Genomic DNA, 72,089 nt, shown 5'->3' with positions numbered 1-72,089 from the left:
CACCCCCATTTTGTTTATTTACGAACATTTCAAAACACTGCGAGTGTTCTTAGAACACATTCAATGTGCCATCGAACAATACAGACAGCGTCCTTAGGACACCCCCATTTTGTTTATTTACGAACATTTCAGGACACCGCAAGTGTTCTTAGAACACATTGAACTTACCATCAAACAATACGGACAGCGTCCTGAGGACACCCCCATTTTGTTTATTTACGAACATTTCAGGACACCGCGATTGTTCTTAGAACACATTCAACTTGCCAAAGAACAATACGGACAGCGTCCTCAGAACACCCCCATTTTGTTAATTTACGAACATTTAACGGACACCGCAAGTGTTTTTAGAACACATTCAAATTACCATCGAACAATACGCACAGCGTCCTCAGGACACCCCCATTTTGTTTATTTACGAACATTTCAGGACACCACGAGTGTTCTTAGAACACATTCAACTTGCCATCGAACAATACAGACAGCGTCCTCAAAACACCCCCATTTCGTTTATTTACGAACATTTCAGGACACCACGAGTGTTCTTATAACACATTCAACTTGCCATCGAACAATACGGACAGCGTCCGCAGGACACCCCCATTTTGTTTATTTACGAACATTTCAGGACACCGCAAGTGTTCTTAGAACACATTTAACTGCCAGAGAACAATACGGACAGAATCCTCAGGACACCCCCATTTTCTTTATTTACGAACATTTCAGGACACCGCGAGTGTTCTTAGAACAAATTCAACTTGCCAGCGAACAATGCGGACAGCGTCCTCGGGACACCCCCATTTTGTTTATTTACGAACATTTCAGGACACCGCGAGTGTTCTTAGAACACATTCAACTTCTCATCGAACAATACGGACAGCGTCCTCAGGACACCCCCATTTTGTTTATTTACAAACATTTCAGGACACCACGAGTGTTCTTAGAACACATTCAACTTACCAGAGAACAATACGGACAGCGTCCTTGGACACCCCCATTTTTTTATTTACGAACATTTCAAAACACTGCGAGTGTTCTTAGAACACATTCAATGTGCCATCGAACAATACGGACAGTGTCCTCAGGACACCCCCATTTTGTTTATTTACAAACATTTCAGGGCACCGCGAGTGTTGGAACACATTCAACTTGCCATCGAACAATACGGACAGCATACTCAGGACAGCCCCATTTTGTTTATTTACGAACATTTCAGGACACTGCAAGTGTTCTTAGAACACATTCAACTTCCCATCGAACAATACGGACAGCGTCCTCAGGACACCCCCATTTTGTTTATTTACTGACATTTCAGGACATCACGAGTGTTCTTAGAACACATTCAACTTGCCAGAGAACAATACGGACAGCGTCCTTGGACACCCCCATTTTGTTTATTTACGAACATTTCAAAACACTGCGAGTGTTCTTAGAACACATTCAACGTGCCATCGAACAATACGGACAGCGTCCTTAGGACACCCCCATTTTGTTTATTTACGAACATTTCAGGACACCGCAAGTGTTCTTAGAACACATTGAACTTACCATCAAACAATACCGACAGCGTCCTGAGGACACCCCCATTTTGTTTATTTACAAACATTTCAGGACACCGCGAGTGTTCTTAGAACACATTCAACTTGCCAAAGAACAATACGGACAGCGTCCTCAGAACATCCCCATTTTGTTAATTTACCAACATTTAACGGACACCGCAAGTGTTTTTAGAACACATTCAAATTACCATCAAACAATACGGACAGCGTCCTCAGGACACCCCCATTTTCTTTATTTACGAACATTTCTGGACACCACGAGTGTTCTTAGAACACATTCAACTTGCCATCGAACAATACAGACAGCGTCCTCAAAACACCCCCATTTTGTTTATTTACAAACATTTCAGGACACCACGAGTGTTCTTAGAACACATTCAACTTGCCATCGAACAATACGGACAGCGTCCGCAGGACACCCCCATTTTGTTTATTTACGGACATTTCAGGACACCGCAATTGTTCTTAGAACACATTTAACTGCCAGAGAACAATACAGACAGCGTCCTCAGGACACCCCCATTTTCTTTATTTACGAACATTTCAGGACACTGCGAGTGTTCTTAGAATACTTCAACTTGCCAGCGAACAATACGGACAGCGTCCTCAGGACACCCCCATTTTGTTTATTTAGGAACATTTCAGGACACCGCAAGTGTTCTTAGAACACATTCAACGGACAGCGTCCTCAAAACACCCCATTTTGTTTATTTACGAACATTTCAGGACACCACAAGTGTTCTTAGAACCGATTCAACTTGCCAGAGAACAATACGGACAGCGTCCTCAGGACACCCCCATTTTGTTTATTTACGAACATTTCAGGACACCACGAGTGTTCTTAGAACACATTCAACTTGCCATCGAACAATACAGACAGCGTCCTCAAAACACCCCCATTTTGTTTATTTACGAACATTTCAGGACACCACGAGTGTTCTTAGAACACATTCAACTGCCATCGAACAATACGGACAGCGTCCTCAGGACACCCCCATTTTGTTTATTTACGAACTTTTCAGGACACCGCGAGTGTTCTTAGAACAAATTCAACTTGCCAGCGAACAATGCCGACAGCGTCCTCAGGACACCTCCATTTTGTTTATTTACGAACATTTCAGGACACTGCGAGTGTTCTTAGAGCACATTCAACTTGCCACCGAACAATACGGACAGCGTCCTCGGGACACCCCCATTTTGTTTATTTACGAACATTTCAGGACACCGCGAGTGTTCTTAGAACACATTCAACTTCTCATCGAACAATACGGACAGCGTCCTCAGGACACCCCCATTTTGTTTATTTACAAACATTTTAGGACACCACGAGTGTTCTTAGAACACATTCAACTTGCCAGAGAACAATACGGACAGCGTCCTTGGACACCCCCATTTTTTTATTTACGAACATTTCAAAACACCGCGAGTGTTCTTAGAACACATTCAATGTGCCATCGAACAATACGGACAGCGTCCTCAGGACACCCCCATTTTGTTTATTTACAAACATTTCAGGACACCACGAGTGTTCTTAGAACACATTCAACTTGCCATCGAACAATACAGACAGCGTCCTCAAAACACCCCCATTTTGTTTATTTACGAACATTTCAGGACACCACGATTGTTCTTAGAACACATTCAACTGCCATCGAACAATACGGACAGCGTCCTCAGGACACCCCCATTTTGTTTATTTACGAACATTTCAGGACACCGCGAGTGTTCTTAGAACAAATTCAACTTGCCAGCGAACAATGCCGACAGCGTCCTCAGGACACCTCCATTTTGTTTATTTACGAACATTTCAGGACACCACGAGTGTTCTTAGAACACATTCAACTTGCCAGCGAACAATGCCGACAGCGTCCTCAGGACACCTCCATTTTGTTTATTTACGAACATTTCAGGACACCACGATTGTTCTTAGAACACATTCAACTTCTCATCGAACAATACGGACAGCGTCCTCAGGACACCCCCATTTTGTTTATTTACAAACATTTCAGGACACCACGAGTGTTCTTAGAACACATTCAACTTGCCAGAGAACAATACGGACAGCGTCCTTGGACACCCCCATTTTTTTATTTACGAACATTTCAAAACACTGCGAGTGTTCTTAGAACACATTCAATGTGCCATCGAACAATACGGACAGCGTCCTCAGGACACCCCCATTTTGTTTATTTACAAACATTTCAGGGCACCGCGAGTGTTAGAACACATTCAACTTGCCATCGAACAATACGGACAGCGTCCTCAGGACACCCCCATTTTGTTTATTTACGAACATTTCAAGACACCGCAAGTGTGCTTAGAACACATTCAACTTCCCATCGAACAATACGGACAGCGTCCTCAGGACACCCCCATTTTGTTTATTTACGGACATTTCAGGACATCACGAGTGTTCTTAGAACACATTCAACTTGCCAGAGAACAATACGGACAGCGTCCTTGGACACCCCCATTTTGTTTATTTACGAACATTTCAAAACACTGCGAGTGTTCTTAGAACACATTCAACGTGCCATCGAACAATACGTACAGCGTCCTTAGGACACCCCCATTTTGTTTATTTACGAACATTTCAGGACACCGCAAGTGTTCTTAGAACACATTGAACTTACCATCAAACAATACGGACAGCGTCCTGAGGACACCCCCATTTTGTTTATTTACGAACATTTCAGGACACCGCGATTGTTCTTAGAACACATTCAACTTGCCAAAGAACAATACGGACAGCGTCCTCAGAACACCCCCATTTTGTTAATTTACGAACATTTAACGGACACCGCAAGTGTTTTTAGAACACATTCAAATTACCATCGAACAATACGGACAGCGTCCTCAGGACACCCCCATTTTGTTTATTTACGAACATTTCAGGACACCACGAGTGTTCTTAGAACACATTCAACTTGCCATCGAACAATACAGACAGCGTCCTCAAAACACCCCCATTTCGTTTATTTATGAACATTTCAGGACACCACGAGTGTTCTTATAACACATTCAACTTGCCATCGAACAATACGGACAGCGTCCGCAGGACACCCCCATTTTGTTTATTTACGAACATTTCAGGACACCGCAAGTTTTCTTAGAACACATTTAACTGCCAGAGAACAATACGGACAGAATCCTCAGGACACCCCCATTTTCTTTATTTACGAACATTTCAGGACACCGCGAGTGTTCTTAGAACAAATTCAACTTGCCAGCGAACAATGCGGACAGCGTCCTCGGGACACCCCCATTTTGTTTATTTACGAACATTTCAGGACACCGCGAGTGTTCTTAGAACACATTCAACTTCTCATCGAACAATACGGACAGCGTCCTCAGGACACCCCCATTTTGTTTATTTACAAACATTTCATGACACCACGAGTGTTCTTAGAACACATTCAACTTACCAGAGAACAATACGGACAGCGTCCTTGGACACCCCCATTTTTTTATTTACGAACATTTCAAAACACCGCGAGTGTTCTTAGAACACATTCAATGTGCCATCGAACAATACGGACAGCGTCCTCAGGACAACCCCATTTTGTTTATTTACAAACATTTCAGGGCACCGCGAGTGTTAGAACACATTCAACTTGCCATCGAACAATACGGACAGCATACTCAGGACAGCCCCATTTTGTTTATTTACGAACATTTCAAAACACTGCGAGTGTTCTTAGAACACATTCAACGTGCCATCGAACAATACGGACAGCGTCCTTAGGACACCCCCATTTTGTTTATTTACGAACATTTCAGGACACCGCAAGTGTTTTTAGAACACATTGAACTTACCATCAAACAATAAATACAGCGTCCTGAGGACACCCCCATTTTGTTTATTTACAAACATTTCAGGACACCGCGAGTGTTCTTAGAACACATTCAACTTGCCAAAGAACAATACGGACAGCGTCCTCAGAACATCCCCATTTTGTTAATTTACCAACATTTAACGGACACCGCAAGTGTTTTTAGAACACATTCAAATTACCATCGAACAATACGGACAGCGTCCTCAGGACACCCCCATTTTGTTTATTTACGAACATTTCAGGACACCACGAGTGTTCTTAGAACACATTCAACTTGCCATCGAACAATACAGACAGCGTCCTCAAAACACCCCCATTTTGTTTATTTACGAACATTTCAGGACACCACGAGTGTTCTTAGAACACATTCAACTTGCCATCGAACAATACGGACAGCTTCCGCAGGACACCCCCATTTTGTTTATTTACGAACATTTCAGGACACCGCAAGTGTTCTTAGAACACATTTAACTGCCAGAGAACAATACAGACAGCGTCCTCAGGACACCCCCATTTTCTTTATTGACGAACATTTCAGGACACTGCGAGTGTTCTTAGAACACATTCAACTTGCCAGCGAACAATACGGACAGCGTCCTCAGGACACCCCCATTTTGTTTATTTACGAACATTTCAGGACACCGCAAGTGTTCTTAGAGCACATTCAACTTGCCACCGAACAATACGGACAGCGTCCTCGGGACACCCCCATATGTTTATTTACGAACATTTCAGGACACCGTGAGTGTTCTTAGAACACATTCAACTTGCCAAAGAACAATACGGACAGCGTCCTCAGAACACCCCCATTGTGATAATTTACGAACATTTCAGGACACCGTGAGTGTTCTTAGAACACATTCAATGGACAGCGTCCTCAAAACACCCCATTTTGTTTATTTACGAACATTTCAGGACACCACAAGTGTTCTTAGAACCGATTCAACTTGCCAGAGAACAATACGGACAGCGTCCTCAGGACACCCCCATTTTGTTTATTTACGAACATTTCAGGACACCACGAGTGTTCTTAGAACACATTCAACTTGCCATCGAACAATACAGACAGCGTCCTCAAAACACCCCCATTTTGTTTATTTACGAACATTTCAGGACACCACGAGTGTTCTTAGAACACATTCAACTGCCATCGAACAATACGGACAGTGTCCTCAGGACACCCCCATTTTGTTTATTTACGAACATTTCAGGACACCGCGAGTGTTCTTAGAACAAATTCAACTTGCCAGCGAACAATGCCGACAGCGTCCTCAGGACACCTCCATTTTGTTTATTTACGAACATTTCAGGACACTGCGAGTGTTCTTAGAGCACATTCGACTTGCCACCGAACAATACGGACAGCGTCCTCGGGACACCCCCATTTTGTTTATTTACGAACATTTCAGGACACCGCGAGTGTTCTTAGAACAAATTCAACTTGCCAGCGAACAATGCCGACAGCGTCCTCAGGACACCTCCATTTTGTTTATTTACGAACATTTCAGGACACTGCGAGTGTTCTTAGAGCACATTCAACTTGCCACCGAACAATACGGACAGCGTCCTCGGGACACCCCCATTTTGTTTATTTACGAACATTTCAGGACACTGCGAGTGTTCTTAGAACACATTCAATGTGCCATCGAACAATACGGACAGCGTCCTCAGGACACCCCCATTTTGTTTATTTACAAACATTTCAGGGCACCGCGAGTGTTAGAACACATTCAACTTGCCATCGAACAATACGGACAGCGTCCTCAGGACACCCCCATTTTGTTTATTTACGAACATTTCAGGACACCGCAAGTGTGCTTAGAACACATTCAACTTCCCATCGAACAATACGGACAGCGTCCTCAGGACACCCCCATTTTGTTTATTTACGGACATTTCAGGACATCACGAGTGTTCTTAGAACACATTCAACTTGCCAGAGAACAATACGGACAGCGTCCTTGGACACCCCCATTTTGTTTATTTACGAACATTTCAAAACACTGCGAGTGTTCTTAGAACACATTCAACGTGCCATCGAACAATACGGACAGCGTCCTTAGGACACCCCCATTTTGTTTATTTACGAACATTTCAGGACACCACGAGTGTTCTTAGAACACATTCAACTTGCCATCGAACAATACAGACAGCGTCCTCAAAACACCCCCATTTTGTTTATTTACGAACATTTCAGGACACCACGAGTGTTCTTAGAACACATTCAACTTGCCATCGAACAATACGGACAGCGTCCGCAGGACACTCCCATTTTTTTTATTTACGAACATTTCAGGACACCGCAAGTGTTCTTAGAACACATTTAACTGCCAGAGAACAATACGGACAGAATCCTCAGGACACCCCCATTTTCTTTATTTACGAACATTTCAGGACACCGCGAGTGTTCTTAGAACAAATTCAACTTGCCAGCGAACAATGCGGACAGCGTCCTCGGGACACCCCCATTTTGTTTATTTACGAACATTTCAGGACACCGCGAGTGTTCTTAGAACACATTCAACTTCTCATCGAACAATACGGACAGCGTCCTCGGGACACCCCCATTTTGTTTATTTACGAACATTTCAGGACACCACGAGTGTTCTTAGAACACATTCAACTTCTCATCGAACAATACGGACAACGTCCTCAGGACACCCCCATTTTGTTTATTTACAAACATTTCAGGACACCACGAGTGTTCTTAGAACACATTCAACTTGCCAGAGAACAATACGGACAGCTTCCTTGGACACCCCCATTTTTTTATTTACGAACATTTCAAAACACTGCGAGTGTTCTTAGAACACATTCAATGTGCCATCGAACAATACGGACAGCGTCCTCAGGACACCCCCATTTTGTTTATTTACAAACATTTCAGGGCACCGCCAGTGTTAGAAGACATTCAACTTGCCATCGAACAATACGGACAGCGTCCTCAGGACACCCCCATTTTGTTTATTTACGAACATTTCAGGACACCGCAAGTGTGCTTAGAACACATTCAACTTCCCATCGAACAATACGGACAGCGTCCTCAGGACACCCCCATTTTGTTTATTTACGGACATTTCAGGACATCACGAGTGTTCTTAGAACACATTCAACTTGCCAGAGAACAATACGGACAGCGTCCTTGGACAAACCCATTTTGTTTATTTACGAACATTTCAAAACACTGCGAGTGTTCTTAGAACACATTCAACGTGCCATCGAACAATACGGACAGCGTCCTTAGGACACCCCCATTTTGTTTATTTACGAACATGTCAGGACACCGCAAGTGTTCTTAGAACACATTGAACTTACCATCAAACAATACGGACAGTGTCCTGAGGACACCCCCCTTTTGTTTATTTACGAACATTTCAGGACACCGCGATTATTCTTAGAACACATTCAACTTGCCAAAGAACAATACGGACAGCGTCCTCAGAACACCCCCATTTTGTTAATTTACGAACATTTAACGGACACCGCAAGTGTTTTTAGAACACATTCAAATTACCATCGAACAATACGGACAGCGTCCTCAGGACACCCCCATTTTGTTTATTTACGAACATTTCAGGACACCACGAGTGTTCTTAGAACACATTCAACTTGCCATCGAACAATACAGACAGCGTCCTCAAAACACCCCCATTTTGTTTATTTACGAACATTTCAGGACACCACGAGTGTTCTTAGAACACATTCAACTTGCCATCGAACAATACGGACAGCGTCCGCAGGACACCCCCATTTTGTTTATTTACGAACATTTCAGGACACCGCAAGTGTTCTTAGAACACATTTAACTGCCAGAGAACAATACAGACAGAATCCTCAGGACACCCCCATTTTCTTTATTTACGAACATTTCAGGACACCGCGAGTGTTCTTAGAACAAATTCAACTTGCCAGCGAACAATGCGGACAGCGTCCTCGGGACACCCCCATTTTGTTTATTTACGAACATTTCAGGACACCGCGAGTGTTCTTAGAACACATTCAACTTCTCATCGAACAATACGGACAGCGTCCTCAGGACACCCCCATTTTGTTTATTTACAAACATTTCAGGACACCACGAGTGTTCTTAGAACACATTCAACTTACCAGAGAACAATACGGACAGCGTCCTTGGACACCCCCATTTTTTTATTTACGAACATTTCAAAACACTGCGAGTGTTCTTAGAACACATTCAATGTGCCATCGAACAATACGGACAGCTTCCTCAGGACACCCCCATTTTGTTTATTTACAAACATTTCAGGGCACCGCGAGTGTTAGAACACATTCAACTTGCCATCGAACAATACGGACAGCGTCCTCAGGACACCCCCATTTTGTTTATTTACGAACATTTCAGGATACCGCAAGTGTTCTTAGAACACATTCAACTTCCCATCGAACAATACGGACAGCGTCCTCAGGACACCCCCATTTTGTTTATTTACGGACATTTCAGGACATCACGAGTGTTCTTAGAACACATTCAACTTGCCAGAGAACAATACGGACAGCGTCCTTGGACACCCCCATTTTGTTTATTTACGAACATTTCAAAACACTGCGAGTGTTCTTAGAACACATTCAATGTGCCATCGAACAATACGGACAGCGTCCTTAGGACACCCCCATTTTGTTTATTTACGAACATTTCAGGACACCGCAAGTGTTCTTAGAACACATTGAACTTACCATCAAACAATACCGACAGCGTCCTGAGGACACCCCCATTTTGTTTATTTACAAACATTTCAGGACACCGCGAGTGTTCTTAGAACACATTCAACTTGTCAAAGAACAATACGGACAGCGTCCTCAGAACACCCCCATTTTGTTAATTTACGAACATTTAACGGACACCGCAAGTGTTTTTAGAACACATTCAAATTACCATCGAACAATACGGACAGCGTCCTCAGGACACCCCCATTTTGTTTATTTACGAACATTTCAGGACACCACGAGTGTTCTTGGAACACATTCAACTTGCCATCGAACAATACAGACAGCGTCCTCAAAACACCCCCATTTTGTTTATTTACGAACATTTCAGGACACCACGGGTGTTCTTAGAACACATTCAACTTGCCATCGAACAATACGGACAGCGTCCGCAGGACACCCCCATTTTGTTTATTTACGAACATTTCAGGACACCGCAAGTGTTCTTAGAACACATTTAACTGCCAGAGAACAATACAGACAGCGTCCTCAGGACACCCCCATTTTCTTTATTTACGAACATTTCAGGACACTGCGAGTGTTCTTAGAACACATTCAACTTGCCAGCGAACAATACGGACAGCGTCCTCATGACACCCCCATTTTGTTTATTTACGAACATTTCAGGACACCGCAAGTGTTCTTAGAGCACATTCAACTTGCCACCGAACAATACGGACAGCGTCCTCGGGACACCCCCAATATGTTTATTTACGAACATTTCAGGACACCGCAAGTGTTCTTAGAACACATTCAACTTGCCAAAGAACAATACGGACAGCGTCCTCAGAACACCCCCATTGTGATAATTTACGAACATTTCAGGACACCGTGAGTGTTCTTAGAACACATTCAACGGACAGCGTCCTCAAAACACCCCATTTTGTTTATTTACGAACATTTCAGGACACCGCGAGTGTTCTTAGAACAAATTCAACTTGCCAGCGAACAATGCCGACAGCGTCCTCAGGACACCTCCATTTTGTTTATTTACGAACATTTCAGGACACTGCGAGTGTTCTTAGAGCACATTCAACTTGCCACCGAACAATACGGACAGCGTCCTCGGGACACCCCCATTTTGTTTATTTACGAACATTTCAGGACACCGCGAGTGTTCTTAGAACACATTCAACTTCTCATCGAACAATACGGACAGCGTCCTCAGGACACCCCCATTTTGTTTATTTACAAACATTTCAGGACACCACGAGTGTTCTTAGAACACATTCAACTTGCCAGAGAACAATACGGACAGCGTCCTTGGACACCCCCATTTTTTTATTTACGAACATTTCAAAACACTGCGAGTGTTCTTAGAACACATTCAATGTGCCATCGAACAATACGGACAGCGTCCTCAGGACACCCCCATTTTGTTTATTTACAAACATTTCAGGGCACCGCGAGTGTTAGAACACATTCAACTTGCCATCGAACAATACGGACAGCGTCCTCAGGACACCCCCATTTTGTTTATTTACGAACATTTCAAGACACCGCAAGTGTGCTTAGAACACATTCAACTTCCCATCGAACAATACGGACAGCGTCCTCAGGACACCCCCATTTTGTTTATTTACGGACATTTCAGGACATCACGAGTGTTCTTAGAACACATTCAACTTGCCAGAGAACAATACGGACAGCGTCCTTGGACACCCCCATTTTGTTTATTTACGAACATTTCAAAACACTGCGAGTGTTCTTAGAACACATTCAACGTGCCATCGAACAATACGTACAGCGTCCTTAGGACACCCCCATTTTGTTTATTTACGAACATTTCAGGACACCGCAAGTGTTCTTAGAACACATTGAACTTACCATCAAACAATACGGACAGCGTCCTGAGGACACCCCCATTTTGTTTATTTACGAACATTTCAGGACACCGCGATTGTTCTTAGAACACATTCAACTTGCCAAAGAACAATACGGACAGCGTCCTCAGAACACCCCCATTTTGTTAATTTACGAACATTTAACGGACACCGCAAGTGTTTTTAGAACACATTCAAATTACCATCGAACAATACGGACAGCGTCCTCAGGACACCCCCATTTTGTTTATTTACGAACATTTCAGGACACCACGAGTGTTCTTAGAACACATTCAACTTGCCATCGAACAATACAGACAGCGTCCTCAAAACACCCCCATTTCGTTTATTTACGAACATTTCAGGACACCACGAGTGTTCTTATAACACATTCAACTTGCCATCGAACAATACGGACAGCGTCCGCAGGACACCCCCATTTTGTTTATTTACGAACATTTCAGGACACCGCAAGTTTTCTTAGAACACATTTAACTGCCAGAGAACAATACGGACAGAATCCTCAGGACACCCCCATTTTCTTTATTTACGAACATTTCAGGACACCGCGAGTGTTCTTAGAACAAATTCAACTTGCCAGCGAACAATGCGGACAGCGTCCTCGGGACACCCCCATTTTGTTTATTTACGAACATTTCAGGACACCGCGAGTGTTCTTAGAACACATTCAACTTCTCATCGAACAATACGGACAGCGTCCTCAGGACACCCCCATTTTGTTTATTTACAAACATTTCATGACACCACGAGTGTTCTTAGAACACATTCAACTTACCAGAGAACAATACGGACAGCGTCCTTGGACACCCCCATTTTTTTATTTACGAACATTTCAAAACACCGCGAGTGTTCTTAGAACACATTCAATGTGCCATCGAACAATACGGACAGCGTCCTCAGGACAACCCCATTTTGTTTATTTACAAACATTTCAGGGCACCGCGAGTGTTAGAACACATTCAACTTGCCATCGAACAATACGGACAGCATACTCAGGACAGCCCCATTTTGTTTATTTACGAACATTTCAAAACACTGCGAGTGTTCTTAGAACACATTCAACGTGCCATCGAACAATACGGACAGCGTCCTTAGGACACCCCCATTTTGTTTATTTACGAACATTTCAGGACACCGCAAGTGTTTTTAGAACACATTGAACTTACCATCAAACAATAAATACAGCGTCCTGAGGACACCCCCATTTTGTTTATTTACAAACATTTCAGGACACCGCGAGTGTTCTTAGAACACATTCAACTTGCCAAAGAACAATACGGACAGCGTCCTCAGAACATCCCCATTTTGTTAATTTACCAACATTTAACGGACACCGCAAGTGTTTTTAGAACACATTCAAATTACCATCGAACAATACGGACAGCGTCCTCAGGACACCCCCATTTTGTTTATTTACGAACATTTCAGGACACCACGAGTGTTCTTAGAACACATTCAACTTGCCATCGAACAATACAGACAGCGTCCTCAAAACACCCCCATTTTGTTTATTTACGAACATTTCAGGACACCACGAGTGTTCTTAGAACACATTCAACTTGCCATCGAACAATACGGACAGCTTCCGCAGGACACCCCCATTTTGTTTATTTACGAACATTTCAGGACACCGCAAGTGTTCTTAGAACACATTTAACTGCCAGAGAACAATACAGACAGCGTCCTCAGGACACCCCCATTTTCTTTATTGACGAACATTTCAGGACACTGCGAGTGTTCTTAGAACACATTCAACTTGCCAGCGAACAATACGGACAGCGTCCTCAGGACACCCCCATTTTGTTTATTTACGAACATTTCAGGACACCGCAAGTGTTCTTAGAGCACATTCAACTTGCCACCGAACAATACGGACAGCGTCCTCGGGACACCCCCATATGTTTATTTACGAACATTTCAGGACACCGTGAGTGTTCTTAGAACACATTCAACTTGCCAAAGAACAATACGGACAGCGTCCTCAGAACACCCCCATTGTGATAATTTACGAACATTTCAGGACACCGTGAGTGTTCTTAGAACACATTCAATGGACAGCGTCCTCAAAACACCCCATTTTGTTTATTTACGAACATTTCAGGACACCACAAGTGTTCTTAGAACCGATTCAACTTGCCAGAGAACAATACGGACAGCGTCCTCAGGACACCCCCATTTTGTTTATTTACGAACATTTCAGGACACCACGAGTGTTCTTAGAACACATTCAACTTGCCATCGAACAATACAGACAGCGTCCTCAAAACACCCCCATTTTGTTTATTTACGAACATTTCAGGACACCACGAGTGTTCTTAGAACACATTCAACTGCCATCGAACAATACGGACAGTGTCCTCAGGACACCCCCATTTTGTTTATTTACGAACATTTCAGGACACCGCGAGTGTTCTTAGAACAAATTCAACTTGCCAGCGAACAATGCCGACAGCGTCCTCAGGACACCTCCATTTTGTTTATTTACGAACATTTCAGGACACTGCGAGTGTTCTTAGAGCACATTCGACTTGCCACCGAACAATACGGACAGCGTCCTAGGGACACCCCCATTTTGTTTATTTACGAACATTTCAGGACACCGCGAGTGTTCTTAGAACAAATTCAACTTGCCAGCGAACAATGCCGACAGCGTCCTCAGGACACCTCCATTTTGTTTATTTACGAACATTTCAGGACACTGCGAGTGTTCTTAGAGCACATTCAACTTGCCACCGAACAATACGGACAGCGTCCTCGGGACACCCCCATTTTGTTTATTTACGAACATTTCAGGACACTGCGAGTGTTCTTAGAACACATTCAATGTGCCATTGAACAATACGGACAGCGTCCTCAGGACACCCCCATTTTGTTTATTTACAAACATTTCAGGGCACCGCGAGTGTTAGAACACATTCAACTTGCCATCGAACAATACGGACAGCGTCCTCAGGACACCCCCATTTTGTTTATTTACGAACATTTCAGGACACCGCAAGTGTGCTTAGAACACATTCAACTTCCCATCGAACAATACGGACAGCGTCCTCAGGACACCCCCATTTTGTTTATTTACGGACATTTCAGGACATCACGAGTGTTCTTAGAACACATTCAACTTGCCAGAGAACAATACGGACAGCGTCCTTGGACACCCCCATTTTGTTTATTTACGAACATTTCAAAACACTGCGAGTGTTCTTAGAACACATTCAACGTGCCATCGAACAATACGGACAGCGTCCTTAGGACACCCCCATTTTGTTTATTTACGAACATTTCAGGACACCACGAGTGTTCTTAGAACACATTCAACTTGCCATCGAACAATACAGACAGCGTCCTCAAAACACCCCCATTTTGTTTATTTACGAACATTTCAGGACACCACGAGTGTTCTTAGAACACATTCAACTTGCCATCGAACAATACGGACAGCGTCCGCAGGACACTCCCATTTTTTTTATTTACGAACATTTCAGGACACCGCAAGTGTTCTTAGAACACATTTAACTGCCAGAGAACAATACGGACAGAATCCTCAGGACACCCCCATTTTCTTTATTTACGAACATTTCAGGACACCGCGAGTGTTCTTAGAACAAATTCAACTTGCCAGCGAACAATGCGGACAGCGTCCTCGGGACACCCCCATTTTGTTTATTTACGAACATTTCAGGACACCGCGAGTGTTCTTAGAACACATTCAACTTCTCATCGAACAATACGGACAGCGTCCTCGGGACACCCCCATTTTGTTTATTTACGAACATTTCAGGACACCACGAGTGTTCTTAGAACACATTCAACTTCTCATCGAACAATACGGACAACGTCCTCAGGACACCCCCATTTTGTTTATTTACAAACATTTCAGGACACCACGAGTGTTCTTAGAACACATTCAACTTGCCAGAGAACAATACGGACAGCTTCCTTGGACACCCCCATTTTTTTATTTACGAACATTTCAAAACACCGCGAGTGTTCTTAGAACACATTCAATGTGCCATCGAACAATACGGACAGTGTCCTGAGGACACCCCCCTTTTGTTTATTTACGAACATTTCAGGACACCGCGATTATTCTTAGAACACATTCAACTTGCCAAAGAACAATACGGACAGCGTCCTCAGAACACCCCCATTTTGTTAATTTACGAACATTTAACGGACACCGCAAGTGTTTTTAGAACACATTCAAATTACCATCGAACAATACGGACAGCGTCCTCAGGACACCCCCATTTTGTTTATTTACGAACATTTCAGGACACCACGAGTGTTCTTAGAACACATTCAACTTGCCATCGAACAATACAGACAGCGTCCTCAAAACACCCCCATTTTGTTTATTTACGAACATTTCAGGACACCACGAGTGTTCTTAGAACACATTCAACTTGCCATCGAACAATACGGACAGCGTCCGCAGGACACCCCCATTTTGTTTATTTACGAACATTTCAGGACACCGCAAGTGTTCTTAGAACACATTTAACTGCCAGAGAACAATACAGACAGAATCCTCAGGACACCCCCATTTTCTTTATTTACGAACATTTCAGGACACCGCGAGTGTTCTTAGAACAAATTCAACTTGCCAGCGAACAATGCGGACAGCGTCCTCGGGACACCCCCATTTTGTTTATTTACGAACATTTCAGGACACCGCGAGTGTTCTTAGAACACATTCAACTTCTCATCGAACAATACGGACAGCGTCCTCAGGACACCCCCATTTTGTTTATTTACAAACATTTCAGGACACCACGAGTGTTCTTAGAACACATTCAACTTACCAGAGAACAATACGGACAGCGTCCTTGGACACCCCCATTTTTTTATTTACGAACATTTCAAAACACTGCGAGTGTTCTTAGAACACATTCAATGTGCCATCGAACAATACGGACAGCTTCCTCAGGACACCGCCATTTTGTTTATTTACAAACATTTCAGGGCACCGCGAGTGTTAGAACACATTCAACTTGCCATCGAACAATACGGACAGCGTCCTCAGGACACCCCCATTTTGTTTATTTACGAACATTTCAGGATACCGCAAGTGTTCTTAGAACACATTCAACTTCCCATCGAACAATACGGACAGCGTCCTCAGGACACCCCCATTTTGTTTATTTACGGACATTTCAGGACATCACGAGTGTTCTTAGAACACATTCAACTTGCCAGAGAACAATACGGACAGCGTCCTTGGACACCCCCATTTTGTTTATTTACGAACATTTCAAAACACTGCGAGTGTTCTTAGAACACATTCAATGTGCCATCGAACAATACGGACAGCGTCCTTAGGACACCCCCATTTTGTTTATTTACGAACATTTCAGGACACCGCAAGTGTTCTTAGAACACATTGAACTTACCATCAAACAATACCGACAGCGTCCTGAGGACACCCCCATTTTGTTTATTTACAAACATTTCAGGACACCGCGAGTGTTCTTAGAACACATTCAACTTGTCAAAGAACAATACGGACAGCGTCCTCAGAACACCCCCATTTTGTTAATTTACGAACATTTAACGGACACCGCAAGTGTTTTTAGAACACATTCAAATTACCATCGAACAATACGGACAGCGTCCTCAGGACACCCCCATTTTGTTTATTTACGAACATTTCAGGACACCACGAGTGTTCTTGGAACACATTCAACTTGCCATCGAACAATACAGACAGCGTCCTCAAAACACCCCCATTTTGTTTATTTACGAACATTTCAGGACACCACGGGTGTTCTTAGAACACATTCAACTTGCCATCGAACAATACGGACAGCGTCCGCAGGACACCCCCATTTTGTTTATTTACGAACATTTCAGGACACCGCAAGTGTTCTTAGAACACATTTAACTGCCAGAGAACAATACAGACAGCGTCCTCAGGACACCCCCATTTTCTTTATTTACGAACATTTCAGGACACTGCGAGTGTTCTTAGAACACATTCAACTTGCCAGCGAACAATACGGACAGCGTCCTCATGACACCCCCATTTTGTTTATTTACGAACATTTCAGGACACCGCAAGTGTTCTTAGAGCACATTCAACTTGCCACCGAACAATACGGACAGCGTCCTCGGGACACCCCCAATATGTTTATTTACGAACATTTCAGGACACCGCAAGTGTTCTTAGAACACATTCAACTTGCCAAAGAACAATACGGACAGCGTCCTCAGAACACCCCCATTGTGATAATTTACGAACATTTCAGGACACCGTGAGTGTTCTTAGAACACATTCAACGGACAGCGTCCTCAAAACACCCCATTTTGTTTATTTACGAACATTTCAGGACACCGCGAGTGTTCTTAGAACAAATTCAACTTGCCAGCGAACAATGCCGACAGCGTCCTCAGGACACCTCCATTTTGTTTATTTACGAACATTTCAGGACACTGCGAGTGTTCTTAGAGCACATTCAACTTGCCACCGAACAATACGGACAGCGTCCTCGGGACACCCCCATTTTGTTTATTTACGAACATTTCAGGACACCGCGAGTGTTCTTAGAACACATTCAACTTCTCATCGAACAATACGGACAGCGTCCTCAGGACACCCCCATTTTGTTTATTTACAAACATTTCAGGACACCACGAGTGTTCTTAGAACACATTCAACTTGCCAGAGAACAATACGGACAGCGTCCTTGGACACCCCCATTTTTTTATTTACGAACATTTCAAAACACTGCGAGTGTTCTTAGAACACATTCAATGTGCCATCGAACAATACGGACAGCGTCCTCAGGACACCCCCATTTTGTTTATTTACAAACATTTCAGGGCACCGCGAGTGTTAGAACACATTCAACTTGCCATCGAACAATACGGACAGCGTCCTCAGGACACCCCCATTTTGTTTATTTACGAACATTTCAAGACACCGCAAGTGTGCTTAGAACACATTCAACTTCCCATCGAACAATACGGACAGCGTCCTCAGGACACCCCCATTTTGTTTATTTACGGACATTTCAGGACATCACGAGTGTTCTTAGAACACATTCAACTTGCCAGAGAACAATACGGACAGCGTCCTTGGACACCCCCATTTTGTTTATTTACGAACATTTCAAAACACTGCGAGTGTTCTTAGAACACATTCAACGTGCCATCGAACAATACGTACAGCGTCCTTAGGACACCCCCATTTTGTTTATTTACGAACATTTCAGGACACCGCAAGTGTTCTTAGAACACATTGAACTTACCATCAAACAATACGGACAGCGTCCTGAGGACACCCCCATTTTGTTTATTTACGAACATTTCAGGACACCGCGATTGTTCTTAGAACACATTCAACTTGCCAAAGAACAATACGGACAGCGTCCTCAGAACACCCCCATTTTGTTAATTTACGAACATTTAACGGACACCGCAAGTGTTTTTAGAACACATTCAAATTACCATCGAACAATACGGACAGCGTCCTCAGGACACCCCCATTTTGTTTATTTACGAACATTTCAGGACACCACGAGTGTTCTTGGAACACATTCAACTTGCCATCGAACAATACAGACAGCGTCCTCAAAACACCCCCATTTTGTTTATTTACGAACATTTCAGGACACCACGGGTGTTCTTAGAACACATTCAACTTGCCATCGAACAATACGGACAGCGTCCGCAGGACACCCCCATTTTGTTTATTTACGAACATTTCAGGACACCGCAAGTGTTCTTAGAACACATTTAACTGCCAGAGAACAATACAGACAGCGTCCTCAGGACACCCCCATTTTCTTTATTTACGAACATTTCAGGACACTGCGAGTGTTCTTAGAACACATTCAACTTGCCAGCGAACAATACGGACAGCGTCCTCATGACACCCCCATTTTGTTTATTTACGAACATTTCAGGACACCGCAAGTGTTCTTAGAGCACATTCAACTTGCCACCGAACAATACGGACAGCGTCCTCGGGACACCCCCAATATGTTTATTTACGAACATTTCAGGACACCGCAAGTGTTCTTAGAACACATTCAACTTGCCAAAGAACAATACGGACAGCGTCCTCAGAACACCCCCATTGTGATAATTTACGAACATTTCAGGACACCGTGAGTGTTCTTAGAACACATTCAACGGACAGCGTCCTCAAAACACCCCATTTTGTTTATTTACGAACATTTCAGGACACCGCGAGTGTTCTTAGAACAAATTCAACTTGCCAGCGAACAATGCCGACAGCGTCCTCAGGACACCTCCATTTTGTTTATTTACGAACATTTCAGGACACTGCGAGTGATCTTAGAGCACATTCAACTTGCCACCGAACAATACGGACAGCGTCCTCGGGACACCCCCATTTTGTTTATTTACGAACATTTCAGGACACCGCGAGTGTTCTTAGAACACATTCAACTTCTCATCGAACAATACGGACAGCGTCCTCAGGACACCCCCATTTTGTTTATTTACAAACATTTCAGGACACCACGAGTGTTCTTAGAACACATTCAACTTGCCAGAGAACAATACGGACAGCGTCCTTGGACACCCCCATTTTTTTATTTACGAACATTTCAAAACACTGCGAGTGTTCTTAGAACACATTCAATGTGCCATCGAACAATACGGACAGCGTCCTCAGGACACCCCCATTTTGTTTATTTACAAACATTTCAGGGCACCGCGAGTGTTAGAACACATTCAACTTGCCATCGAACAATACGGACAGCGTCCTCAGGACACCCCCATTTTGTTTATTTACGAACATTTCAAGACACCGCAAGTGTGCTTAGAACACATTCAACTTCCCATCGAACAATACGGACAGCGTCCTCAGGACACCCCCATTTTGTTTATTTACGGACATTTCAGGACATCACGAGTGTTCTTAGAACACATTCAACTTGCCAGAGAACAATACGGACAGCGTCCTTGGACACCCCCATTTTGTTTATTTACGAACATTTCAAAACACTGCGAGTGTTCTTAGAACACATTCAACGTGCCATCGAACAATACGGACAGCGTCCTGAGGACACCCCCATTTTGTTTATTTACGAACATTTCAGGACACCGCGATTGTTCTTAGAACACATTCAACTTGCCAAAGAACAATACGGACAGCGTCCTCAGAACACCCCCATTTTGTTAATTTACGAACATTTAACGGACACCGCAAGTGTTTTTAGAACACATTCAAATTACCATCGAACAATACGGACAGCGTCCTCAGGACACCCCCATTTTGTTTATTTACGAACATTTCAGGACACCACGAGTGTTCTTAGAACACATTCAACTTGCCATCGAACAATACAGACAGCGTCCTCAAAACACCCCCATTTCGTTTATTTACGAACATTTCAGGACACCACGAGTGTTCTTATAACACATTCAACTTGCCATCGAACAATACGGACAGCGTCCGCAGGACACCCCCATTTTGTTTATTTACGAACATTTCAGGACACCGCAAGTTTTCTTAGAACACATTTAACTGCCAGAGAACAATACGGACAGAATCCTCAGGACACCCCCATTTTCTTTATTTACGAACATTTCAGGACACCGCGAGTGTTCTTAGAACAAATTCAACTTGCCAGCGAACAATGCGGACAGCGTCCTCGGGACACCCCCATTTTGTTTATTTACGAACATTTCAGGACACCGCGAGTGTTCTTAGAACACATTCAACTTCTCATCGAACAATACGGACAGCGTCCTCAGGACACCCCCATTTTGTTTATTTACAAACATTTCATGACACCACGAGTGTTCTTAGAACACATTCAACTTACCAGAGAACAATACGGACAGCGTCCTTGGACACCCCCATTTTTTTATTTACGAACATTTCAAAACACCGCGAGTGTTCTTAGAACACATTCAATGTGCCATCGAACAATACGGACAGCGTCCTCAGGACAACCCCATTTTGTTTATTTACAAACATTTCAGGGCACCGCGAGTGTTAGAACACATTCAACTTGCCATCGAACAATACGGACAGCATACTCAGGACAGCCCCATTTTGTTTATTTACGAACATTTCAAAACACTGCGAGTGTTCTTAGAACACATTCAACGTGCCATCGAACAATACGGACAGCGTCCTTAGGACACCCCCATTTTGTTTATTTACGAACATTTCAGGACACCGCAAGTGTTTTTAGAACACATTGAACTTACCATCAAACAATAAATACAGCGTCCTGAGGACACCCCCATTTTGTTTATTTACAAACATTTCAGGACACCGCGAGTGTTCTTAGAACACATTCAACTTGCCAAAGAACAATACGGACAGCGTCCTCAGAACATCCCCATTTTGTTAATTTACCAACATTTAACGGACACCGCAAGTGTTTTTAGAACACATTCAAATTACCATCGAACAATACGGACAGCGTCCTCAGGACACCCCCATTTTGTTTATTTACGAACATTTCAGGACACCACGAGTGTTCTTAGAACACATTCAACTTGCCATCGAACAATACAGACAGCGTCCTCAAAACACCCCCATTTTGTTTATTTACGAACATTTCAGGACACCACGAGTGTTCTTAGAACACATTCAACTTGCCATCGAACAATACGGACAGCTTCCGCAGGACACCCCCATTTTGTTTATTTACGAACATTTCAGGACACCGCAAGTGTTCTTAGAACACATTTAACTGCCAGAGAACAATACAGACAGCGTCCTCAGGACACCCCCATTTTCTTTATTGACGAACATTTCAGGACACTGCGAGTGTTCTTAGAACACATTCAACTTGCCAGCGAACAATACGGACAGCGTCCTCAGGACACCCCCATTTTGTTTATTTACGAACATTTCAGGACACCGCAAGTGTTCTTAGAGCACATTCAACTTGCCACCGAACAATACGGACAGCGTCCTCGGGACACCCCCATATGTTTATTTACGAACATTTCAGGACACCGTGAGTGTTCTTAGAACACATTCAACTTGCCAAAGAACAATACGGACAGCGTCCTCAGAACACCCCCATTGTGATAATTTACGAACATTTCAGGACACCGTGAGTGTTCTTAGAACACATTCAATGGACAGCGTCCTCAAAACACCCCATTTTGTTTATTTACGAACATTTCAGGACACCACAAGTGTTCTTAGAACCGATTCAACTTGCCAGAGAACAATACGGACAGCGTCCTCAGGACACCCCCATTTTGTTTATTTACGAACATTTCAGGACACCACGAGTGTTCTTAGAACACATTCAACTTGCCATCGAACAATACAGACAGCGTCCTCAAAACCCCCCCATTTTGTTTATTTACGAACATTTCAGGACACCACGAGTGTTCTTAGAACACATTCAACTGCCATCGAACAATACGGACAGTGTCCTCAGGACACCCCCATTTTGTTTATTTACGAACATTTCAGGACACCGCGAGTGTTCTTAGAACAAATTCAACTTGCCAGCGAACAATGCCGACAGCGTCCTCAGGACACCTCCATTTTGTTTATTTACGAACATTTCAGGACACTGCGAGTGTTCTTAGAGCACATTCGACTTGCCACCGAACAATACGGACAGCGTCCTCGGGACACCCCCATTTTGTTTATTTACGAACATTTCAGGACACCGCGAGTGTTCTTAGAACAAATTCAACTTGCCAGCGAACAATGCCGACAGCGTCCTCAGGACACCTCCATTTTGTTTATTTACGAACATTTCAGGACACTGCAAGTGTTCTTAGAGCACATTCAACTTGCCACCGAACAATACGGACAGCGTCCTCGGGACACCCCCATTTTGTTTATTTACGAACATTTCAGGACACTGCGAGTGTTCTTAGAACACATTCAATGTGCCATCGAACAATACGGACAGCGTCCTCAGGACACCCCCATTTTGTTTATTTACAAACATTTCAGGGCACCGCGAGTGTTAGAACACATTCAACTTGCCATCGAACAATACGGACAGCGTCCTCAGGACACCCCCATTTTGTTTATTTACGAACATTTCAGGACACCGCAAGTGTGCTTAGAACACATTCAACTTCCCATCGAACAATACGGACAGCGTCCTCAGGACACCCCCATTTTGTTTATTTACCGACATTTCAGGACATCACGAGTGTTCTTAGAACACATTCAACTTGCCAGAGAACAATACGGACAGCGTCCTTGGACACCCCCATTTTGTTTATTTACGAACATTTCAAAACACTGCGAGTGTTCTTAGAACACATTCAACGTGCCATCGAACAATACGGACAGCGTCCTTAGGACACCCCCATTTTGTTTATTTACGAACATTTCAGGACACCACGAGTGTTCTTAGAACACATTCAACTTGCCATCGAACAATACAGACAGCGTCCTCAAAACACCCCCATTTTGTTTATTTACGAACATTTCAGGACACCACGAGTGTTCTTAGAACACATTCAACTTGCCATCGAACAATACGGACAGCGTCCGCAGGACACTCCCATTTTTTTTATTTACGAACATTTCAGGACACCGCAAGTGTTCTTAGAACACATTTAACTGCCAGAGAACAATACGGACAGAATCCTCAGGACACCCCCATTTTCTTTATTTACGAACATTTCAGGACACCGCGAGTGTTCTTAGAACAAATTCAACTTGCCAGCGAACAATGCGGACAGCGTCCTCGGGACACCCCCATTTTGTTTATTTACGAACATTTCAGGACACCGCGAGTGTTCTTAGAACACATTCAACTTCTCATCGAACAATACGGACAGCGTCCTCGGGACACCCCCATTTTGTTTATTTACGAACATTTCAGGACACCACGAGTGTTCTTAGAACACATTCAACTTCTCATCGAACAATACGGACAACGTCCTCAGGACACCCCCATTTTGTTTATTTACAAACATTTCAGGACACCACGAGTGTTCTTAGAACACATTCAACTTGCCAGAGAACAATACGGACAGCTTCCTTGGACACCCCCATTTTTTTATTTACGAACATTTCAAAACACCGCGAGTGTTCTTAGAACACATTCAATGTGCCATCGAACAATACGGACAGCGTCCTCAGGACACCCCCATTTTGTTTATTTACAAACATTTCAGGGCACCGCCAGTGTTAGAAGACATTCAACTTGCCATCGAACAATACGGACAGCGTCCTCAGGACACCCCCATTTTGTTTATTTACGAACATTTCAGGACACCGCAAGTGTGCTTAGAACACATTCAACTTCCCATCGAACAATACGGACAGCGTCCTCAGGACACCCCCATTTTGTTTATTTACGGACATTTCAGGACATCACGAGTGTTCTTAGAACACATTCAACTTGCCAGAGAACAATACGGACAGCGTCCTTGGACAAACCCATTTTGTTTATTTACGAACATTTCAAAACACTGCGAGTGTTCTTAGAACACATTCAACGTGCCATCGAACAATACGGACAGCGTCCTTAGGACACCCCCATTTTGTTTATTTACGAACATGTCAGGACACCGCAAGTGTTCTTAGAACACATTGAACTTACCATCAAACAATACGGACAGTGTCCTGAGGACACCCCCCTTTTGTTTATTTACGAACATTTCAGGACACCGCGATTATTCTTAGAACACATTCAACTTGCCAAAGAACAATACGGACAGCATCCTCAGAACACCCCCATTTTGTTAATTTACGAACATTTAACGGACACCGCAAGTGTTTTTAGAACACATTCAAATTACCATCGAACAATACGGACAGCGTCCTCAGGACACCCCCATTTTGTTTATTTACGAACATTTCAGGACACCACGAGTGTTCTTAGAACACATTCAACTTGCCATCGAACAATACAGACAGCGTCCTCAAAACACCCCCATTTTGTTTATTTACGAACATTTCAGGACACCACGAGTGTTCTTAGAACACATTCAACTTGCCATCGAACAATACGGACAGCGTCCGCAGGACACCCCCATTTTGTTTATTTACGAACATTTCAGGACACCGCAAGTGTTCTTAGAACACATTTAACTGCCAGAGAACAATACAGACAGAATCCTCAGGACACCCCCATTTTCTTTATTTACGAACATTTCAGGACACCGCGAGTGTTCTTAGAACAAATTCAACTTGCCAGCGAACAATGCGGACAGCGTCCTCGGGACACCCCCATTTTGTTTATTTACGAACATTTCAGGACACCGCGAGTGTTCTTAGAACACATTCAACTTCTCATCGAACAATACGGACAGCGTCCTCAGGACACCCCCATTTTGTTTATTTACAAACATTTCAGGACACCACGAGTGTTCTTAGAACACATTCAACTTACCAGAGAACAATACGGACAGCGTCCTTGGACACCCCCATTTTTTTATTTACGAACATTTCAAAACACTGCGAGTGTTCTTAGAACACATTCAATGTGCCATCGAACAATACGGACAGCTTCCTCAGGACACCCCCATTTTGTTTATTTACAAACATTTCAGGGCACCGCGAGTGTTAGAACACATTCAACTTGCCATCGAACAATACGGACAGCGTCCTCAGGACACCCCCATTTTGTTTATTTACGAACATTTCAGGATACCGCAAGTGTTCTTAGAACACATTCAACTTCCCATCGAACAATACGGACAGCGTCCTCAGGACACCCCCATTTTGTTTATTTACGGACATTTCAGGACATCACGAGTGTTCTTAGAACACATTCAACTTGCCAGAGAACAATACGGACAGCGTCCTTGGACACCCCCATTTTGTTTATTTACGAACATTTCAAAACACTGCGAGTGTTCTTAGAACACATTCAATGTGCCATCGAACAATACGGACAGCGTCCTTAGGACACCCCCATTTTGTTTATTTACGAACATTTCAGGACACCGCAAGTGTTCTTAGAACACATTGAACTTACCATCAAACAATACCGACAGCGTCCTGAGGACACCCCCATTTTGTTTATTTACAAACATTTCAGGACACCGCGAGTGTTCTTAGAACACATTCAACTTGTCAAAGAACAATACGGACAGCGTCCTCAGAACACCCCCATTTTGTTAATTTACGAACATTTAACGGACACCGCAAGTGTTTTTAGAACACATTCAAATTACCATCGAACAATACGGACAGCGTCCTCAGGACACCCCCATTTTGTTTATTTACGAACATTTCAGGACACCACGAGTGTTCTTGGAACACATTCAACTTGCCATCGAACAATACAGACAGCGTCCTCAAAACACCCCCATTTTGTTTATTTACGAACATTTCAGGACACCACGGGTGTTCTTAGAACACATTCAACTTGCCATCGAACAATACGGACAGCGTCCGCAGGACACCCCCATTTTGTTTATTTACGAACATTTCAGGACACCGCAAGTGTTCTTAGAACACATTTAACTGCCAGAGAACAATACAGACAGCGTCCTCAGGACACCCCCATTTTCTTTATTTACGAACATTTCAGGACACTGCGAGTGTTCTTAGAACACATTCAACTTGCCAGCGAACAATACGGACAGCGTCCTCATGACACCCCCATTTTGTTTATTTACGAACATTTCAGGACACCGCAAGTGTTCTTAGAGCACATTCAACTTGCCACCGAACAATACGGACAGCGTCCTCGGGACACCCCCAATATGTTTATTTACGAACATTTCAGGACACCGCAAGTGTTCTTAGAACACATTCAACTTGCCAAAGAACAATACGGACAGCGTCCTCAGAACACCCCCATTGTGATAATTTACGAACATTTCAGGACACCGTGAGTGTTCTTAGAACACATTCAACGGACAGCGTCCTCAAAACACCCCATTTTGTTTATTTACGAACATTTCAGGACACCGCGAGTGTTCTTAGAACAAATTCAACTTGCCAGCGAACAATGCCGACAGCGTCCTCAGGACACCTCCATTTTGTTTATTTACGAACATTTCAGGACACTGCGAGTGTTCTTAGAGCACATTCAACTTGCCACCGAACAATACGGACAGCGTCCTCGGGACACCCCCATTTTGTTTATTTACGAACATTTCAGGACACCGCGAGTGTTCTTAGAACACATTCAACTTCTCATCGAACAATACGGACAGCGTCCTCAGGACACCCCCATTTTGTTTATTTACAAACATTTCAGGACACCACGAGTGTTCTTAGAACACATTCAACTTGCCAAAGAACAATACGGACAGCGTCCTTGGACACCCCCATTTTTTTATTTACGAACATTTCAAAACACCGCGAGTGTTCTTAGAACACATTCAATGTGCCATCGAACAATACGGACAGCGTCCTCAGGACACCCCCATTTTGTTTATTTACAAACATTTCAGGGCACCGCGAGTGTTAGAACACATTCAACTTGCCATCGAACAATACGGACAGCGTCCTCAGGACACCCCCATTTTGTTTATTTACGAACATTTCAGGACACCGCAAGTGTGCTTAGAACACATTCAACTTCCCATCGAACAATACGGACAGCGTCCTCAGGACACCCCCATTTTGTTTATTTACGGACATTTCAGGACATCACGAGTGTTCTTAGAACACATTCAACTTGCCAGAGAACAATACGGACAGCGTCCTTGGACACCCCCATTTTGTTTATTTACGAACATTTCAAAACACTGCGAGTGTTCTTAGAACACATTCAACGTGCCATCGAACAATACGGACAGCGTCCTTAGGACACCCCCATTTTGTTTATTTACGAACACTTCAGGACACCGCAAGTGTTCTTAGAACACATTGAACTTACCATCAAACAATACGGACAGCGTCCTGAGGACACCCCCATTTTGTTTATTTACGAACATTTCAGGACACCGCGATTGTTCTTAGAACACATTCAACCTGCCAAAGAACAATACGGACAGCGTCCTCAGAACACCCCCATTTTGTTAATTTACGAACATTTAACAGACACCGCAAGTGTTTTTAGAACACATTCAAATTACCATCGAACAATACGGACAGCGTCCTCAGGACACCCCCATTTTGTTTATTTACGAACATTTCAGGACACCGCAAGTGTTCTTAGAACACATTGAACTTACCATCAAACAATACGGACAGCGTCCTGAGGACACCCCCATTTTGTTTATTTACGAACATTTCAGGACACCGCGATTGTTCTTAGAACACATTCAACTTGCCAAAGAACAATACGGACAGCGTCCTCAGAACACCCCCATTTTGTTAATTTACGAACATTTAACGGACACCGCAAGTGTTTTTAGAACACATTCAAATTACCATCGAACAATACGGACAGCGTCCTCAGGACACCCCCATTTTGTTTATTTACGAACATTTCAGGACACCACGAATGTTCTTAGAACACATTCAACTTGCCATCGAACAATACAGACAGCGTCCTCAAAACACCCCCATTTTGTTTATTTACGAACATTTCAGGACACCACGAGTGTTCTTAGAACACATTCAACTTGCCATCGAACAATACGGACAGCGTCCGCAGGACACCCCCATTTTGTTTATTTACGAACATTTCAGGACACCGCAAGTGTTCTTAGAACACATTTAACTGCCAGAGAACAATACGGACAGAATCCTCAGGACACCCCCATTTTCTTTATTTACAAACATTTCAGGACACCGCGAGTGTTCTCAGAACAAATTCAACTGGCCAGCGAACAATGCGGACATCGTCCTCGGGACACCCCCATTTTGTTTATTTACGAACATTTCAGGACACCGCGAGTGTTCTTAGAACACATTCAACTTCTCATCGAACAATACGGACAGCGTCCTCAGGACACCCCCATTTTGTTTATTTACGAACATTTCAGGACACCACGAGTGTTCTTAGAACACATTCAACTGCCATCGAACAATACAGACAGCGTCCTCAAAACACCCCTATTTTGTTTATTTACGAACATTTCAGGACACCACGAGTGTTCTTAGAACACATTCAACTGCCAACGAACAATACGGACAGCGTCCTCAGGAGACCCCCATTTTGTTTATTTACGAACATTTCAGGACACCGCGAGTGTTCTTAGAACAAATTCAACTTGCCAGCGAACAATGCCGACAGCGTCCTCAGGACACCTCCATTTTGTTTATTTACGAACATTTCAGGACACTGCGAGTGTTCTTAGAGCACATTCAACTTGCCACTGAACAATACGGACAGCGTCCTCGGGACACCCCCATTTTGTTTATTTACGAACATTTCAGGACACCGCGAGTGTTCTTAGAACACATTCAACTTCTCATCGAACAATACGGACAGCGTCCTCAGGACACCCCCATTTTGTTTATTTACAAACATTTCAAAACACCGCGAGTGTTCTTAGAACACATTCAATGTGCCATCGAACAATACGGACAGCGTCCTCAGGACACCCCCATTTTGTTTATTTACAAACATTTCAGGGCACCGCGAGTGTTAGAACACATTCAACTTGCCAGAGAACAATACGGACTGCGTCCTTGGACACCCCCATTTTGTTTATTTACGAACATTTCAAAACACTGCGAGTGTTCTTAGAACACATTCAACGTGCCATCGAACAATACGGACAGCGTCCTTAGGACACCCCCATTTTGTTTATTTACGAACATTTCAGGACACCGCAAGTGTTCTTAGAACACATTGAACTTACCATCAAACAATACGGACAGCGTCCTGAGGACACCCCCATTTTGTTTATTTACGAACATTTCAGGACACCGCGATTGTTCTTAGAACACATTCAACTTGCCAAAGAACAATACGGACAGCGTCCTCAGAACACCCCCATTTTGTTAATTTACGAACATTTAACGGACACCGCAAGTGTTTTTAGAACACATTCAAATTACCATCGAACAATACGGACAGCGTCCTCAGGACACCCCCATTTTGTTTATTTACGAACATTTCAGGACACCACGAGTGTTCTTAGAACACATTCAACTTGCCATCGAACAATACAGACAGCGTCCTCAAAACACCCCCATTTTGTTTATTCACGAACATTTCAGGACACCACGAGTGTTCTTAGAACTCATTCAACTTGCCATCGAACAATACAGACAGCATCCTCAAAACACCCCCATTTTGTTTATTTACGAACATTTCAGGACACCACGAGTGTTCTTAGAACACATTTTACTTGCCATCGAACAATACGGACAGCGTCCGCAGGACACCCCCATTTTGTTTATTTACGAACATTTCAGGACACCGCAAGTGTTCTTAGAACACATTTAACTGCCAGAGAACAATACGGACAGCGTCCTCAGGACACCCCCATTTTCTTTATTTACGAACATTTCAGGACACTGCGAGTTGTTGGCAGTTGAATGTGTTCTAAGAACACTCGTGGTGTCCTGAAATGTTCGTAAATAAACAAAATAGGGGTGTTTTGAGGACGCTGTCTGTATTGTTCGATGGCAGTTGAATGTGTTCTAAGAACACTCGTGGTGTCCTGAAATGTTCGTAAATAAACGGGGGGTGTCCTGAGGACGCTGTCCGTATTGTTCGCTGGCAAGTTGAAGGTCTTCTAAGAACACTCGCGGTGTCCTGAAATGTTCGTAAATAAACAAAATGGGGGTGTCCTGAGGACGCTGTCCGTATTGTTCTCTGGCAAGTTGAATCGGTTCTAAGAACACTTGTGGTGTCCTGAAATGTTTGTAAATAAACAAAATGGGGGTGTCCTGAGGACGCTGTCCGTATTGTTCGATGAGAAGTTAAATGCGTTCTAAGAACACTCACGGTGTCCTGAAATGTTCGTAAATTATCACAATGGGGGGTGTTCTGAGGACGCTGTCCGTATTGTTCTTTGGCAAGTTGAATGTGTTCTAAGAACACTTGCGGTGTCCTGAAATGTTCGTAAATAAACATAATGGGGGTGTCCCGAGGACGCTGTCCGTATTGTTCGGTGGCAAGTTGAATGTGCTCTAAGAACACTTGCGGTGTCCTGAAATGTTCGTAAATAAACAAAATGGGGGTGTCCTGAGGACGCTGTCCGTATTGTTCGCTGGCAAGTTGAATGTGTTCTAAGAACACTCGCAGTGTCCACGGGACACCCCCTCGGGACAGCGTCCTCGGGACACCCCCATTTTGTTTATTTACGAACATTTCAGGACACCGCGAGTGTTCTTAGAACACATTCAACTTCTCATCGAACAATACGGACAGCGTCCTCAGGACACCCCCATTTTGTTTATTTACAAACATTTCAGGACACCACGAGTGTTCTTAGAACACATTCAACTTGCCAGAGAACAATACGGACAGCGTCCTTGGACATCCCCATTTTTTTATTTACGAACATTTCAAAACACCGCGAGTGTTCTTAGAACACATTCAATGTGCCATCGAACAATACGGACAGCGTCCTCAGGACACCCCCATTTTGTTTATTTACAAACATTTCAGGGCACCGCGAGTGTTAGAACACATTCAACTTGCCAGAGAACAATACGGACTGCGTCCTTGGACACCCCCATTTTGTTTATTTATGAACATTTCAAAACACTGCGAGTGTTCTTAGAACACATTCAACGTGCCATCGAACAATACGGACAGCGTCCTTAGGACACCCCCATTTTGTTTATTTATGAACATTTCAGGACACCGCAAGTGTTCTTAGAACACATTGAACTTACCATCAAACAATACGGACAGCGTCCTGAGGACACCCCCATTTTGTTTATTTACGAACATTTCAGGACACCGCGATTGTTCTTAGAACACATTCAACTTGCCAAAGAACAATACGGACAGCGTCCTCAGAACACCCCCATTTTGTTAATTTACGAACATTTAACGGACACCGCAAGTGTTTTTAGAACACATTCAAATTACCATCGAACAATACGGACAGCGTCCTCAGGACACCCCCATTTTGTTTATTTACGAACATTTCAGGACACCACGAGTGTTCTTAGAACACATTCAACTTGCCATCGAACAATACAGACAGCGTCCTCAAAACACCCCCATTTTGTTTATTTACGAACATTTCAGGACACCACGAGTGTTCTTAGAACACATTCAACTTGCCATCGAACAATACGGACAGCGTCCGCAGGACACCCCCATTTTGTTTATTTACGAACATTTCAGGACACCGCAAGTGTTCTTAGAACACATTTAACTGCCAGAGAACAATACGGACAGAATCCTCAGGACACCCCCATTTTCTTTATTTACAAACATTTCAGGACACCGCGAGTGTTCTCAGAACAAATTCAACTGGCCAGCGAACAATGCGGACATCGTCCTCGGGACACCCCCATTTTGTTTATTTACGAACATTTCAGGACACCGCGAGTGTTCTTAGAACACATTCAACTTCTCATCGAACAATACGGACAGCGTCCTCAGGACACCCCCATTTTGTTTATTTACGAACATTTCAGGACACCACGAGTGTTCTTAGAACACATTCAACTGCCATCGAACAATACAGACAGCGTCCTCAAAACACCCCTATTTTGTTTATTTACGAACATTTCAGGACACCACGAGTGTTCTTAGAACACATTCAACTGCCAACGAACAATACGGACAGCGTCCTCAGGAGACCCCCATTTTGTTTATTTACGAACATTTCAGGACACCGCGAGTGTTCTTAGAACAAATTCAACTTGCCAGCGAACAATGCCGACAGCGTCCTCAGGACACCTCCATTTTGTTTATTTACGAACATTTCAGGACACTGCGAGTGTTCTTAGAGCACATTCAACTTGCCACTGAACAATACGGACAGCGTCCTCGGGACACCCCCATTTTGTTTATTTACGAACATTTCAGGACACCGCGAGTGTTCTTAGAACACATTCAACTTCTCATCGAACAATACGGACAGCGTCCTCAGGACACCCCCATTTTGTTTATTTACAAACATTTCAAAACACCGCGAGTGTTCTTAGAACACATTCAATGTGCCATCGAACAATACGGACAGCGTCCTCAGGACACCCCCATTTTGTTTATTTACAAACATTTCAGGGCACCGCGAGTGTTAGAACACATTCAACTTGCCAGAGAACAATACGGACTGCGTCCTTGGACACCCCCATTTTGTTTATTTACGAACATTTCAAAACACTGCGAGTGTTCTTAGAACACATTCAACGTGCCATCGAACAATACGGACAGCGTCCTTAGGACACCCCCATTTTGTTTATTTACGAACATTTCAGGACACCGCAAGTGTTCTTAGAACACATTGAACTTACCATCAAACAATACGGACAGCGTCCTGAGGACACCCCCATTTTGTTTATTTACGAACATTTCAGGACACCGCGATTGTTCTTAGAACACATTCAACTTGCCAAAGAACAATACGGACAGCGTCCTCAGAACACCCCCATTTTGTTAATTTACGAACATTTAACGGACACCGCAAGTGTTTTTAGAACACATTCAAATTACCATCGAACAATACGGACAGCGTCCTCAGGACACCCCCATTTTGTTTATTTACGAACATTTCAGGACACCACGAGTGTTCTTAGAACACATTCAACTTGCCATCGAACAATACAGACAGCGTCCTCAAAACACCCCCATTTTGTTTATTCACGAACATTTCAGGACACCACGAGTGTTCTTAGAACTCATTCAACTTGCCATCGAACAATACAGACAGCATCCTCAAAACACCCCCATTTTGTTTATTTACGAACATTTCAGGACACCACGAGTGTTCTTAGAACACATTTTACTTGCCATCGAACAATACGGACAGCGTCCGCAGGACACCCCCATTTTGTTTATTTACGAACATTTCAGGACACCGCAAGTGTTCTTAGAACACATTTAACTGCCAGAGAACAATACGGACAGCGTCCTCAGGACACCCCCATTTTCTTTATTTACGAACATTTCAGGACACTGCGAGTTGTTGGCAGTTGAATGTGTTCTAAGAACACTCGTGGTGTCCTGAAATGTTCGTAAATAAACAAAATAGGGGTGTTTTGAGGACGCTGTCTGTATTGTTCGATGGCAGTTGAATGTGTTCTAAGAACACTCGTGGTGTCCTGAAATGTTCGTAAATAAACGGGGGGTGTCCTGAGGACGCTGTCCGTATTGTTCGCTGGCAAGTTGAAGGTCTTCTAAGAACACTCGCGGTGTCCTGAAATGTTCGTAAATAAACAAAATGGGGGTGTCCTGAGGACGCTGTCCGTATTGTTCTCTGGCAAGTTGAATCGGTTCTAAGAACACTTGTGGTGTCCTGAAATGTTTGTAAATAAACAAAATGGGGGTGTCCTGAGGACGCTGTCCGTATTGTTCGATGAGAAGTTAAATGCGTTCTAAGAACACTCACGGTGTCCTGAAATGTTCGTAAATTATCACAATGGGGGGTGTTCTGAGGACGCTGTCCGTATTGTTCTTTGGCAAGTTGAATGTGTTCTAAGAACACTTGCGGTGTCCTGAAATGTTCGTAAATAAACATAATGGGGGTGTCCCGAGGACGCTGTCCGTATTGTTCGGTGGCAAGTTGAATGTGCTCTAAGAACACTTGCGGTGTCCTGAAATGTTCGTAAATAAACAAAATGGGGGTGTCCTGAGGACGCTGTCCGTATTGTTCGCTGGCAAGTTGAATGTGTTCTAAGAACACTCGCAGTGTCCACGGGACACCCCCTCGGGACAGCGTCCTCGGGACACCCCCATTTTGTTTATTTACGAACATTTCAGGACACCGCGAGTGTTCTTAGAACACATTCAACTTCTCATCGAACAATACGGACAGCGTCCTCAGGACACCCCCATTTTGTTTATTTACAAACATTTCAGGACACCACGAGTGTTCTTAGAACACATTCAACTTGCCAGAGAACAATACGGACAGCGTCCTTGGACATCCCCATTTTTTTATTTACGAACATTTCAAAACACCGCGAGTGTTCTTAGAACACATTCAATGTGCCATCGAACAATACGGACAGCGTCCTCAGGACACCCCCATTTTGTTTATTTACAAACATTTCAGGGCACCGCGAGTGTTAGAACACATTCAACTTGCCAGAGAACAATACGGACTGCGTCCTTGGACACCCCCATTTTGTTTATTTATGAACATTTCAAAACACTGCGAGTGTTCTTAGAACACATTCAACGTGCCATCGAACAATACGGACAGCGTCCTTAGGACACCCCCATTTTGTTTATTTATGAACATTTCAGGACACCGCAAGTGTTCTTAGAACACATTGAACTTACCATCAAACAATACGGACAGCGTCCTGAGGACACCCCCATTTTGTTTATTTACGAACATTTCAGGACACCGCGATTGTTCTTAGAACACATTCAACTTGCCAAAGAACAATACGGACAGCGTCCTCAGAACACCCCCATTTTGTTAATTTACGAACATTTAACGGACACCGCAAGTGTTTTTAGAACACATTCAAATTACCATCGAACAATACGGACAGCGTCCTCAGGACACCCCCATTTTGTTTATTTACGAACATTTCAGGACACCACGAGTGTTCTTAGAACACATTCAACTTGCCATCGAACAATACAGACAGCGTCCTCAAAACACCCCCATTTTGTTTATTTACGAACATTTCAGGACACCACGAGTGTTCTTAGAACTCATTCAACTTGCCATCGAACAATACAGACAGCGTCCTCAAAACACCCCCATTTTGTTTATTTACGAACATTTCAGGACACCGCAAGTGTTCTTAGAACACATTTAACTGCCAGAGAACAATACGGACAGCGTCCTCAGGACACCCCCATTTTCTTTATTTACGAACATTTCAGGACACTGCGAGTGTTCTTAGAACACATTCAACTTGCCAGCGAACAATACGGACAGCGTCCTCAGGATACCCCCATTTTGTTTATTTACGAACATTTCAGGACACCGCAAGTGTTCTTAGAGCACATTCAACTTGCCACCGAACAATACGGACAGCGTCCTCGGGACACCCCCATTATGTTTATTTACGAACATTTCAGGACACCGCAAGTGTTCTTAGAACACATTCAACTTGCCAAAGAACAATACGGACAGCGTCCTCAGGACACCCCCATTTTGTTTATTTACGAACATTTCAGGACACCGCGAGTGTTCTTAGAAGACCTTCAACTTGCCAGCGAACAATACGGACAGCGTCCTCAGGACACCCCCATTTTGTTTATTTATGAACATTTCAGGACACCGCAAGTGTTCTTAGAGCACATTCAACTTGCCACCGAATAATACGGACAGCGTCCTTGGGACACCCCCATTTTGTTTATTTACGAACATTTCAGGACAGTGTGACTGTTCTTAGAACACATTCAACTTGCCAGAGAACAATACAGACAGCCTCCTCAGGACACCCCCATTTTGTTTATTTACGAACATTTCAGGACACCGCAAGTGTTCTTAGAACACATTTAACTTCTCATCGAACAATACAGACAGCATCCTCAGGACACCCCCATTTTGTTTATTTACGAACATTTCAGGACACCGTGAGTGTTCTTAGAACACATTCAACTTCTCATCGAACAATACGGACAGCGTTCTCAGGACACCCCCATTTTGTTTATTTACAAACATTTCAGGACACCACAAGTGTTCTTAGAACACATTCAACTTGCCAGAGAACAATACGGACAGCGTCCTTGGACACCCCAATTTTGTTTATTTACGAACATTTCAAAACACCACGAGTGTTCTTAGAACACATTCAATGTGCCATCGAACAATACGGACAGCGTCCTCAGGACACCCCCATTTTGTTTATTTACGAACATTTCAGGACACCGCAAGTGTGCTTAGAACACATTCAACTTCCCATTGAACAATACGGACAGCGTCCTCAGGACACCCCCATTTTGTTTATTTACAGACATTTCAGGACATCACGAGTGTTCTGAGAACACATTCAACTTGCCAGAGAACAATACGGACAGCGTCCTTGGACACTCCCATTTTGTTTATTTACGAACATTTCAAAACACTGCGAGTGTTCTTAGAACACATTCAACGTGCCATCAAACAATACGGACAGCGTCCTTAGGACACCCCCATTTGGTTTATTTACGAACATTTCAGGACACCGCAAGTGTTCTTAGAACAAATTCAACTTGTCAACGAACAATGCGGACAGCGTCCTCAGGACACCTCCATTTTGTTTATTTACGAACATTTCAGGACACTGCGAGTGTTCTTAGAGCAAATTCAACTTGCCACCGAACAATACGGACAGCGTCCTCGGGACACCCCCATTTTGTTTATTTACGAACATTTCAGGACACCGCGAGTGTTCTTAGAACACATTCAACTTCTCATCGAAAAATACGGACAGCGTCCTCAGGACACCCCCATTTTGTTTATTTACAAACATTTCAGGACACCACGAGTGTCCTTAGAACAAATTCAACTTGCCAGAGAACAATACGGACAGCGTCCTTGGACACCCCCATTTTTTTATTTACGAACATTTCAAAACACCGCGAGTGTTCTTAGAACCCATTCAATGTGCCATCGAACAATACGGACAGCGTCCTCAGGACACCCCCATTTTGTTTATTTACAAACATTTCAGGGCACCGCGAGTGTTAGAACACATTCAACTTGCCATCGAACAATACGGACAGCGTCCTCAGGACACCCCCATTTTGTTTATTTACGAACATTTCAGGACACCGCAAGTGTTCTTAGAACACATTCAACTTGCCAGAGAACAATACGGACAGCGTCCTTGGACACTCCCATTTTGTTTATTTACGAACATTTCAAAACACCGCGAGTGTTCTTAGAACACATTCAACGTGCCATCGAACAATACGGACAGCGTCCTTAGGACACCCCCATTTGGTTTATTTACGAACATTTCAGGACACCGCATGTGTTCTTAGAACACATTGAACTTACCATCAAACAATACGGACAGCGTCCTGAGGACACCCCCATTTTGTTTATTTACGAACATTTCAGGACACCGCAAGTGTGCTTAGAACACATTCAACTTACCAGCGAACAATGCAGACAGCGTCCTCAGGACACCTCCATTGTGTTTATTTACGAACATTTCAGGACAATGCGAGTGTTCTTAGAGCACATTCAACTTGCCATCGAACAATACGGACAGCGTCCTTAGGACACCCCCATTTTGTTTATTTACGAACATTTCAGGACACCACGAGTGTTCTTAGAACACATTCAACTTGCCATCGAACAATACAGACAGCGTCCTCAAAACACCCCCATTTTGTTTATTTACGAACATTTCAGGACACCACAAGTGTTCTTAGAACACATTCAACTGCCATCGAACAATACGGACAGCGTCCTCAGGACACCCCCATTTTGTTTATTTACGAACATTTCAGGACACCGCAAGTGTTCTTAGAACACATTGAACTTGCCAGAGAACAATACGGACAGCGTCCTCAGGTCACCCCCATTTTGTTTATTTACGAACATTTCAGGACACCGCAAGTGTTCTTAGAACAAATTCAACTTGCCAGCGAACAATGCGGACAGCGTCCTCAGGACACCTCCATTTTGTTTATTTACGAACATTTCAGGACACTGCGAGTGTTCTTAGAGCACATTCAACTTGCCACCGAACAATACGGACAGCGTCCTCGGGACACCCCCATTTTGTTTATTTACGAACATTTCAGGACACCGCGAGTGTTCTTAGAACACATTCAACTTCTCATCGAACAATACGGACAGCGTCCTCAGGACACCCCCATTTTGTTTATTTACAAACATTTCAGGACACCACAAGTGTTCTTAGAACACATTCAACTTGCCAGAGAACTATACGGACAGCGTCCTTGGACACCCCCATTTTTTTATTTACGAACATTTCAAAACACCGCGAGTGTTCTTAGAACACATTCAATGTGCGATTGAACAATACGGACAGCGTCCTCAGGACACCCCCATTTTGTTTATTTACAAACATTTCAGGGCACCGCGAGTGTTAGAACACATTCAACTTGCCATCGAACAATACGGACAGCGTCCTCAGGACACCCCCATTTTGTTTATTTACGAACATTTCAGGACACCGCAAGTGTCCTGAGGACACCCCCATTTTGTTTATTTACGAACATTTCAGGACACCGCGAGTTTTCTTAGAACACATTCAACTTGCCAAAGAACAATACGGACAGCGTCCTCAGAACACCCCCATTTTGTTAATTTACGAACATTTAACGGACACCGCAAGTGTTTTTAGAACACATTCAACTTACCATCGAACAATACGGACAGTGTCCTCAGGACACCCCCATTTTGTTTATTTACGAACATTTCAGGACACCACGAGTGTTCTTAGAACACATTCAACTTGCCATGGAACAATACAGACAGCGTCCTCAAAACACCCCCATTTTGTTTATTTACGAACATTTCAGGACACCACGAGTGTTCTTAGAACACATTGAACTTGCCAGAGAACAATACGGACAGCGTCCTCAGGACACCCCCATTTTGTTTATTTACGAACATTTCAGGACACCGCGAGTGTTCTTAGAACAAATTCAACTTGCCAGCGAACAATGCGGACAGCGTCCTCAGGACACCTCCATTTTGTTTATTTACGAACATTTCAGGACACTGCGAGTGTTCTTAGAGCACATTCAACTTGCCACCGAACAATACGGACAGCTTCCTCGGGACACCCCCATTTTGTTTATTTACGAACATTTCAGGACACCGTGGTGTTCTTAGAACACCTTCAACTTGCCATCGAACAATACGGACAGCGTCCTCAGGACACCTCCTTTTTGTTTATTTACGAACATTTCAGGACACCGCGAGTGTTCTTAGAACACATTCAACTTGCCAAAGAACAATATGGACAGCGTCCTCAGAACACCCCCATTTTGTTTATTTACGAACATTTCAGGACACCGCGATTGTTTAGAGAGCACATTCAACTTGCCACCGAACAATACGGACAGCCTCCTCGGGCCCCCACCCTTTTGTTTATTTACAAACATTTCAGGACACCGCGAGTGTTCTTAGAACACCTTCAACTTGCCATCGAACAATATGGACAGCGTCCTCAGGACACCCCCATTTTGTTTATTTACGATCATTTCCGGACACCGCAAGTGTTCTTAGAACACCTTCAACTTGCCATCGATCAATATGGACAGCGTCCTCAGGACACCCCCTTTTTGTTTATTTACGAACATTTCAGGACACCGCGAGTGTTCTTAGAACACATTCAACTTACCAAAGAACAATATGGACAGCATCCTCAGAACACCCCCATTTTTTTAATTTACGAACATTTAACTGACACCGCAAGTGTTCTTAGAACACATTCAACTTGCCAGCGAACAATACGGACAGCCTCCTTGGGACACCCCCATTTTGTTTTTTTTACGAACATTTCAGGACACCGCGAGTGTTCTTAGAACACTTTGAACTTACCATCGAACAATACGGACAGCGTCCTCAGGACACCCCAATTTTGTTTATTTATGAACATTTCAGGAAGCCGTGAGTGTTCTTAGAACACATTCAACTTGCCAGAGAACAATACGGACAGTGTCCTTGGACACCCCCATTTTGTTTATTTATGAACATTTCAAAACACCGCGAGTGTTTTTAGAACTCATTCAATTTACCATCGAACAATACGGACAGCGTCCTTAGGACACCCCCATTTTGTTTATTTACGAACATTTCAGGACACCACGAGTGTTCTTAGAACACATTCAACTTGCCATCGAACAATACAGACAGCGTCCTCAAAACACCCCCATTTTGTTTATTTACGAACATTTCAGGACACCGCGAGTGTTCTTAGAACAAATTCAACTTGCCAGCGAACAATGCCGACAGCGTCCTCAGGACACCTCCATTTTGTTTATTTACGAACATTTCAGGACACCGCGAGTGTTCTTAGAGCACATTCAACTTGCCACCGAACAATACGGACAGCGTCCTCGGGACACCCCCATTTTGTTTATTTACGAACATTTCAGGACACTGCGAGTGTTCTTAGAACACATTCAACTTCTCATCGAACAATACGGACAGCGTCCTCAGGACACCCCCATTTTGTTTATTTACAAACATTTCAGGACACCACGAGTGTTCTTAGAACACATTCAACTTGCCAGAGAACAATACGGACAGCGTCCTTGGACACCCCCATTTTTTTATTTACGAACATTTCAAAACACTGCGAGTGTTCTTAGAACACATTCAATGTGCCATCGAACAATACGGACAGCGTCCTCAGGACACCCCCATTTTGTTTATTTACAAACATTTCAGGGCACCGCGAGTGTTAGAACACATTCAACTTGCCATCGAACAATACGGACAGCGTCCTCAGGACACCCCCATTTTGTTTATTTACGAACATTTCAAGACACCGCAAGTGTGCTTAGAACACATTCAACTTCCCATCGAACAATACGGACAGCGTCCTCAGGACACCCCCATTTTGTTTATTTACGGACATTTCAGGACATCACGAGTGTTCTTAGAACACATTCAACTTGCCAGAGAACAATACGGACAGCGTCCTTGGACACCCCCATTTTGTTTATTTACGAACATTTCAAAACACTGCGAGTGTTCTTAGAACACATTCAACGTGCCATCGAACAATACGGACAGCGTCCTTAGGACACCCCCATTTTGTTTATTTACGAACATTTCAGGACACCGCAAGTGTTCTTAGAACACATTGAACTTACCATCAAACAATACGGACAGCGTCCTGAGGACACCCCCATTTTGTTTATTTACGAACATTTCAGGACACCGCGATTGTTCTTAGAACACATTCAACTTGCCAAAGAACAATACGGACAGCGTCCTCAGAACACCCCCATTTTGTTAATTTACGAACATTTAACGGACACCGCAAGTGTTTTTAGAACACATTCAAATTACCATCGAACAATACGGACAGCGTCCTCAGGACACCCCCATTTTGTTTATTTACGAACATTTCAGGACACCACGAGTGTTCTTAGAACACATTCAACTTGCCATCGAACAATACAGACAGCGTCCTCAAAACACCCCCATTTCGTTTATTTACGAACATTTCAGGACACCACGAGTGTTCTTATAACACATTCAACTTGCCATCGAACAATACGGACAGCGTCCGCAGGACACCCCCATTTTGTTTATTTACGAACATTTCAGGACACCGCAAGTGTTCTTAGAACACATTTAACTGCCAGAGAACAATACGGACAGAATCCTCAGGACACCCCCATTTTCTTTATTTACGAACATTTCAGGACACCGCGAGTGTTCTTAGAACAAATTCAACTTGCCAGCGAACAATGCGGACAGCGTCCTCGGGACACCCCCATTTTGTTTATTTACGAACATTTCAGGAAGCCGTGAGTGTTCTTAGAACACATTCAACTTGCCAGAGAACAATACGGACAGTGTCCTTGGACACCCCCATTTTGTTTATTTATGAACATTTCAAAACACCGCGAGTGTTTTTAGAACTCATTCAATTTACCATCGAACAATACGGACAGCGTCCTTAGGACACCCCCATTTTGTTTATTTACGAACATTTCAGGACACCACGAGTGTTCTTAGAACACATTCAACTTGCCATCGAACAATACAGACAGCGTCCTCAAAACACCCCCATTTTGTTTATTTACGAACATTTCAGGACACCGCGAGTGTTCTTAGAACAAATTCAACTTGCCAGCGAACAATGCCGACAGCGTCCTCAGGACACCTCCATTTTGTTTATTTACGAACATTTCAGGACACCGCGAGTGTTCTTAGAGCACATTCAACTTGCCACCGAACAATACGGACAGCGTCCTCGGGACACCCCCATTTTGTTTATTTACGAACATTTCAGGACACTGCGAGTGTTCTTAGAACACATTCAACTTCTCATCGAACAATACGGACAGCGTCCTCAGGACACCCCCATTTTGTTTATTTACAAACATTTCAGGACACCACGAGTGTTCTTAGAACACATTCAACTTGCCAGAGAACAATACGGACAGCGTCCTTGGACACCCCCATTTTTTTATTTACGAACATTTCAAAACACTGCGAGTGTTCTTAGAACACATTCAATGTGCCATCGAACAATACGGACAGCGTCCTCAGGACACCCCCATTTTGTTTATTTACAAACATTTCAGGGCACCGCGAGTGTTAGAACACATTCAACTTGCCATCGAACAATACGGACAGCGTCCTCAGGACACCCCCATTTTGTTTATTTACGAACATTTCAAGACACCGCAAGTGTGCTTAGAACACATTCAACTTCCCATCGAACAATACGGACAGCGTCCTCAGGACACCCCCATTTTGTTTATTTACGGACATTTCAGGACATCACGAGTGTTCTTAGAACACATTCAACTTGCCAGAGAACAATACGGACAGCGTCCTTGGACACCCCCATTTTGTTTATTTACGAACATTTCAAAACACTGCGAGTGTTCTTAGAACACATTCAACGTGCCATCGAACAATACGGACAGCGTCCTTAGGACACCCCCATTTTGTTTATTTACGAACATTTCAGGACACCGCAAGTGTTCTTAGAACACATTGAACTTACCATCAAACAATACGGACAGCGTCCTGAGGACACCCCCATTTTGTTTATTTACGAACATTTCAGGACACCGCGATTGTTCTTAGAACACATTCAACTTGCCAAAGAACAATACGGACAGCGTCCTCAGAACACCCCCATTTTGTTAATTTACGAACATTTAACGGACACCGCAAGTGTTTTTAGAACACATTCAAATTACCATCGAACAATACGGACAGCGTCCTCAGGACACCCCCATTTTGTTTATTTACGAACATTTCAGGACACCACGAGTGTTCTTAGAACACATTCAACTTGCCATCGAACAATACAGACAGCGTCCTCAAAACACCCCCATTTCGTTTATTTACGAACATTTCAGGACACCACGAGTGTTCTTATAACACATTCAACTTGCCATCGAACAATACGGACAGCGTCCGCAGGACACCCCCATTTTGTTTATTTACGAACATTTCAGGACACCGCAAGTGTTCTTAGAACACATTTAACTGCCAGAGAACAATACGGACAGAATCCTCAGGACACCCCCATTTTCTTTATTTACGAACATTTCAGGACACCGCGAGTGTTCTTAGAACAAATTCAACTTGCCAGCGAACAATGCGGACAGCGTCCTCGGGACACCCCCATTTTGTTTATTTACGAACATTTCAGGACACCGCAAGTGTTCTTAGAACACATTCAACTTCTCATCGAACAATACGGACAGCGTCCTCAGGACACCCCCATTTTGTTTATTTACAAACATTTCAGGACACCACAAGTGTTCTTAGAACACATTCAACTCACCAGAGAACAATACGGACAGCGTCCTTGGACACCCCCATTTTTTTATTTACGAACATTTCAAAACACCGCGAGTGTTCTTAGAACACATTCAATGTGCCATCGAACAATACGGACAGCGTCCTCAGGACACCCCCATTTTGTTTATTTACAAACATTTCAGGGCACCGCGAGTGTTAGAACACATTCAACTTGCCATCGAACAATACGGACAGCATACTCAGGACAGCCCCATTTTGTTTATTTACGAACATTTCAGGACACCGCAAGTGTTCTTAGAACACATTCAACTTCCCATCGAACAATACGGACAGCGTCCTCAGGACACCCCCATTTTGTTTATTTACTGACATTTCAGGACATCACGAGTGTTCTTAGAACACATTCAACTTGCCAGAGAACAATACGGACAGCGTCCTTGGACACCCCCATTTTGTTTATTTACGAACATTTCAAAACACTGCTAGTGTTCTTAGAACACATTCAACGTGCCATCGAACAATACAGACAGCGTCCTTAGAACATCCCCATTTTGTTAATTTACCAACATTTAACGGACACCGCAAGTGTTTTTAGAACACATTCAAATTACCATCGAACAATACGGACAGCATCCTCAGGACACCCCCATTTTGTTTATTTACGAACATTTCAGGACACCGCAAGTGTTCTAAGAACACATTGAACTTACCATCAAACAATACCGACAGCGTCCTGAGGACACCCCCATTTTGTTTATTTACAAACATTTCAGGACACCGCGAGTGTTCTTAGAACACATTCAACTTGCCAAAGAACAATACGGACAGCGTCCTCAGAACATCCCCATTTTGTTAATTTACCAACATTTAACGGACACCGCAAGTGTTTTTAGAACACATTCAAATTACCATCGAACAATACGGACAGCATCCTCAGGACACCCCCATTTTGTTTATTTACGAACATTTCAGGACACCACGAGTGTTCTTAGAACACATTCAACTTGCCATCGAACAATACAGACAGCGTCCTCAAAACACCCCCATTTTGTTTATTTACGAACATTTCAGGACACCACGAGTGTTCTTAGAACACATTCAACTTGCCATCGAACAATACGGACAGCGTCCGCAGGACACCCCCATTTTGTTTATTTACGAACATTTCAGGACACCGCAAGTGTTCTTAGAACACATTTAACTGCCAGAGAACAATACAGACAGCGTCCTCAGGACACCCCCATTTTCTTTATTTACGAACATTTCAGGACACTGCGAGTGTTCTTAGAACACATTCAACTTGCCAGCGAACAATACGGACAGCGTCCTCAGGACACCCCCATTTTGTTTATTTATGAACATTTCAGGACACCGCAAGTGTTCTTAGAGCACATTCAACTTGCCACCGAACAATACGGACAGCGTCCTCGGGACACCCCCAATATGTTTATTTACGAACATTTCAGGACACCGCAAGTGTTCTTAGAACACATTCAACTTGCCAAAGAACAATACGGACAGCGTCCTCAGAACACCCCCATTGTGATAATTTACGAACATTTCAGGACACCGTGAGTGTTCTTAGAACACATTCAACGGACAGCGTCCTCAAAACACCCCATTTTGTTTATTTACGAACATTTCAGGACACCACAAGTGTTCTTAGAACCGATTCAACTTGCCAGAGAACAATACGGACAGCGTCCTCAGGACACCCCCATTTTGTTTATTTACGAACATTTCAGGACACCACGAGTGTTCTTAGAACACATTCAACTTGCCATCGAACAATACAGACAGCGTCCTCAAAACACCCCCATTTTGTTTATTTACGAACATTTCAGGACACCACGAGTGTTCTTAGAACACATTCAACTGCCATCGAACAATACGGACAGCGTCCTCAGGAAACCCCCATTTTGTTTATTTACGAACATTTCAGGACACCGCGAGTGTTCTTAGAACAAATTCAACTTGCCAGTGAACAATGCCGACAGCGTCCTCAGGACACCTCCATTTTGTTTATTTACGAACATTTCAGGACACTGCGAGTGTTCTTAGAGCACATTCAACTTGCCACCGAACAATACGGACAGCGTCCTCGGGACACCCCCATTTTGTTTATTTACGAACATTTCAGGACACCGCGAGTGTTCTTAGAACACATTCAACTTCTCATCGAACAATATGGACAGCGTCCTCAGGACACCCCCATTTTGTTTATTTACAAACATTTCAGGACACCACGAGTGTTCTTAGAACACATTCAACTTGCCAGAGAACAATACGGACAGCGTCCTTGGACACCCCCATTTTTTTATTTACGAACATTTCAAAACACTGCGAGTGTTCTTAGAACACATTCAATGTGCCATCGAACAATACGGACAGCGTCCTCAGGACACCCCCATTTTGTTTATTTACAAACATTTCAGGGCACCGCGAGTGTTAGAACACATTCAACTTGCCATCGAACAATACGGACAGCGTCCTCAGGACACCCCCATTTTGTTTATTTACGAACATTTCAAGACACCGCAAGTGTGCTTAGAACACATTCAACTTCCCATCGAACAATACGGACAGCGTCCTCAGGACACCCCCATTTTGTTTATTTACGGACATTTCAGGACATCACGAGTGTTCTTAGAACACATTCAACTTGCCAGAGAATAATACGGACAGCGTCCTTGGACACCCCCATTTTGTTTATTTACGAACATTTCAAAACACCACAAGTGTTCTTATAACACATTCAACTTGCCATCGAACAATACGGACAGCGTCCGCAGGACACCCCCATTTTGTTTATTTACGAACATTTCAGGACACCGCAAGTGTTCTTAGAACACATTTAACTGCCAGAGAACAATACGGACAGAATCCTCAGGACACCCCCATTTTCTTTATTTACGAACATTTCAGGACACCGCGAGTGTTCTTAGAACAAATTCAACTTGCGAGCGAACAATGCGGACAGCGTCCTCGGGACACCCCCATTTTGTTTATTTACGAACATTTCAGGACACCGCGAGTGTTCTTAGAACACATTCAACTTCTCATCGAACAATACGGACAGCGTCCTTAGGATACCCCCATTTTGTTTATTTACAAACATTTCAGGACACCACGAGTGTTCTTAGAACACATTCAACTTACCAGAGAACAATACGGATAGCGTCCTTGGACACCCCCATTTTTTTATTTACGAACATTTCAAAACACCGCGAGTGTTCTTAGAACACATTCAATGTGCCATCGAACAATACGGACAGCGTCCTCAGGACACCCCCATTTTGTTTATTTACAAACATTTCAGGGCACCGCGAGTGTTAGAACACATTCAACTTGCCATCGAACAATACGGACAGCATACTCAGGACAGCCCCATTTTGTTTATTTACGAACATTTCAGGACACCGCAAGTGTTCTTAGAACACATTCAACTTCCAATCGAACAATACGGACAGCGTTCTCAGGACACCCCCATTTTGTTTATTTACTGACATTTCAGGACATCACGAGTGTTCTTAGAACACATTCAACTTGCCAGAGAACAATACGGACAGCGTCCTTGGACACACCCATTTTGTTTATTTACGAACATTTCAAAACACTGCGAGTGTTCTTAGAACACATTCAACGTGCCATCGAACAATACGGACAGCGTCCTTCGGACACCCCCATTTTGTTTATTTACGAACATTTCAGGACACCGCAAGTGTTCTTAGAACACATTGAACTTACCATCAAACAATACCGACAGCGTCCTGAGGACACCCCCATTTTGTTTATTTACAAACATTTCAGGACACCGCGAGTGTTCTTAGAACACATTCAACTTGCCAAAGAACAATACGGACAGCGTCCTCAGAACATCCCCATTTTGTTAATTTACCAACATTTAACGGACACCGCAAGTGTTTTTAGAACACATTCAAATTACCATCGAACAATACGGACAGCGTCCTCCGGACACCCCCATTTTGTTTATTTACGAACATTTCAGGACACCACGAGTGTTCTTAGAACACATTCAACTTGCCATCGAACAATACAGACAGCGTCCTCAAAACACCCCCATTTTGTTTATTTACGAACATTTCAGGACACCACGAGTGTTCTTAGAACACATTCAACTTGCCATCGAACAATACGGACAGCGTCCGCAGGACACCCCCATTTTGTTTATTTACGAACATTTCAGGACACCGCAAGTGTTCTTAGAACACATTTAACTGCCAGAGAACAATACAGACAGCGTCCTCAGGACACTCCCATTTTCTTTATTTACGAACATTTCAGGACACTGCGAGTGTTCTTAGAACACATTCAACTTGCCAGCGAACAATACGGACAGCGTCCTCAGGACACCCCCATTTTGTTTATTTACGAACATTTCAGGACACCGCAAGTGTTCTTAGAGCACATTCAACTTGCCACCGAACAATACGGACAGCGTCCTCGGGACACCCCCAATATGTTTATTTACGAACATTTCAGGACACCGCAAGTGTTCTTAGAACACATTCAACTTGCCAAAGAACAATACGGACAGCGTCCACAGAACACCCCCATTGTGATAATTTACGAACATTTCAGGACACCGTGAGTGTTCTTAGAACACATTCAACGGGCAGCGTCCTCAAAACACCCCATTTTGTTTATTTACGAACATTTCAGGACACCACAAGTGTTCTTAGAACCGATTCAACTTGCCAGAGAACAATACGGACAGCGTCCTCAGGACACCCCCATTTTGTTTATTTACGAACATTTCAGGACACCACGAGTGTTCTTAGAACACATTCAACTTGCCATCGAACAATACAGACAGCGTCCTCAAAACACCCCCATTTTGTTTATTTACGAACATTTCAGGACACCACGAGTGTTCTTAGAACACATTCAACTGCCATCGAACAATACGGACAGCGTCCTCAGGACACCCCCATTTTGTTTATTTACGAACATTTCAGGACACCGCGAGTGTTAGAACACATTCAACTTGCCATCGAACAATACGGACAGCGTCCTCAGGACACCCCCATTTTGTTTATTTACGGACATTTCAGGACATCACGAGTGTTCTTAGAACACATTCAACTTGCCAGAGAACAATACGGACAGCGTCCTTGGACACCCCCATTTTGTTTATTTACGAACATTTCAAAACACTGCGAGTGTTCTTAGAACACATTCAACGTGCCATCGAACAATACGGACAGCGTCCTTAGGACACCCCCATTTTGTTTATTTACGAACATTTCAGGACACCGCAAGTGTTCTTAGAACACATTGAACTTACCATCAAACAATACGGACAGCGTCCTGAGGACACCCCCATTTTGTTTATTTACGAACATTTCAGGACACCGCGATTGTTCTTAGAACACATTCAACTTGCCAAAGAACAATACGGACAGCGTCCTCAGAACACCCCCATTTTGTTAATTTACGAACATTTAACGGACACCGCAAGTGTTTTTAGAACACATTCAACTTGCCAGAGAACAATACGGACAGCGTCCTTGGACACCCCCATTTTGTTTATTTACGAACATTTCAAAACACTGCGAGTGTTCTTAGAACACATTCAACGTGCCATCGAACAATACGGACAGCGTCCTTAGGACACCCCCATTTTGTTTATTTACGAACATTTCAGGACACCGCAAGTGTTCTTAGAACACATTGAACTTACCATCAAACAATACGGACAGCGTCCTGAGGACACCCCCATTTTGTTTATTTACGAACATTTCAGGACACCACGAGTGTTCTTAGAACACATTCAACTTGCCATCGAACAATACGGACAGCGTCCGCAGGACACCCCCATTTTGTTTATTTACGAACATTTCAGGACACCGCAAGTGTTCTTAGAACACATTTAACTGCCAGAGAACAATACGGACAGAATCCTCAGGACACCCCCATTTTCTTTATTTACGAACATTTCAGGACACCGCGAGTGTTCTTAGAACAAATTCAACTTGCCAGCGAACAATGCGGACAGCGTCCTCGGGACACCCCCATTTTGTTTATTTACGAACATTTCAGGACACCGCGAGTGTTCTTAGAACACATTCAACTTCTCATCGAACAATACGGACAGCGTCCTCAGGACACCCCCATTTTGATTATTTACGAACATTTCAGGACACCACGAGTGTTCTTAGAACACATTCAACTGCCATCGAACAATACAGACAGCGTCCTCAAAACACCCCCATTTTGTTTATTTACGAACATTTCAGGACACCACGAGTGTTCTTAGAACACATTCAACTGCCATCGAACAATACGGACAGCGTCCTCAGGACACCCCCATTTTGTTTATTTACGAACATTTCAGGACACCGCAAGTGTTCTTAGAACAAATTCAACTTGCCAGCAAACAATGCCGACAGCGTCCTCAGGACACCTCCATTTTGTTTATTTACGAACATTTCAGGACACTGCGAGTGTTCTTAGAGCACATTCAACTTGCCACCGAACAATACGGACAGCGTCCTCGGGACAACCCCATTTTGTTTATTTACGAACATTTCAGGACACCGCGAGTGTTCTTAGAACACGTTCAACTTCTCATCGAACAATACGGACAGCGTCCTCAGGACACCCCCATTTTGTTTATTTACAAACATTTCAGGACACCACGAGTGTTCTTAGAACACATTCAACTTGCCAGAGAACAATACGGACAGCGTCCTTGGACACCCCCATTTTTTTATTTACGAACATTTCAAAACACCGCGAGTGTTCTTAGAACACATTCAATGTGCCATCGAACAATACGGACAGCGTCCTCAGGACACCCCCATTTTGTTTATTTACAAACATTTCAGGGCACCGCGAGTGTTAGAACACATTCAACTTGCCATCGAACAATACGGACAGCGTCCTCAGGACACCCCCATTTTGTTTATTTACGAACATTTCAGGACACCGCAAGTGTGCTTAGAACACATTCAACTTCCCATCGAACAATACGGACAGCGTCCTCAGGACACCCCCATTTTGTTTATTTACGGACATTTCAGGACATCACGAGTGTTCTTAGAACACATTCAACTTGCCAGAGAACAATACGGACAGCGTCCTTGGACACCCCCATTTTGTTTATTTACGAACATTTCAAAACACTGCGAGTGTTCTTAGAACACATTCAACGTGCCATCGAACAATACGGACAGCGTCCTTAGGACACCCCCATTTTGTTTATTTACGAACATTTCAGGACACCGCAAGTGTTCTTAGAACAAATTGAACTTACCATCAAACAATACGGACAGCGTCCTGAGGACACCCCCATTTTGTTTATTTACGAACATTTCAGGACACCGCGATTGTTCTTAGAACACATTCAACTTGCCAAAGAACAATACGGACAGCGTCCTCAGAACACCCCCATTTTGTTAATTTACGAACATTTAACGGACACCGCAAGTGTTTTTAGAACACATTCAAATTACCATCGAACAATACGGACAGCGTCCTCAGGACACCCCCATTTTGTTTATTTACGAACATTTCAGGACACCACGAGTGTTCTTAGAACACATTCAACTTGCCATTGAACAATACAGACAGCGTCCTCAAAACACCCCCATTTTGTTTATTTACGAACATTTCAGGACACCACGAGTGTTCTTAGAACACATTCAACTTGCCATCGAACAATACGGACAGCGTCCGCAGGACACCCCCATTTTGTTTATTTACGAACATTTCAGGACACCGCAAGTGTTCTTAGAACACATTTAACTGCCAGAGAACAATACGGACAGAATCCTCAGGACACCCCCATTTTCTTTATTTACGAACATTTCAGGACACCGCGAGTGTTCTTAGAACAAATTCAACTTGCCAGCGAACAATGCGGACAGCGTCCTCGGGACACCCCCATTTTGATTATTTACGAACATTTCAGGACACCGCAAGTGTTCTTAGAACACATTCAACTTCTCATCGAACAATACGGACAGCGTCCTCAGGACACCCCCATTTTGTTTATTTACAAACATTTCAGGCCACCACGAGTGTTCTTAGAACACATTCAACTTACCAGAGAACAATACGGACAGCGTCCTTGGACACCCCCATTTTGTTTATTTACGAACATTTCAGGACACCACGAGTGTTCTTAGAACACATTCAACTTGCCATCGAACAATACGGACAGCGTCCGCAGGACACCCCCATTTTGTTTATTTACGAACATTTCAGGACACCGCAAGTGTTCTTAGAACACATTTAACTGCCAGAGAACAATACGGACAGAATCCTCAGGACACCCCCATTTTCTTTATTTACGAACATTTCAGGACAACGCGAGTGTTCTTAGAACAAATTCAACTTGCCAGCGAACAATGCGGACAGCGTCCTCGGGACGCCCCCATTTTGTTTATTTATGAACATTTCAGGACACCGCAAGTGTTCTTAGAACACATTCAACTTCTCATCGAACAATACGGACAGCGTCCTCAGGACACCCCCATTTTGTTTATTTACAAACATTTCAGGCCACCACGAGTGTTCTTAGAACACATTCAACTTACCAGAGAACAATACGGACAGCGTCCTTGGACACCCCCATTTTTTTATTTACGAACATTTCAAAACACCGCGAGTGTTCTTAGAACACATTCAATGTGCCATCGAACAATACGGACAGCGTCCTCAGGACACCCCCATTTTGTTTATTTACAAACATTTCAGAGCACCGCGAGTGTTAGAACACATTCAACTTCCCATCGAACAATACGGACAGCGTCCTCAGGACACCCCCATTTTGTTTATTTACGGACATTTCAGGACATCACGAGTGTTCTTAGAACACATTCAACTTGCCAGAGAACAATACGGACAGCGTCCTCAGAACACCCCCATTTTGTTAATTTACGAACATTTAACGGACACCGCAAGTGTTTTTAGAACACATTCAAATTACCATCGAACAATACGGACAGCGTCCTCAGGACACCCCCATTTTGTTTATTTACGAACATTTCAGGACACCACGAGTGTTCTTAGAACACATTCAACTTGCCATCGAACAATACAGACAGCGTCCTCAAAACACCCCCATTTTGTTTATTTACGAACATTTCAGGACACCACGAGTGTTCTTAGAACACATTCAACTTGCCATCGAACAATACGGACAGCATCCGCAGGACACCCCCATTTTGTTTATTTACAAACATTTCAGGACACCGCAAGTGTTCTTAGAACACATTTAACTGCCAGAGAACAATACGGACAGAATCCTCAGGACACCCCATTTTCTTTATTTACAAACATTTCAGGACACCGCGAGTGTTCTTAGAACAAATTCAACTTGCCAGCGAACAATGCGGACAGCGTCCTCGGGACACCCCCATTTTGTTTATTTACGAACATTTCAGGACACCGCGAGTGTTCTTAGAACACATTCAACTTCTCATCGAACAATACGGACAGCGTCCTCAGGACACCCCCATTTTGTTTATTTACAAACATTTCAGGACACCACGAGTGTTCTTAGAACACATTCAACTTACCAGAGAACAATACGGACAGCGTCCTTGGACACCCCCATTTTTTTATTTACGAACATTTCAAAACACCGCGAGTGTTCTTAGAACACATTCAATGTGCCATCGAACAATACGGACAGCGTCCTCAGGACACCCCCATTTTGTTTATTTACAAACATTTCAGGGCACCGCGAGTGTTAGAACACATTCAACTTGCCATCGAACAATACGGACAGCGTCCTCAGGACACCCCCATTTTGTTTATTTACGAACATTTCAGGACACCGCAAGTGTTCTTAGAACACATTCAACTTCCCATCGAACAATACGGACAGCGTCCTCAGGACACCCCCATTTTGTTTATTTACAGACATTTCAGGACATCACGAGTGTTCTTAGAACACATTCAACTTGCCAGAGAACAATACGGACAGCGTCCTTGGACACCCCCATTTTGTTTATTTACGAACATTTCAAAACACTGCGAGTGTTCTTAGAACACATTCAACGTGCCATCGAACAATACGGACAGCGTCCTTAGGACACCCTCATTTTGTTTATTTACGAACATTTCAGGACACCGCAAGTGTTCTTAGAACACATTGAACTTACCATCAAACAATACCGACAGCGTCCTGAGGACACCCCCATTTTGTTTATTTACAAACATTTCAGGACACCGCGAGTGTTCTTAGAACACATTCAACTTGCCAAAGAACAATACGGACAGCGTCCTCAGAACACCCCCATTTTGTTAATTTACGAACATTTAACGGACACCGCAAGTGTTTTTAGAACACATTCAAATTACCATTGAACAATACGGACAGCGTCCTCAGGACACCCCCATTTTGTTTATTTACGAACATTTCAGGACACCACGAGTGTTCTTAGAACACATTGAACTTGCCATCGAACAATACAGACAGCGTCCTCAAAACAGCCCCATTTTGTTTATTTACGAACATTTCAGGACACCATGAGTGTTCTTAGAACACATTCAACTTGCCATCGAACAATATGGACAGCGTCCGCAGTACACCCCCATTTTGTTTATTTACGAACATTTCAGGACACCGCAAGTGTTCTTAGAACACATTTAACTGCCAGAGAACAATACAGACAGCGTCCTCAGGACACCCCCATTTTCTTTATTTATGAACATTTCAGGACACTGCGAGTGTTCTTAGAACACATTCAACTTGCCAGCGAACAATACGGACAGCGTCCTCAGGACACCCCCATTTTGTTTATTTACGAACATTTCAGGACACTGCGAGTGTTCTTAGAACACATTCAACTTGCCAGCGAACAATACGGACAGCGTCCTCAGGACACCCCCATTTTGTTTATTTACGAACATTTCAGGACACCGCAAGTGTTCTTAGAACACATTCAACTTGCCAAAGAACAATACGGACAGCGTCCTCAGAACACCCCCATTGTGATAATTTACGAACATTTCAGGACACCGTGAGTGTTCTTAGAACACATTCAACGGACAGCGTCCTCAAAACACCCCATTTTGTTTATTTACGAACATTTCAGGATACCACAAGTGTTCTTAGAACCGATTCAACTTGCCAGAGAACAATACGGACAGCGTCCTCAGGACACCCCCATTTTGTTTATTTACGAACATTTCAGGACACCGCGAGTGTTCTTAGAACACATTCAACTCGCCAGCGAACAATACGGACAGCGTCCTCAGGACACCCCCATTTTGTTTATTTATGAACATTTCAGGACACCGCAAGTGTTCTCAGAGCACATTCAACTTGCCTCCGAATAATACGGACAGCGTCCTTGGGACACCCCCATTATGTTTATTTACGAACATTTCAGGACAGTGTGACTGTTCTTAGAACACAATCAACTTGCCAGAGAACAATACAGACAGCGTCCTCAGGACACCCCCATTTGGTTTATTTACGAACATTTCAGGACACCGCAAGTGTTTTTAGAACACATTTAACTTCTCATCGAACAATACGGACAGCGTCCTCAGGACACCCCCATTTTGTTTATTTACGAACATTTCAGGACACCGCGAGTGTTCTTAGAACACATTCAACTTCTCATCGAACAATACGGACAGCGTCCTCAGGACACCCCCATTTTGTTTATTTACAAACATTTCAGGACACCACAAGTGTTCTTAGAGCACATTCAACTTGCCAGAGAACAATACGGACAGCGTCCTTGGACACCCCAATTTTGTTTATTTACGAACATTTCAAAACACCACGAGTGTTCTTAGAACACATTCAATGTGCCATCGAACAATACGGACAGCGTCCTCAGGACACCCCCATTTTGTTTATTTACAAACATTTCAGGGCACCGCGAGTGTTAGAACACATTCAACTTGCCATCGAACAATACGGACAGCGTCCTCAGGACACCCCCATTTTGTTTATTTACGAACATTTCAGGACACCGCAAGTGTGCTTAGAACACATTCTACTTCCCATCGAACAATACGGACAGCGTCCTCAGGACACCCCCATTTTGTTTATTTACGGACATTTCAGGACATCACGAGTGTTCTTAGAACACATTCAACTTGCCAGAGAACAATACGGACAGCGTCCTTGGACACCCCCATTTTGTTTATTTACGAACATTTCAAAACACTGCGAGTGTTCTTAGAACACATTCAACGTGCCATCGAACAATACGGACAGCGTCCTTAGGACACCCCCATTTTGTTTATTTACGAACATTTCAGGACACCGCAAGTGTTCTTAGAACACATTGTACTTACCATCAAACAATACGGACAGCGTCCTGAGGACACCCTCATTTTGTTTATTTACGAACATTTCAGGACACCGCGATTGTTCTTAGAACACATTCAACTTGCCAAAGAACAATACGGACAGCGTCCTCAGAACACCCCCATTTTGTTAATTTACGAACATTTAACGGACACCGCAAGTGTTTTTAGAACACATTCAAATTACCATCGAACAATACGGACAGCGTCCTCAGGACACCCCCATTTTGTTTATTTACGAACATTTCAGGACACCACGAGTGTTCTTAGAACACATTCAACTTGCCATCGAACAATACAGACAGCGTCCTCAAAACACCCCCATTTTGTTTATTTACGAACATTTCAGGACACCACGAGTGTTCTTAGAACACATTCAACTTGCCATCGAACAATACGGACAGCGTCCGCAGGACACCCCCATTTTGTTTATTTACGAACATTTCAGGACACCGCAAGTGTTCTTAGAACACATTTAACTGCCAGAGAACAATACGGACAGAATCCTCAGGACACCCCCATTTTCTTTATTTACAAACATTTCATGACACCGCGAGTGTTCTTAGAACAAATTCAACTTGCCAGCTAACAATGCGGACAGCGTCCTCGGGACACCCCCATTTTGTTTATTTACAAACATTTCAGGACACCACGAGTGTTCTTAGAACACATTCAACTTACCAGAGAACAATACGGACAGCGTCCTTGGACACCCCCATTTTTTTATTTACGAACATTTCAAAACACCGCGAGTGTTCTTAGAACACATTCAATGTGCCATCGAACAATACGGACAGCGTCCTCAGGACACCCCCATTTTGTTTATTTACAAACATTTCAGGGCACCGCGAGTGTTAGAACACATTCAACTTGCCATCGAACAATACGGACAGCGTCCTCAGGACACCCCCATTTTGTTTATTTACGAACATTTCAGGACACCGCAAGTGTTCTTAGAAAACATTCAACTTCCCATCGAACAATACGGACAGCGTCCTCAGGACACCCCCATTTTGTTTATTTACGGACATTTCAGGAAATCACGAGTGTTCTTAGAACACATTCAACTTGCCAGAGAACAATACGGACAGCGTCCTTGGACACCCCCATTTTGTTTATTTACGAACATTTCAAAACACTGCGAGTGTTCTTAGAACACATTCAACGTGCCATCGAACAATACGGACAGCGTCCTTAGGACACCCCCATTTTGTTTATTTACGAACATTTCAGGACACCGCAAGTGTTCTTAGAACACATTGAACTTACCATCAAACAATACCGACAGCGTCCTGAGGACACCCCCATTTTGTTAATTTACGAACATTTAACGGACACCGCAAGTGTTTTTAGAACACATTCAAATTACCATTGAACAATACGGACAGCGTCCTCAGGACACCCCCATTTTGTTTATTTACGAACATTTCAGGACACCACGAGTGTTCTTAGAACACATTCAACTTGCCATCGAACAATACAGACAGCGTCCTCAAAACAGCCCCATTTTGTTTATTTACAAACATTTCAGGACACCATGAGTGTTCTTAGAACACATTCAACTTGCCATCGAACAATACGGACAGCGTCCGCAGGACACCCCCATTTTGTTTATTTACGAACATTTCAGGACACCGCAAGTGTTCTTAGAACACATTTAACTGCCAGAGAACAATACAGACAGCGTCCTCAGGACACCCCCATTTTCTTTATTTACGAACATTTCAGGACACTGCGAGTGTTCTTAGAACACATTCAACTTGCCAGCGAACAATACGGACAGCGTCCTCAGGACACCCCCATTTTGTTTATTTACGAACATTTCAGGACACCGCAAGTGTTCTTAGAGCACATTCAACTTGCCACCGAACAATACGGACAGCGTCCTCGGGACACCCCCAATATGTTTATTTACGAACATTTCAGGACACCGCAAGTGTTCTTAGAACACATTCAACTTGCCAAAGAACAATACGGACAGCGTCCTCAGAACACCCCCATTGTGATAATTTACGAACATTTCAGGACACCGTGAGTGTTCTTAGAACACATTCAACGGACAGCGTCCTCAAAACACCCCATTTTGTTTATTTACGAACATTTCAGGACACCACAAGTGTTCTTAGAACCGATTCAACTTGCCAGAGAACAATACGGACAGCGTCCTCAGGACACCCCCATTTTGTTTATTTACGAACATTTCAGGACACCGCGAGTGTTCTTAGAACACATTCAACTCGCCAGCGAACAATACGGACAGCGTCCTCAGGACACCCCCATTTTGTTTATTTATGAATATTTCAGGACACCGCAAGTGTTCTTAGAGCACATTCAACTTGCCACCGAATAATACGGACAGCGTCCTTGGGACACCCCCATTATGTTTATTTACGAACATTTCAGGACAGTGTGACTGTTCTTAGAACACAATCAACTTGCCAGAGAACAATACAGACAGCGTCCTCAGGACACCCCCATTTGGTTTATTTACGAACATTTCAGGACACCGCAAGTGTTTTTAGAACACATTTAACTTCTCATCGAACAATACGGACAGCGTCCTCAGGACACCCCCATTTTGTTTATTTACGAACATTTCAGGACACCGCGAGTGTTCTTAGAACACATTCAACTTCTCATCGAACAATACGGACAGCGTCCTCAGGACACCCCCATTTTGTTTATTTACAAACATTTCAGGACACCACAAGTGTTCTTAGAACACATTCAACTTGCCAGAGAACAATACGGACAGCGTCCTTGGACACCCCAATTTTGTTTATTTACGAACATTTCAAAACACCACGAGTGTTCTTAGAACACATTCAATGTGCCATCGAACAATACGGACAGCGTCCTCAGGACACCCCCATTTTGTTTATTTACAAACATTTCAGGGCACCGCGAGTGTTAGAACACATTCAACTTGCCATCGAACAATACGGACAGCGTCCTCAGGACACCCCCATTTTGTTTATTTACGAACATTTCAGGACACCGCAAGTGTGCTTAGAACACATTCAACTTCCCATCGAACAATACGGACAGCGTCCTCAGGACACCCCCATTTTGTTTATTTACGGACATTTCAGGACATCACGAGTGTTCTTAGAACACATTCAACTTGCCAGAGAACAATACGGACAGCTTCCTTGGACACCCCCATTTTGTTTATTTACGAACATTTCAAAACACTGCAAGTGTTCTTAGAACACATTCAACGTGCCATCGAACAATACGGACAGCGTCCTTAGGACACCCCCATTTTGTTTATTTACGAACATTTCAGGACACCGCAAGTGTTCTTAGAACACATTGTACTTACCATCAAACAATACGGACAGCGTCCTGAGGACACCCCCATTTTGTTTATTTACGAACATTTCAGGACACCGCGATTGTTCTTAGAACACATTCAACTTGCCAAAGAACAATACAGACAGCGTCCTCAAAACACCCCCATTTTGTTTATTTACGAACATTTCAGGACACCACGAGTGTTCTTAGAACACATTCAACTTGCCATCGAACAATACGGACAGCGTCCGCAGGACACCCCCATTTTGTTTATTTACGAACATTTCAGGACACTGCAAGTGTTCTTAGAACACATTTAACTGCCAGAGAACAATACGGACAGAATCCTCAGGACACCCCCATTTTCTTTATTTACAAACATTTCAGGACACCGCGAGTGTTCTTAGAACAAATTCAACTTGCCAGCGAACAATGCGGACAGCGTCCTCGGGACACCCCCATTTTGTTTATTTACAAACATTTCAGGACACCACGAGTGTTCTTAGAACACATTCAACTTACCAGAGAACAATACGGACAGCGTCCTTGGACACCCCCATTTTTTTATTTACGAACATTTCAAAACACCGCGAGTGTTCTTAGAACACATTCAATGTGCCATCGAACAATACGGACAGCGTCCTCAGGACACCCCCATTTTGTTTATTTACAAACATTTCAGGGCACCGCGAGTGTTAGAACACATTCAACTTGCCATCGAACAATACGGACAGCGTCCTCAGGACACCCCCATTTTGTTTATTTACGAACATTTCAGGACACCGCAAGTGTTCTTAGAAAACATTCAACTTCCCATCGAACAATACGGACAGCGTCCTCAGGACACCCCCATTTTGTTTATTTACGGACATTTCAGGACATCACGAGTGTTCTTAGAACACATTCAACTTGCCAGAGAACAATACGGACAGCGTCCTTGGACACCCCCATTATGTTTATTTACGAACATTTCAAAACACTGCGAGTGTTCTTAGAACACATTCAACGTGCCATCGAACAATACGGACAGCGTCCTTAGGACACCCCCATTTTGTTTATTTACGAACATTTCAGGACACCGCAAGTGTTCTTAGAACACATTGAACTTACCATCAAACAATACCGACAGCGTCCTGAGGACACCCCCATTTTGATAATTTACGAACATTTAACGGACACCGCAAGTGTTTTTAGAACACATTCAAATTACCATTGAACAATACGGACAGCGTCCTCAGGACACCCCCATTTTGTTTATTTACGAACATTTCAGGACACCACGAGTGTTCTTAGAACATATTCAACTTGCCATCGAACAATACAGACATCGTCCTCAAAACAGCCCCATTTTGTTTATTTACGAACATTTCAGGACACCATGAGTGTTCTTAGAACACATTCAACTTGCCATCGAACAATACGGACAGCGTCCGCAGGACACCCCCATTTTATTTATTTACGAACATTTCAGGACACCGCAAGTGTTCTTAGAACACATTTAACTGCCAGAGAACAATACAGACAGCGTCCTCAGGACACCCCCATTTTCTTTATTTACGAACATTTCAGGACACTGCGAGTGTTCTTAGAACACATTCAACTTGCCAGCGAACAATACGGACAGCGTCCTCAGGACACCCCCATTTTGTTTATTTACGAACATTTCAGGACACCGCAAGTGTTCTTAGAGCACATTCAACTTGCCACCGACCAATACGGACAGCGTCCTCGGGACACCCCCAATATGTTTATTTACGAACATTTCAGGACACCGCAAGTGTTCTTAGAACACATTCAACTTGCCAAAGAACAATACGGACAGCGTCCTCAGAACACCCCCATTGTGATAATTTACGAACATTTCAGGACACCGTGAGTGTTCTTAGAACACATTCAACGGACAGCGTCCTCAAAACACCCCATTTTGTTTATTTACGAACATTTCAGGACACCACAAGTGTTCTTAGAACCGATTCAACTTGCCAGAGAACAATACGGACAGCGTCCTCAGGACACCCCCATTTTGTTTATTTACGAACATTTCAGGACACCGCGAGTGTTCTTAGAACACATTCAACTCGCCAGCGAACAATACGGACAGCGTCCTCAGGACACCCCCATTTTGTTTATTTATGAACATTTCAGGACACCGCAAGTGTTCTTAGAGCACATTCAACTTGCCACCGAATAATACGGACAGCGTCTTTGGGACACCCCCATTATGTTTATTTACAAACATTTCAGGACAGTGTGACTGTTCTTAGAACACAATCAACTTGCCAGAGAACAATACAGACAGCGTCCTCAGGACACCCCCATTTGGTTTATTTACGAACATTTCAGGACACCGCAAGTGTTTTTAGAACACATTTAACTTCTCATCAAACAATACGGACAGTGTCCTCAGGACACCCCCATTTTGTTTATTTACGAACATTTCAGGACACCGCGAGTGTTCTTAGAACACATTCAACTTCTCATCGAACAATACGGACAGCGTCCTCAGGACACCCCCATTTTGTTTATTTACAAACATTTCAGGACACCACAAGTGTTCTTAGAACACATTCAACTTGCCAGAGAACAATACGGACAGCGTCCTTGGACACCCCAATTTTGTTTATTTACGAACATTTCAAAACACCACGAGTGTTCTTAGAACACATTCAATGTGCCATCGAACAATACGGACAGCATCCTCAGGACACCCCCATTTTGTTTATTTACAAACATTTCAGGGCACCGCGAGTGTTAGAACACATTCAACTTGCCATCGAACAATACGGACAGCGTCCTCAGGACACCCCCATTTTGTTTATTTACGAACATTTCAGGACACCGCAAGTGTTCTTAGAACACATTCAACTTCCCATCTAACAATACGGACAGCGTCCTCAGGACACCCCCATTTTGTTTATTTACAGACATTTCAGGACATCACGAGTGTTCTTAGAACACATTCAACTTGCCAGAGAACAATACGGACAGCGTCCTTGGACACTCCCATTTTGTTTATTTACGAACATTTCAAAACACCGCGAGTGTTCTTAGAACACATTCAACGTGCCATCGAACAATACGGACAGCATCCTTAGGACACCCCCATTTGGTTTATTTACGAACATTTCAGGACACCGCATGTGTTCTTAGAACACATTGAACTTACCATCAAACAATACGGACAGCGTCCTGAGGACACCCCCATTTTGTTTATTTACGAACATTTCAGGACACCGCGAGTGTTCTTAGAACACATTCAACTTGCCAAAGAACAATACAGACAGCGTCCTCAGAACACCCCCATTTCGTTAATTTACGAACATTTAACGGACACCGCGAGTGTTTTTAGAACACATTCAACTTACCATCGAACAATACGGACAGCATCCTCAGGACACCCCCATTTTGTTTATTTACGAACATTTCAGGACACCACAAGTGTTCTTAGAACACATTCAACTTGCCATCGAACAATGCAGACAGCGTCCTCAAAACACCCCCATTTTGTTTATTTATGAACATTTCAGGACACCACGAGTGTTCTTAGAACACATTGAACTTGCCAGAGAACAATACGGACAGCGTCCTCAGGACACCCCCATTTTGTTTATTTACGAACATTTCAGGACACCGCGAGTGTTCTTAGAACAAATTCAACTTGCCAGCGAACAATGCGGATAGCGTCCTCAGGACACCTCCATTTTGTTTATTTACAAACATTTCAGGACACTGCGAGTGTTCTTAGAGCACATTCAACTTGCCACCGAACAATACGGACAGCCTCCTCGGGACACCCCCATTTTGTTTATTTAGGAACATTTCAGGACACCGTGGTGTTCTTAGAACACCTTCAACTTGCCATCGAACAATACGGACAGCGTCCTCAGGACACCTCCTTTTTGTTTGTTTACGAACATTTCAGGACACCGCGAGTGTTCTTAGAACACATTCAACTTGCCAAAGAACAATATGGACAGCGTCCTCAGAACACCCCCATTTTGTTTATTTACGAACATTTCAGGACACCGCGATTGTTCTTAGAGCACATTCAACTTGCCACCGAACAATACGGACAGCCTCCTCGGGACACCCCCATTTTGTTTATTTACGAACATTTCAGGACACCGCGAGTGTTCTTAGAACACCTTCAACTTGCCATCGAACAATATGGACAGCGTCCTCAGGACACCCCCATTTTGTTTATTTACGATCATTTCTGGACACCGCAAGTGTTCTTAGAACACCTTCAACTTGCCATCGATCAATATGGACAGCGTCCTCAGGACACCCCCTTTTTGTTTATTTACGAACATTTCAGGAAACCGCGAGTGTTCTTAGAACACATTCAACTTGCCAAAGAACAATATGGACATCATCCTCAGAACACCCCAATTTTTTTAATTTACGAACATTTAACGGACACTGCAAGTGTTCTTAGAACACATTCAACTTGCCAGCGAACAATACGGAAAGCCTCCTTGGGACACCCCCATTTTGTTTATTTACGAACATTTCAGGACACCGCGAGTGTTCTTAGAACACATTGAACTTACCATCGAACAATACGGACAGCGTCATCAGGACACCCCAATTTTGTTTATTTACGAACATTTCAGGACGCCGTGAGTGTTCTTAGAACACATTCAACTTGCCAGAGAACAATACGGACAGGGTCCTTGGACACCCCCATTTTGTTTATTTATGAACATTTCAAAACACCGCGAGTGTTTTTAGAACTCATTCAATTTACCATCGAACAATACGGACAGCGTCCTTAGGACACCCCCATTTTGTTTATTTACGAACATTTCAGGACACCACGAGTGTTCTTAGAACACATTCAACTTGCCATCGAACAATACAGACAGCGTCCTCAAAACACCCCCATTTTGTTTATTTACGAACATTTCAGGACACCACGAGTGTTCTTAGAACACATTCAACTGCCATCGAACAATACGGACAGCGTCCTCAGGACACCCCCATTTTGTTTATTTACGAACATTTCAGGACACCGCAAGTGTTCTTAGAACACATTGAACTTGCCAGAGAACAATACGGACAGCGTCCTCAGGACACCCCCATTTTGTTTATTTACGAACATTTCAGGACACCGCGAGTGTTCTTAGAACAAATTCAATTTGCCAGCGAACAATGCGGACAGCGTCCTCAGGACACGTCCATTTTGTTTATTTACAAACATTTCAGGACACTGCGAGTGTTCTTAGAGCACATTCAATTTGCCACCGAACAATACGGACAGCGTCCTCGGGACACCCCCATTTTGTTTATTTACGAACATTTCAGGACACCGCGAGTGTTCTTAGAACACATTCAACTTCTCATCGAACAATACGGACAGCGTCCTCAGGACACCCCCATTTTGTTTATTTACAAACATTTCAGGACACCACGAGTGTTCTTAGAACACATTCAACTTGCCAGAGAACAATACGGACAGCGTCCTTGGACACCCCCATTTTTTTATTTACGAACATTTCAAAACACTGCGAGTGTTCTTAGAACAAATTCAATGTGCCATCGAACAATACGGACAGCGTCCTCAGGACACCCCGCTTTTGTTTATTTACAAACATTTCAGGGCACCGCGAGTGTTAGAACACATTCAACTTGCCATCGAACAATACGGACAGCGTCCTCAGGACATCCCCATTTTGTTTATTTACGAACATTTCAGGACACCACAAGTGTTCTTAGAACACATTCAACTTCCCATCGAACAATACGGACAGCGTCCTCAGGACACCCCCATTTTGTTTATTTACGGACATTTCAGGACATCACGAGTGTTCTTAGAACACATTCAACTTGCCAGAGAACAATACGGACAGCGTCCTTGGACACCCCAATTTTGTTTATTTACGAACATTTCAAAACACTGCGAGTGTTCTTAGAACACATTCAACGTGCCATCGAACAATACGGACAGCGTCCTTAGGACACCCCCATTTTGTTTATTTACGAACATTTCAGGACACCGCAAGTGTTCTTAGAACACATTGAACTTACCATCAAACAATACCGACAGCGTCCTGAGGACACCCCCATTTTGATAATTTACGAACATTTAACGGACACCGCAAGTGTTTTTAGAACACATTCAAATTACCATTGAACAATACGGACAGCGTCCTCAGGACACCCCCATTTTGTTTATTTACGAACATTTCAGGACACCACGAGTGTTCTTAGAACACATTCAACTTGCCATCGAACAATACAGACAGCGTCCTCAAAACAGCCCCATTTTGTTTATTTACGAACATTTCAGGACACCATGAGTGTTCTTAGAACACATTCAACTTGCCATCGAACAATACGGACAGCGTCCGCAGGACACCCCCATTTTATTTATTTACGAACATTTCAGGACACCGCAAGTGTTCTTAGAACACATTTAACTGCCAGAGAACAATACAGACAGCGTCCTCAGGACACCCCCATTTTCTTTATTTACGAACATTTCAGGACACTGCGAGTGTTCTTAGAACACATTCAACTTGCCAGCGAACAATACGGACAGCGTCCTCAGGACACCCCCATTTTGTTTATTTACGAACATTTCAGGACACCGCAAGTGTTCTTAGAGCACATTCAACTTGCCACCGAACAATACGGACGGCGTCCTCGGGACACCCCCAATATGTTTATTTACGAACATTTCAGGACACCGCAAGTGTTCTTAGAACACATTCAACTTGCCAAAGAACAATACGGACAGCGTCCTCAGAACACCCCCATTGTGATAATTTACGAACATTTCAGGACACCGTGAGTGTTCTTAGAACACATTCAACGGACAGCGTCCTCAAAACACCCCATTTTGTTTATTTACGAACATTTCAGGACACCACAAGTGTTCTTAGAACCGATTCAACTTGCCAGAGAACAATACGGACAGCGTCCTCAGGACACCCCCATTTTGTTTATTTACGAACATTTCAGGACACCGCGAGTGTTCTTAGAACACATTCAACTCGCCAGCGAACAATACGGACAGCGTCCTCAGGACACCCCCATTTTGTTTATTTATGAACATTTCAGGACACCGCAAGTGTTCTTAGAGCACATTCAACTTGCCACCGAATAATACGGACAGCGTCCTTGGGACACCCCCATTATGTTTATTTACGAACATTTCAGGACAGTGTGACTGTTCTTAGAACACAATCAACTTGCCAGAGAACAATACAGACAGCGTCCTCAGGACACCCCCATTTGGTTTATTTACGAACATTTCAGGACACCGCAAGTGTTTTTAGAACACATTTAACTTCTCATCGAACAATACGGACAGTGTCCTCAGGACACCCCCATTTTGTTTATTTACGAACATTTCAGGACACCGCGAGTGTTCTTAGAACACATTCAACTTCTCATCGAACAATACGGACAGCGTCCTCAGGACACCCCCATTTTGTTTATTTACAAACATTTCAGGACACCACAAGTGTTCTTAGAACACATTCAACTTGCCAGAGAACAATACGGACAGCGTCCTTGGACACCCCAATTTTGTTTATTTACGAACATTTCAAAACACCACGAGTGTTCTTAGAACACATTCAATGTGCCATCGAACAATACGGACAGCGTCCTCAGGACACCCCCATTTTGTTTATTTACAAACATTTCAGGGCACCGCGAGTGTTAGAACACATTCAACTTGCCATCGAACAATACGGACAGCGTCCTCAGGACACCCCCATTTTGTTTATTTACGAACATTTCAGGACACCGCAAGTGTTCTTAGAACACATTCAACTTCCCATCTAACAATACGGACAGCGTCCTCAGGACACCCCCATTTTGTTTATTTACAGACATTTCAGGACATCACGAGTGTTCTTAGAACACATTCAACTTGCCAGAGAACAATACGGACAGCGTCCTTGGACACTCCCATTTTGTTTATTTACGAACATTTCAAAACACCGCGAGTGTTCTTAGAACACATTCAACGTGCCATCGAACAATACGGACAGCATCCTTAGGACACCCCCATTTGGTTTATTTACGAACATTTCAGGACACCGCATGTGTTCTTAGAACACATTGAACTTACCATCAAACAATACGGACAGCGTCCTGAGGACACCCCCATTTTGTTTATTTACGAACATTTCAGGACACCGCGAGTGTTCTTAGAACACATTCAACTTGCCAAAGAACAATACAGACAGCGTCCTCAGAACACCACCATTTTGTTAATTTACGAACATTTAACGGACACCGCGAGTGTTTTTAGAACACATTCAACTTACCATCGAACAATACGGACAGCATCCTCAGGGAACCCCCATTTTGTTTATTTACGAACATTTCAGGACACCACAAGTGTTCTTAGAACACATTCAACTTGCCATCGAACAATGCAGACAGCGTCCTCAAAACACCCCCATTTTGTTTATTTATGAACATTTCAGGACACCACGAGTGTTCTTAGAACACATTGAACTTGCCAGAGAACAATACGGACAGCGTCCTCAGGACACCCCCATTTTGTTTATTTACGAACATTTCAGGACACCGCGAGTGTTCTTAGAACAAATTCAACTTGCCAGCGAACAATGCGGATAGCGTCCTCAGGACACCTCCATTTTGTATATTTACAAACATTTCAGGACACTGCGAGTGTTCTTAGAGCACATTCAACTTGCCACCGAACAATACGGACAGCCTCCTCGGGACACCCCCATTTTGTTTATTTAGGAACATTTCAGGACACCGTGGTGTTCTTAGAACACCTTCAACTTGCCATCGAACAATACGGACAGCGTCCTCAGGACACCTCCTTTTTGTTTGTTTACGAACATTTCAGGACACCGCGAGTGTTCTTAGAACACATTCAACTTGCCAAAGAACAATATGGACAGCGTCCTCAGAACACCCCCATTTTGTTTATTTACGAACATTTCAGGACACCGCGATTGTTCTTAGAGCACATTCAACTTGCCACCGAACAATACGGACAGCCTCCTCGGGACACCCCCATTTTGTTTATTTACGAACATTTCAGGACACCGCGAGTGTTCTTAGAACACCTTCAACTTGCCATCGAACAATATGGACAGCGTCCTCAGGACACCCCCATTTTGTTTATTTACGATCATTTCTGGACACCGCGATTTTTCTTAGAACACCTTCAACTTGCCATCGATCAATATGGACAGCGTCCTCAGGACACCCCCTTTTTGTTTATTTACAAACATTTCAGGAAACCGCGAGTGTTCTTAGAACACATTCAACTTGCCAAAGAACAATATGGACATCATCCTCAGAACACCCCAATTTTTTTAATTTAAGAACATTTAACGGACACTGCAAGTGTTCTTAGAACACATTCAACTTGCCAGCGAACAATACGGAAAGCCTCCTTGGGACACCCCCATTTTGTTTATTTACGAACATTTCAGGACACCGCGAGTGTTCTTAGAACACATTGAACTTACCATCGAACAATACGGACAGCGTCATCAGGACACCCCAATTTTGTTTATTTACGAACATTTCAGGACGCCGTGAGTGTTCTTAGAACACATTCAACTTGCCAGAGAACAATACGGACAGGGTCCTTGGACACCCGCATTTTGTTTATTTATGAACATTTCAAAACACCGCGAGTGTTTTTAGAACTCATTCAATTTACCATCGAACAATACGGACAGCGTCCTTAGGACACCCCCATTTTGTTTATTTACGAACATTTCAGGACACCACGAGTGTTCTTAGAACACATTCAACTTGCCATCGAACAATACAGACAGCGTCCTCAAAACACCCCCATTTTGTTTATTTACGAACATTTCAGGACACCACGAGTGTTCTTAGAACACATTCAACTGCCATCGAACAATACGGACAGCGTCCTCAGGACACCCCCATTTTGTTTATTTACGAACATTTCAGGACACCGCAAGTGTTCTTAGAACACATTGAACTTGCCAGAGAACAATACGGACAGCGTCCTCAGGACACCCCCATTTTGTTTATTTACGAACATTTCAGGACACCGCGAGTGTTCTTAGAACAAATTCAACTTGCCAGCGAACAATGCGGACAGCGTCCTCAGGACACGTCCATTTTGTTTATTTACAAACATTTCAGGACACTGCGAGTGTTCTTAGAGCACATTCAATTTGCCACCGAACAATACGGACAGCGTCCTCGGGACACCCCCATTTTGTTTATTTACGAACATTTCAGGACACCGCGAGTGTTCTTAGAACACATTCAACTTCTCATCGAACAATACGGACAGCGTCCTCAGGACACCCCCATTTTGTTTATTTACAAACATTTCAGGACACCACGAGTGTTCTTAGAACACATTCAACTTGCCAGAGAACAATACGGACAGCGTCCTTGGACACCCCCATTTTTTTATTTACGGACATTTCAAAACACTGCGAGTGTTCTTAGAACACATTCAATGTGCCATCGAACAATACGGACAGCGTCCTCAGGACACCCCGCTTTTGTTTATTTACAAACATTTCAGGGCACCGCGAGTGTTAGAACACATTCAACTTGCCATCGAACAATACGGACAGCGTCCTCAGGACATCCCCATTTTGTTTATTTACGAACATTTCAGGACACCACAAGTGTTCTTAGAACACATTCAACTTCCCATCGAACAATACGGACAGCGTCCTCGGGACACCCCCATTATGTTTATTTACGAACATTTCAGGACACCGCAAGTGTTCTTAGAACACATTCAGATTGCCAAAGAACAATACGGACAGCGTCCTCAGAACACCCCCATTGTGATAATTTACGAACATTTCAGGACACCGTGAGTGGTCTTAGAACACATTCAACGGACAGCGTCCTCAAAACACCACATTTTGTTTATTTACGGACATTTCAGGACATCACGAGTGTTCTTAGAACACATTCAACTTGCCAGAGAACAATACGGACAGCGTCCTTGGACACCCCCATTTTGTTTATTTACGAACATTTCAAAACACTGCGAGTGTTCTTAGAACACATTCAACGTGCCATCGAACAATACGGACAGCGTCCTTAGGACACCCCCATTTTGTTTATTTACGAACATTTCAGGACACCGCAAGTGTTCTTAGAACACATTGAACTTACCATCAAACAATACGGACAGCGTCCTGAGGACACCCCCTTTTTGTTTATTTACGAACATTTCAGGACACCGCCAGTGTTCTTAGTAC

The sequence above is a fragment of the Ambystoma mexicanum genome, chromosome 2p (assembly GCF_040938575.1).
Source record: "Ambystoma mexicanum isolate Mex_15411 chromosome 2p, UKY_AmexF1_1, whole genome shotgun sequence".
Taxonomy (NCBI): domain Eukaryota; kingdom Metazoa; phylum Chordata; class Amphibia; order Caudata; family Ambystomatidae; genus Ambystoma; species Ambystoma mexicanum.
This window is presented reverse-complemented; position numbering follows the sequence as displayed.